Below are 71,782 nucleotides of genomic sequence, written 5' to 3' on the forward strand. Positions count from 1 at the left end.
TTTCCTGCCACCACGTGAAGAAGGTGCCTTTCTTCTCCTCTGCCTTATGCCATGACTGTAAGTTTCCTGAGGCTTCTCCAGCTGTGCAGAACTGGGAGTTAATTAAACCTCTTTCCTTTGTAAATTACCCAGTCTTAGGCAGTTCTTCATAACAGTGTGAGAACAGACTAATATAGAATCTCCATCCACTGCTGATGCCTTCACTCAGGCTCCTGCCATTTCGTGTCTATTTGTACTATCACGGTCCTAATTCACGTCACCACTTCCAGCCTGGATTTCTTCTAATATATCCCTTCCAGTACAAAATTTCTAAAATGCAAATCTGCTTATAGAAGCAGCTGCTGTTTATTTAGAACTATCTACGTTCCCAATGCTGGTACTAAGTCACCTTCTCTATCTCCTTTAGTCTTTGCAGCTACCCTCTGAGACGCCTTTGTTACTTGACAGATGAGGACTTGGGGGCTTAAGGAGGTGTGACACACACTCACTAGCTTAAGGTGACACAGCTCTTGAGTGAGAGTTCAGTCTTGAACCTCCATGGCCGAGGCCATACTCTCAGCTATGAGCTGTATGCTTCCTGTCACTCACTGCCATACCTACAGTTCTTCCATTGATCTCCAGTGCCTTGTGGATGGAAGTCCAATGTGCTTCGCCTGCCAGTCTTATTTCCTAGAGCTCCCCACTCCCTCCTTCTTTACCCAAACTCCCACCATGTCTTACCACTGTGCACCAGCTAATAACTTTTTTAGAGACAGAGTCTTGCTCTGTCACCCAGGCTGGAGTGTAGTGGCCCAATCATAGCTCACTGTAGCTTCAAACTCCTGGGCTCAAGCAATTCTGCCACATCAGCCTTCTAAGTAGCTAGGACTACAGGTGAATGCCGGCATGCTCAGCTAGTTTTTTAATCTTTTGTAGGGATGGAGTAGTGCTGTGTTGCCCAGGCTGGTTTTGAATTCCTGGCCTCAAGCAATCATCTGGCCTCAGCCTCCCAAAGCATTGGGATTACAGGTGTGAGCCATTCACTATACTCAGCCCCCAATCTAAACTTTTTTTAATTGCATTTTAGGTTATTGGGTACATGTGAAGAACGTGCAAGATTGTTGCGAAGGTACACACATGGCAGTGTGATTTGCTGCCTTCCTCCCCTTCACCTATATCTGGCATTTCTCCCCATGCTATCTCTCCCCAACTCCCCACCCCCGGCTATCCCTCCCCTATTTCCCCCCAACAGGAACCAAACATGCTTCCAAAGAAACCAATCATCCTTGAATGAAAGCCTTTCTCCACCTGCCTATTGCCACCCTGTCTTCCAGACTTAATGCGAACACTACTTCCCCCAGGAGGCCTTCTCCACGTAGCCCAGGTGAAACGTGCTGCCTCAGTGCCACCGCAGCACCCCAGGCCTCTGCCACAGAACTTATATTCTACTGCAACTGTTTTTAGATACTCACCTAAACTAGATTGTGACTTCCTGGGAGTGGGAACTACATCTCTCCTTCTCCTAGCACAGTGTCAGCATGGGGTAGGTGCTTGGCAAATCGTTGTTCAGTGAATATATGAGACAGGTCTTTAAAACACTGAGAGTAAGACTGTGTGCTAACAGGCTCAGCTGCAGAGAGAGAGAGAGAGAGAGAGACACAGGAAGTGGTGGAAGGGGTGGGGAGAGAAGGTGAAAATAGACATAGTGCAATAAGTGTTGACAATGGACTCAATGTTTGTGTCCCCCCAAAATTCCTTTGTTGTAATCTTAGACCCCAAAGTGATGGTCTTAGGAGGTGGGGCCTTTGGGAGGTGATTAAGTCATGAGAATGGGGTCTTTATGAATGAGATTAGTGTCCTTATAAATGAAACCCCAGAGAATTCCTTCACTCCTTCCACCCTGTGAGAACATAGAGAGAAGGCACCATCTATGCACCAGGAATTGGGCTGTTACCAGACACTGAACCTTCCAGCCTCTTGAACTTGGATTTTCCAGGCTCCAGAACTGTGAGAAGTAAATTTCTGTTGTTAAGCCACTCTATCAATGGTACTTTATGGCAGCTTGAAATGACTAAAACAGTGTTCCTACAATATTATTAGTGAAGGCATTCGCCAGGAATCAGCTTGGGAATTCTATATTCCAAAGGCTGCAAACAAACAGAGAGACTGCATGCAGTGGCTCACTCCTGTAATCCCAGTACTTTGGGAGGGTGAGGCAGGGGATCACTTAGGCCCGGGTGTTTGAGACCAGCCCGGACAACATGGTGAAACCCCATGTCTACAAAAACATACAAAAGTAAGCTGGGTCTAGTGGCATGTGCCTGTAGTCCCAGTTACTTGGGAGGCTAAGCTGGGAGGATCACCTGAGCCTGGGGAGGTGGAGGCCTCAGTGAGCTGTGATTGTGCCAATGCACCACTCCAGCCTGGGCATAGAGTGAGACTCTGTCTGAAAAAGAATGAGAGAGAAAGCTCAGGGATAAAGGAGACTGTAACTGCCATATTATAAATCCTGGCACCTTGATCACAAGGCTTGTAGTCATCACACACAGCAGTCAGTAGTGCAGGCGAGTTTTAATGTCTTCGTGTGGTGGTGAGTCTCTCGGTATGTGCAGCTGTTTAGCATGGTAGCTATTCCAGTTCCACCATGAGCTAGCTGTGTGACCTTGGGAATGTTTCTTGGCCTCTCTACCTCAGTATCCTCATCTCCAAATAGAGATAATAAAAATATCAACCTTTTTGGTTTTCTGTGATTATAAAATGAAATAAAACATGTAAAACAAAGACTTCAAAAATACTAACTAATACTATCATGACATACATAATAGCATTGCAAATAGTGACAAATTTAGAGAACCTTTTTGTCTAAGGATCTTATAGCTTCCCTTCTGATTAGCAGACACCTTCCTAGAAATTTCAAAGGTAAAGTGGGAAATCATGGAATTATAAGTGCAAGAAGCTGTGTCGGCTGACAAATCCATATCCCAGGAATTAAACCCAGTCATCCAATATCAACAAGAGCCATTTGGCATCTTGTTTTCTTGCTGTGTAAGCTGAGGAATCACCCGAGACTGGCCATCTCGGGAAGAAAGCAAGCCCAACACTAAGTAACTCGGGATTAAAAGACTATCCATAGCTTGTGACAGGCGCTTCCTGAGAAACGCATCCTGGTCAAATAGCAGCAAACATTAAATATATGAGGATCAGTCAATTTAATCTGTTCTTTTCATATGGATTGATTGGGTTAGCAAAGTAACGGAGCCAGGAGACAATTGACATTTCTGCTTCCTTTTCAAACCTGCTGGGAGGGAAGGGAAGGAAGCAGGAGACTTGCAAAGGGAATCCACCCCCACCCCTCACATCACGTGGTTTCCACCAATGTCTTGCTTTAAGCAATCTAGAAGCTCAGAGGGCTATGATAAGTGGGAGGTTCAAAGGCATAGACAATGAAGCTAATGCACAAGTAGCTCCTCCTTAAGTCTTGACTGTGGCCTTTCGGCAACTTCCTCTCCTTTCCTTCCTCTCCCCACCAAGACCAACTTGCGCAAATACCAAATTACAAATGGAAAGAGGCCACTGAGCCCTACAGTCAGTGGCCCTAAAGAGCCCTCACCACCTGGGTATATTGCAAAGGAAATAAGAAATCAATGTTAGCTTGAAATAGACAATGGAGTCCTGGCAGGCCAAAGAAAGGTTTCTTCACCCGGAACATGTCCCCAGAAGATAAAGGGTGAGGCAGCTTCCTTGAGAAAGGCCTAGTGGGGTGTATGGAGAGACGTCAGAGTACTCTAAGGCAAGACTCCACCCATTCCATCAACCACCTTCCTTTACCACCATTTGGGGTAAGATACAAAACTTTACTTCTTGGGGTGCAACTTACCTTTGGCTTCCATAGCACCCAAATCTCTCACAATTGGAGAGGGAGGCAATGGTTTTTGTGCTCTGAGCCATGTCCCCTTGACCCACCTGATTTCAGCACTGAGGTGGTAGACAGTTCCCCATCCAATGCCAGTGTGCCTGTGCCATCTCTCCACACCCAAGGCCACCCTCCACAGTGGGCATGAGAGTGTGCATAATTATATTATCTAGCTTCATTCTGTGAGCAAGATAGTACTAAGGTGAATTCTGTGTTATTCTTCAAACTCATGCAGTCACCAAATCACTTTTTTTGGTTTTAACTTTCCCTCTTTGCCTTTTCCATTCTTCCTTCTTCATTCCTGCTTCCTGGGATCATCACTCAACAAAATGCCTGCACCTCAGTCCTTGTCTTAGGTTCTGCTTTGGGAACACAAAAGCCCAGGAGCCCCTCCAGGGGCATGCACTTCAGAGTTGACAGATACCTGATTGGCCCTAAATCAAGCTAGGATTGTGCTGTGCCCTCGAGATATCCCACACAGCACAGGTAGACTTCACTCCCCAGAAGGTGTTATTCTGAGGCTGTGCCCTGTTTCCTTCCTGTGGTGGGGGCAGCCTGAAAGAATGATCCAGAAATTTCTAGAGACAGTTCATTGGTACAAACACAGCTCTAGGACATAAGATATTCTCATTAGAGCCTCATGACCAGGGTGCCGGGCAGGGGACTACCCTCATTCCCGGAGCAGCAAAACTGAAAGTATTCCTGTAAAGAGTTTCTTGAAATAGATTTGATTGATTCTTTAATAAAGTTTTCAACAAATATATGCCAGCCTGGCATTTTCTCATTCTTTTACATCAATAAATCCTTGTAATATTCCATCTTTGCGGGATGTGGTAATAACATATTTTATTTCAACTCTTCTAGCCTAATAATTTTTAAAGCATGGCATATTTTAGATGATACAGGGGAACATTACTTAATATCCTTTAATCACACAATAAAAAAGTTACCTTTTCTATTTTATTCCAATCATATAGAAACAAGGAGAAAGCCTCAATTTGGTGCCAACGTATCTTTAGCATCTCTCCAAAATTTGATGATCTTTCTGTTTAAAAAGGAGAGAGTAGGCCTCAGATGAGCAAACATATCTGGCTAGAATTTTAGGATGACGTTCATGGAGTTAATTTTCAGGTTTGCATCTTTGTATAGCAAAAGAAGGTCAACTTCCATTTATGAAAGTGATGTAAGCATTTTCTTTTGAATAATGCATTAAAGCCAAAAAATAGAGTCAGTTAAAATTAAGTCACTGATCATAGAAAAATTTATGAATGCTGAATGTGAATGCCTGAAGCCTGAAAAATGTTGTTGTAAGCCATTCATTCCTCCACTTAGGCGAACTTTCCTCTGCTTACATAGTCACTTCCCTTATTTGATCATCCAAATAGAAAACTTTCCACTGAAAGGAAGAAATCATCTGGAAAGGGATCCCAGAGATCTGTTGTAATCTTGACAAGGTCCTTCCCCTTCCTGGAACTCAGTTTCTCCATTTTTAAAATGCGTAGTGGTAGGATGGGTAAGACAATCCCTAATAACCCTTGAAACTCTGATGTTCTAGCTTTCAAATGCAGATAACTCCCAAGTTCTGACCTTTAGCCCTGACTTCTCCTGCAATGGAAAAGTTGTTATGAACATTCTGGTAGCTGGATCAGAAGGAAAAAATCAATCATGTTGGGACAACATGCAAGCCCTTTACGATGGTCTACGAGATCTGCCTTTATCTGGCTTCAGTTTGCAATTTCTCTATTGATATCTATTGCCGTCTCGCACCTCACCCCTATCTGTGACCTGGCTCATTTCTCCTCATCCTTTAAGATTCATCTCAGGTATCACCTCTTTCAGGAAGATTTCTTTGATCAACTTAACCATCACCAGTCTGAGATAGGCATAGCTTTCTTCTGAGCTTTGCATCACCTGGCTTTGGCTTGCATCCTGTGGCATCGTAAATAAGTGTCCATGTCCCCCACCAGACTGCCAGCTTCTTTGTGTGCTCAGTGTTTAGCACAGAGACTGGCATGGAGCAGGTGTTCAATAAATATAGGATCCAGCCTGGGCAACGTAGGGAGATCCTATCTATACAAAAACTAAAATAAATTACCCAGGTGTGGCAGTGGCACCTATGGCCCCACCTACACAGAACAATGGCTTGAGTCTGGGAGTTCAAGGGTGCAGCAAGCCATGATTGCACTTCAGCCTAGGCAACAGAGCAAGACCTCATCTCTAAAAAAGTCAAATAAAAATATAGTCAATGCATGAATGTTTTCATTTCCAATTTATCTCATAACTCTATAAGTCTATCACTTTGTCTACAGAACTCTTTCAGTTCACTCCGTGGTCTTCTTCTTGGTGTCTTGACATTTTCACACCTGCTACCTGGTGAGGACAGGGTTACTGTGTCACCTGCATCAGTCCTGTTCCTTCCAGGAGGCTCAAAGCTCCTGCAGGACAGAAATTGCCTCCCACTTCCTCTCTCCCCACTTGCTGGGAAAACTGTAGGCACTCATGAGTAACTATAATTGTCCAGAGAGACACAAACTCTCCATTGACACAAACAGAACATCCTCTGGGCCCCCTGACACTCCCCTGTTTCTATTTTGTACCTTTCTAAGTCAGGCCCATTCTACTGCTCCTAAGTCACAGTCTCTATGAGCTATAGTGTGCCAGAGTACCAGATACAATTATATATGGGGGAAAGAAATTTCTATTTTGGTCTCAAGAAAATTATGTGATTTTGCTTAAGTTCAATTTTAAAACATGGAATATGACTGAACTTAATGTTAGTACTTAAGTAAAATGTTCAGGGTAATTACAGATGATGCATATATACAATTTATTTCAAATTTAGTAATACAAAAAAATTCTGGATCCTAACGTAGCTATTTATAACTTGGCCAGGAGAACTCTGAGGATCCCAGTTATTTCACCAGAATAGGTTATTCTTCATGTATCTTATTTAAGCTATAATGCATGACAGAGCGTGAATTATGGCATATTAATTCTCACCCAGTGTGCTATTAGGCTAACGTTGATGGCCGAGAGCTGTCAGTGCAACTAGGCATGAATTAATATCTAATAATTCCCCTGCTGAAATGTCTTATTGAGATTATAGCATTTTATTAGTAAAGGTTATTCCTTTAAAAATGTTTTTGTATGCTAATCGGGAAAAGGGGGCTCAGGCCGGGAAAAGCTCTTGGCTTTCTCCAGCAGCCGTTTCCGAAACTTCTCTTTGATGTCCCCAACATCTCACCCTTGTTGACACACAAATATCTTCTTTTGGAAGTTTTCTTAGACAATTGACACAGGGGAGCCCCTCAGCAGTTGGGAATCTGGATGTAATAACTTGCTTTGACCAGAGATATCATTCGATGAAATTCAAGTGAGCCTTGCAAATGGGAATCCGGCCTGGGGAGGTGCTAAGGGGAGAAGGTAAGATGCTGAAGATTCTTCTAGCACCAGTGGGGAGGCCGCTGGTGAATATGGTGAAGATCATGCAAGGTTGGAATCTGAGACAGAGGGTTTGAATCCCGGCTGTAGCACTAACTAGCTGCAACCCTTGGGCAAAGTTCTTTAACCTTCTCTGGCTCACAGTTTCCTTCTAATATAGTGGGCATTTTCTTCACCTCCTGGGGCTGTTGCAATACAGAAGCATCCACTGCCTGCAGCCCCTCTCCTCACCTATCTGTTCCTATATCGAAGCCAAAGTGATCTGTGTTACGCACGCACCACTTGAAACTCAGCATGTGCTGCCATCTCCTGCAATGTCTCTTGTCTCCCTCACAATCCTTAGAGCCCAGACTGGAGTGTGGTCCTCGGAGTCATAGTGATGAAGGTCATGTGCACATTGAAGGACCACAGCCTGGTGCAAGTCACCATCCACTTTGAGCAGAAGGAAAATTGACCGTTTATGGTGTCAGAATGCATTACAGGATTGACTGAACGCCAGCACAGATTCCATGTTCATCAGTTTGGAAAGATAATACACCAGGCCGTACCAGGGCAGGTCCTTACTTTAATCCTTTAACCAAAAACCACAGTGGGCCAAGGATCAAGAGAGGCATGTTGGAGACTTGGGTAATGTGACTGCTGACAAAGATGGGGTCGCCAATGTGTCTGCTGAAGATTCTCTGGTCTCACTCTCAGGACACCATTCCATCACTGGCCACACAACTGGTCCATGACAAACCGGATGACTTGGGCAAAGGTGAAAATGAAGAAACTACAAACACAGGAAATGCTAGAAGTTGTTTGGCTTGTGATGTAATTGGGATTGCCCAGTAAACATTCCCTTAAACGTGGTCTGAGTTCCATTAACTCATCTATTATCCTGTTAGCTGTAGAGATGAAATTTGATAAACATTAAACACTGTAGTCTTAAGTAAAATAAAATAAAATAAACTCAGCATGGTTTCTCTCCTGCCCCTGGAGTATAGACTAAGAGTCTTATGCTGGTTTCTTTTTTTAAATCTTTAAAAAATAATTTTAATTAGTTAATTTAGACACAAGGTCTCACTCTGTTGCCCAGGCTGAAGTGCAGTGGCACAATCATGGCTCACTGCAGTTTCAACTTCCTGGACTCAAGACACCCTCTCCCTTCAGCCTCTTGAGTAGCTGGGACCACAGGCGCACACCACCATGCCCAGCTAATTTTTGTGTTTTGTGTAGTGATGGGGTTTGGGCATATTTCTCAGGCTGATCTTGAACTCCCGAGCTCAAGCAATCTTCTCACCTTGGCCTCCTAAAGTGCTGAGATTACAGGCATGAGCCACCACACCTGGCCCTTATGCTGGCCAAGTCCTATTGAGATGGGGGCCACTGCTATCTGGATTCTGGTTCCTTGAGCTTCTTTCTGCTCTTCCACTAGACTAGGATTCCCCTGCCCACGGGCTGTCACAACTTCCTAGCCCCTCCTCCACTCTTCCTTCATGTTAGCCTACCACTGGTTAACTCTTTTGAGAAGTTCAGATCTCTGCTAAACCAGGGAAGCCTTCTCTAAATCTATGCAGTAGGCATTCTGGATCTTCTCCTTCTAGGAGCATGAAAGATTGCCCATTCCCACCCTCCTTGAAGTTGTGTGTGACCATGTGACTTCAACTCGGGATGAAATGTGGACAGAAGTGATGTGTGTTGCCTCTAAGAAGAAACATGCTTTTATTTCCCCTGTGACTGTGGAAACAGGGTTGAGACAAAGCCCCTCTCAGTCTGTTTCTGAGTGAACTTAAGAAGCAGAATGTCCCTTCTGACCTACCTGAGAGAGAAACAAATAGTTCCTGTCAACCCCATGAGGATTGAGGGCTATTTGTTACACAGCAAAACACAACCTAACCTGCCTGATACACCCACCCTGCCCTAATGGATCCATCCTCTCCTCATGCTCGGGCAAGTCCTTATGTAACACCTCGAACTCTCTCTCCACATTACTTATCATGACTATACATAGTTTCGTGTAATTATTTTCTTAGTGTCTGTCAGTCCCACGAGTGTTTCATAGTTCAACAGATTCAAGTCTCTGATGAGTAGGTCAAAGATGACTCCTCCTCTGTGAGCAATACACCCTGTCTCAAATTTTCTGTGTGACTTTGAGCAAGAGTCTTCTCCTCTCTAGGCCTCGGCTTCCTCATTTGTTAAATGAAGGTAATCTTTTCTGGTATCTTCCATATGTGGCCTTGGGACATAATAAAGTATGTATTTCTGTATTAATAAGATGCACAAATACTTCCTGCCGAGCAGGCAACTAGAAAATAAGAACACCTCCAGTCACACTGGGGTGATGATTCAGTCCCCTAATCCTGAAAGCTGCCTCATCCATCCGGCATGGCAATTCCCACTTAGAAACCTCCACGTGGTGCCCTTTGGCAACATCCATCCTAGGACAGCCCCCAGTGAGAGCAAGAATAAAAACACATTTTCTTCGAGAGGCTGGTGAGCATCCTTTCTGATTTGAAATGTATGGGGGTTGCTTTGTACAACACAAAAATGAGACTGGGAAATATAATAATTTTGTACTCATAGGCTACTGGCAAGAGAAAGGCTTATCTGGTTTTTTGGAGCTCAAGAAACCTTCTCACTCCCTCCCTTCAAAACAAAAGAGGGTCTATGAGAATGGAACCAACAAAGTTGCTCATGTATTACAAAATCAATGCCTCTCAGTGCCGAGCTGCCTGGCTGCCCCACCTGTGAACAAATGTGCCAGAGCAGACACTGCCCACATCCACATCAGCACTGCTTCGCCCTCTGCACAGTTTTCACAGCCATAATTAGGTTTAGAAGGGATCTAGAAGAGTCCTTCACAAGGGAATAACCAAGCTGAAAGGCCAAGAGGAAATCATATCCTGAGCCCTATTAGTGGGACACCCTGTCTCTCAAATGGAAGCATGGCCTCCGGGGAGGGGTGGCCAACAAGACAAAGAGATCTCCAATAAATCCTTGAGAGCCTAGCATTTGGAGACTCTCCACTGTCGCTCTGGATTCTCAACTGACTTCCAGTTTGCCTTTGAAGCTGCTTGTGTCTACGCGTACTCCTACATACAGAAAGAATCCACATTTTCTTTCTGGAAGTCAAGGGGAAGACAGAAATCTGAGCTTCACCCTCTTTCCTTTCTGACCCCTTGTGGGAAGCTGACTTCTAGTCTGTGACAAGGCTGAGGGCTACAAGGGATGCTTCCAAATGTCCTCTTAATCCAGTGGGCCCAGGTCTCCACCTGTCAGGGAGGATTTGCTTCAGTTTCAATCTTTGTCCAAAGTCCTCATTTCTGTCTCTGCCAGGAGATAGCCTCAGAGATCAGCCCGAGTCAATAAACAAGCTGCAGGCATCATTTACAAAAGAAACCAGGAGGCCAAGAATCACTGCAGGGCAAAGATGGTCACTTTTTGGTGACCTTATCTATCCTCTGTACAAGACATGTATGCTATCTCCTTAGGAAGAAAACCACCTGTTAGCTAGAACCATGCCCTCCCCACGTGTACCTGCTCAGAGGCTGAGTTCTGAGAACCATGTGATTAAGAAGAGACTAAAGAGCAAGAACCCATTGTAGAGACAGGATTACTGAGCCAAGTGGAGCAACTAACTGTGATCAAAGGGACTCAAGGCCCCTCAGTTTTCTCTGTGGGTTACCCACTAAACCAGACCACAAGCATCAGAACATCATTGTGCTGGTTAAAATGCATATTCCCAGGCCCTGTACCAAGATCCACCACATTAGAAGCTCTGGAGCTGGGGCTCTGGAATCTGCAGTTGTAGCAGTTTAGAAATCAGGAGCCCGGATTCATGCTTTCTCATATACCCTCAGCCAACATGATACTGATGAGTCATGAAATCCAAGAATCTCTGCAGTAAAACTTAATTCCTCCCATCTCTCTTTAAAGTTACTTTAAAAGGAGGCAGATTTGAAAGTCAACAAAGACAGCGCGTTAGCAAGGGCTAGTTAAACTGGCCCAATGGACAAATACAAGTTTCTAAAAGTCCCTTTCTTCTACATAGTATTTTTCTGGTGGTTATGGTTGCTGTTATTAAAAATCCCTTCTCCACCCACTTGTGCATAACCCAGTGTATTTCTGAAGCCTTCGAAAGGAATCTGAACCAGCTATCATCAACTTTGGACCATCCTCAGGGGAAGGTATTGTGGAGGCAATGTCTGGTCTCCAGGCCCGGGACTGTATCCTCTCTCCAGGCCATGAGTTTCAATTTCTTCCTCCTCTTCCTCGAGGTGAAGTTATTCCCTGCCCTCGCCTCCTCGGAGGTACACCTCCCCTCTCAGTAAGCAGCTGCACCCTTCTTGGCAGCTGCTGCAGATTAGTAAATTACAAGTTCGAGATTAAAAAAGAAATGACTAAAGAATAAAACCTTTAGTCTGGCAATTTGAAGTCAGACTGCCACAATGAACACCTGTTGAGAAAGACCATTATTAGAAGCTGGAGACTCTGGGTGAAAAGATCACTGTGAATTAATTTTGATTGCCTCACGAAACTCTGCATAACAAATGATCTCCAAAGGGGGTGTCAAGGGACTTGCATTTGAAGGGGAGGGGGAGATTTTGTTTCTAGCAAGGTAATATAAGCTCTACCATGACATTAAAATCCACCATTGGTTGCACTTGTCTGTATCCCTCTGTTGAAACAGATTGTGCATGCTAAGGTTACCATGTATTATGCTTCTAGGGAAGAAAGAGAAACAATTGATATCAAAATCTTTTAAAAAGGTTAGTTGAGAAAGCATGAGGTCAGAGACTCATGACTCCCAAATTGTTAAATCGTTTATTTACGTCTGTGTCTATGTAAATGGAGATTTGGGTGCTCTTGGTGATTTAAGCAGCCCTTGTTTTATTTTTTTTAACCATATATATATATATATACACACACACCCACACACATCTATAATTTTTTGTTGTAAGGGAAGAATAGAGTGAAACATGTGTTAAGAAATGGATTCGCTTGCAATTAGATGACCTTTGTACTTTGTAATGTCATCAGAAATGAGAAAAAGGCGTGAGAGATCACAAGGTACTGTGAAATAGTGGGGCTGGGTGGGTGATGTGGGGGGTGGGGTGGATACACTGAATATTAAGTAGTTTCATTCTTTCCTGAAAAGAAAGAGACTCCAACTAAAATATGCTGGCGTCCTACCTGTCTGTCAGCCCCTGATTAAATCTAAAAGCAGGCATCCCATCTGTTTGCCCAAATGAAAAGTGTAATATTCTACTAACTACTTTCTATTATTGCTCAACTTCAGAGTTTCCTGCAAAATGATCCTCGGTTCATCTGAAGTTTATCTAGCTCAGAAAAAGAAGCTCCAGAAAGCTTTGTGCTTTTAAGCTAATAAGCAATATACCCAGCTGACTCTGTGGCTGAATTTTCAACACTTGGCCATTAATATCACATGAATTTTCATAGCTGTGGACTTCCATTTGTCATGAGACAGAAAACCTGGAAGCACTCGGAAGGCCATGGGTAACTATGAATATAAGCAAAATCTTAATCCTCTGCCCCCAGTTAGGCTCTTCCTAATTGTGAGAGTGTGGAAGTTACACATTTGTGTTGGGTTATGTAACAATATTTCCCCAACCAAGCATATCATTTTATTACATGAACCATAATTTGTGCTTTCAAATGTGTTGGGAATTAGCCCCAACATCTGAGCAGAACACGTGCATGAGCCTCCGCCCCCAAACCTCCAAGGGGCATCAACTCTCACAAAGTTCGAAGATGCTTCTGGTGCTTGCTTTTGTTTCTAGGTCATCAGAAAGATTTGGGAGACCTTGCTGCGAGCGAAGCCTACTTGGGTCGCCTACAAATGCTCTCTCCCCCTGAGCAAACGCTACTAAAAACAATTCCAATTTCTGCACAATTTGGAAAGCCTTTTGGGGGTTCCTTGGAGATATTAGATAATTGAATATAGCTTTCTCCCATTGGGGGAAAAAAACCCCCTCACATCCAACGACAGTCCCCAAACTCCCAACGTCCCTTAGCACACCAGTTAATTTTATGACAAAATTAATCTGCAGAGTGACTCGTGGAGTCCCAGAGGGAGGTCATGGAGGCCGGTAAATATGTAAACGTGGGTTTTTCGGTTTCCGTTTCGCATGAATACAAAATAAACTGCGGCCCTGCGCACGCTGGAAAGTTCTTCCTTAAAGTTAATAAAATCTGTCAACTCCCATAAAGGCCTAGAGAAAGGGGGTGCACAGGTGCAGGCGCTCGGGCTGAGGCTCGAGAAGTCGAGGCAGCTAATAAAAAGCCCTGGGCACCACGCGCCTCCTTCCCCATCAATTCCCATCAAGCGTTATTAGAGTCATCTGCTGCCTCCGAGGTGCGTCCCCCGCGCTCGCCCCGCAGAAGCGACAATGACATTTGGCCGCGCTGCAGGTGCGGCTGTGTGTGGCCGCGCGGCCGGAGTGGGGCCGCCTTTGTGGCGCTCGGGTCCTTTGATCTGGGTCACAAAGGGCCGCGAAGCTGCAGCCCCTGGCTTTCTGCTGACGACTCCGCCCGGGCCGGGGAGGGGGCAGGATGGGGGTGGGGGCGAAGAGGGAGGAGAGCCGGAGGAAAGGGGGCCTCAGGAGGGGGTGATCCATAATATTTATTTCAACAATAGCTTCAAATCTTTTTAAACATCATAAGAACACGGCTCATTAAGCCCACAACAGCCTTGAAATTGTGTTATAAAACCGCAAAACAGAAATCAATACATTTGCTAGAAAGGAAGTAATGAAATATATTGAGTTGCCTGAGAAGTGGTTTGTATGAATCATAATATTATTATGTGCGCATCAATTCCATTTCCAATACTTAAAGTTAACCAGCTAGCGAAGAGCGCCCTGAACCCTCGTTAAACAAGCTCTCCCCGATTATTTGCTAGGCCAGCGCATCCTATAAATATCCTGGGGCGGGGGCACGATCAATGCGGCCCACCCTAGAGCTTCAGCTGCTGCAGCCCTATTGCTTCCCGGCCTGATCAATACAGGCTCACAATGGCCAGAAGAAAGCCAGGGGCAGGCCTGGAGCTCCAGGCTGGAGCCTCCCGCCCAGAGCAACAGCATGGCCAGTTTCTATAAAGGGGCCTTTGGCCAGCTGCTCCTCCCCTCCCAACTAGAGACTGCGGCTTCCTTCTCAGCCCTCTAGCGAGGAGGTCCCGGTTCCTACCGCTTCCTCTACTCTGGGGTGTGTGAATATGAGCAACCAGGCACCTGCACTCAGCACCATAGTAACCACCCCGTGCAATGGGCGAGCTGCAATTTTTCTCATTACTTTGTTTGTGAATGATGTTGTATTCTTTCCACTGCACTGTTAGTGAATTAAAAGTGGATGTATGTTTCTCATTTTCCTTCCTGATGTATTTTGAGTGGGACCTGATTCTATAATGTACAGGAAGCTGGAAATCAGGGAGATATTCTGGTTTTTGGGGGATCTGTAGCTTATGCAATTTGGAGGATAGGCTCTCTTCAAGAAAAATGATCATACTTTTGCAAATATCATAAAATATAATAAACGCATTGCCAAGATCCTTCCCAGGTTTTAGAGGGTGACTGGTGGGTGGGGACCACAAAGCTGGAGCTTCATAGCTTCTGTAGAAGTCTAAGTCGGAGAAAGGCCATGCTCCCTGAAATTATCCATACATTTCTGTGCTGCTTCCACCTTCTGGAATGTATGTCCCCTAAAGGGTGCAACTTTGTCTGGCTTTCTTCCCTCTGTGTCCCGAGAACTAGTGATCATCACATTATTAGTATAAGGTGAGTAGGTGGATCTGGGAGTGGTTTGCTCTGTAGGGTCAGCCTGGAAGCCACAGGCTCGTGTCTCAGCCACAGCAATTTCTTTGAAGACATGAGATGGGCAGCCTCTTTGTATACCCTCTGGCTCCACCTCTGGCCTTTGCACCCATGCATTCAGACTGACTTAAAACAAGAGCTGATTGACTCCTGGAACATTCTCAGGTGGTCAGTGGAACACAGACAGCCACACATAAATGCAGATGCACAGACCCAGCCAAACACTTACATGTGAACACAGGCACACACACCATGCCAGATCAAGGAAGGCGTGACTCTCCAGGTAATCCAAGTGCTGGCAAGGCTCTTTCTGGTTTTGGGTTGCCACGATCTGGAAGACAGGGAGGAGGTAGAAGTGGTGCAATGGGTGTTTAGCGGGTAGAAGCCAAGGAGGCTGCTAAATATATTACAAGGCACAGACCATCCTCTAAAACAAAGAATGTCCAACCCCAAATGCCAATGGTGGTGAGACTGAGGGACCCTGGGCTGAGGCTCTACCAGCTTTTCTTGCCAGAATTTACAGTGTTGCTGTCACTGCTTCAACCACAGTGCCTTTGACATTTTCTCTAGAAGGGCATTAGGGAATGCAGAAACTCCCTGTTCCTTTCCTGCTATAATATCATGGCTGGGGAACAGAGCTTTAATTCCAGCCTTCCACCTGCTTACCACTCACAGCCATTGTCCGCAGTGTGCTGTCGCTGCTCCTGCTGCTGCTACAGCTGCAGGCCCTTGCTCTGGTGCCACTGGACCACAATCTCTCCCCAAGACCCTGGGTGAGGAGTGCTGATCCAACATAACAACCAGTCACCTGCTTGCTGAGGGTTGGCTGTCATGCTCCTACCTGGCCCCCAAGGTATCTGACTTGATTCATTTCAGAACCATTGCAAAACCATTGTAGATTCTGCAGTACAAATACAGGAATCAGTCAGTAAATGTGTCTGTATTTCAGGATCTAAAGGCTGGATGACAATAATTTTTCCAGCGCTAGACATTTTCCCCTGATGTTGTTCTTATTTTCCAGCCCCTTTCTCCCTTTTCCCCTCCCCCATTGCTTGTTGTCTTGTGCTTATCCCAGAATTGATCATTTCTACCCTCTTAGCCGTCTGCAGAGACACTTTGCAACAACCCAAGTTTCTGCTGTCACTGGCTGGGAGAGATCAGTGGTCACCTGAAACAGCACAAATGTGATTTTCTTTGTTTGGAGAGGGGAGTGCCATTCCTGCGACATAATCCCAATTATGCACAATTAGCTGACTCAGGCCAATGCTGGCCACTTATTGACCAGGCAGATGGTCATCCAGGCTATTATTTTGTCATTGCAGAACCTGGAAACCAGTTTAATCTGAGCACAGAAAACTGAGAAAAAGCCCCATATTTCCATACCTACAAATAATCCTCTGATCATATTAAGAGCGAAACTAGAAAGTAATCTGTTCTGTGTTTTTTTTAGGGTTTTATTTTAGAACATTATCGTTAAAATGGTTTTCGGTTCCAGCACGAACCTGAGGAATGAGACTGAAAGAAAAACTCTATGGGATAAAATTCTCCATATTGTAGAGCTCAGAATTGCCTTAAAAAATTAGCCCTGATGATTTAATTTTAAAACTTTGGAGAAGGAAAAAGCTTAGGAAAACAAAAATAAATTGCCCAGTTCTGAACATATTAAACTCACTCAGACAAAATAATTCAATCCTCCTTTGAGTCAGAGTTTGTCATAACTTGGTCATGGTTTATAGAACCGATATTGAGTAAGAAAGTCAAAATAATGCCTTTCTCTGTACATTTTTGGGGTTTTGTTTATAATTACAGAGATTCTCTCATAAAAAAGTACTTTTTTAAAAAAAAAACCAAGCACACAAAACATTAGGAATTCCTCCAAAGTTTTAAGCAATTTGTTCTTGTTTACTCTTTATGACCTACAGGGTACCCATGAAGTCTGGAAACAGACAAATATTTAATAACGTGGTCAAAGACATCTTCAGTCATAAAAACAACTCATAATATCTATTTTTCTAGAATTTATGGACATCTTTTAGTATCACTGTCGTATAGACAATGCAAATGAAAATCTAATGAACATTTCTCATGCTATATGCAAATATGTAGGCAAGTTGAGAGTAAATGTATCTTCTTTTACCTGATAATGTATGTATTACATTTGTGAAAATTTTTCAGAGGGCAGATCAAAATTTGAACTTTTGAAGATGACTTTGTAAAGTAAAGAATCTTTATGAGAAGTAAATTGACCAGTTCTTTAAATAGAGGATTTTTTGTTTTGTTTTATTTTTTTATTTTTAGAGACAGGATCTCACTACGTCACCCAGGCTGGAATGCAGTGGCTGTATTATGGCTCACTGCAGCCTCAAACTCCTAAACTCAAGTGGTCCTCCTGCCTCAGCCTCCCATGTAGCTGGGACTGCAGGTGTGCACCACCACACCTCTCTAACATTTTTTTTGTTGTTTGTTTGTTTGTTTTTGGAAATCACAGGTCTCACTATGTTTCCCAGGCTGGTCTCTAACTTGTGACTTTAAGTGATCCTTTTTCCTGTGCCTCTCAAACTGCTGGGATTTCAGGTGTGGGCCACCACATCCAATCTGAAGTAGAGGTTTTCGTAGATTAGATTTGCTTAAAGCAAAACACAAAATGATGATAGTGATGATGACAATGAACATGAGGATGGTAGTTTATGCTCATTGAAATTTCTTATGTGGCAGACATTCTGCTGTGCACTTTACATGGTTTATTTCAGTAGAATCTTCTTCTGTCTTTCCTGCCTGGATGGGGATACATCTTTCAGCATATAAACCCAGTACAGCAAAGATCTTTGTTTGACTTAATTTCTAGGCATGGGTTCTATTATGAATGAGGCATGCTAGAACAGGAAGATCAGAGAAAACTCAAAATCTGCAACCCTGCATTCTGCTGCCAACTCTTTCAAATAACAGGCTGTGTGACCTCGGCCAGGTCACTTACCCCTTCTAGGCCTCAGTGTCCCTTAGTGTGATGCAAAATTGTTCTAGGGCTAAAAATCCTAGAATCATATTACTCTCAGCTCCATTTATAAGAAAACCCCCTTTGTTTTAATAAAGAATCCAACTAACAGACACCATTGTTTATGGGTAGGTAAAGTGTTAACCACAACCTGGACTTTCTGGTCTACTGGGAGGCCCATCACACCAGTGGAACTATTTGAAATAAATCTTAGGAGCCAATTTGAATGCTCTTACTTAGAATTCCAAAGTCAGTTTGAACAAGGGCTTGATGACTTACATGACAGCTATTTGTAAGCTTGTCTTATGCCCCACCTAGACTTCTAGTTCTTGAGGGCAATGTTGATATCATATTCACATGGTATCGCCATGGTATCTGGCAGGCAGATAGACGCTGCCTAAGTAATTGTTGGATCAAAAATGAATTGTTGAATCAAGATTTTGACTTGGAGACTTCTACTTGAGTTGGAGTTACTAGTTACTATTTTGAGAAATTCTGAAGCTGGAAGCACATTTGTCCACATTTTGAAGTTTATTCCCTTCAGCCACCTGTTCTTAATACCTATACCACACAAGCCAAATGTAGTCCAAACAGTTTGAATCAGATTCAACTAACTATGAGCAAATCCCATTTGCCTAAGTTTACAGTCCTATCCAGTTGGGGTTTCCTCAGTTGTATGTGGGTGTGTGTTTTGGGAGAGTAAGTTCTTGTGTGGCCACTTGCATGCTTTGGTACATTTTTATGTCTGTATACGTGTATATCATGCCAGTGAGAAATGTGCTTGCCTTTCTACAGCCTTGCAAATCCTAAGCATTGGCTATATCATTTTCAGCATTTGAATCAATGTTTTAATGGAAAATTACAAAGAAAATGAGTATTTGAAAGCCAAAGGTTGCCGACTAAGAGCAGAAAAAATAAAATACTGCACTTGAGAATTGACTGCCCATCCATCTCTTTTATTCTTGCACTTATTTTATAGCCAACATATTCTCTTTCAGCCCATGATTGCTTATTTTAAATTGTCTTCCAGTCCCGGTACTCTGTCTCTCTTCCCCAGCTCCCCCTCTTCTCTCAGGCCTCCCAAATGATACAGTCTGTGCCATCAGCCGCTGTTGCCTATTAGAGCCCAGAAATACTTCCTGTTTTCAGCCAACCTTGGGAAGAGGAAATGAGGAGAAGGGAAAATGCCTTCCCCCAGAAGATCATCCGAAAGCAAGTGAGGCTCCACTGACCCCTCACTGCCGGTCTGAGGCTCTGCAGACAAGCCCCATAAAATACTGCAGAAGGCAAAGTTGCCAACAAGCACAGCACACAGAGATGATAGAGTCAGAGGCAGGAATCGATCTCAAGGCGTGAATCACTGACCCTAGCCCACGCTCACCCTCCCTAAATTCTGAGTCCGTGTTAACTAAAGATTGCATCTCCATTGTTACAGCTCAGAGGGCAATTCCTGATTCTGTTGAGTTTGATATCTCTTACCCAGCACCCATTTGGGAAGGCTTTTTGTTTAATCTTCTAAATATCTGAAGCACAATTCCAAACATTTCCAAGTTAAACTCCTCTTCCATTCACAATAAACCCCAGCAAGAATCTGGCCAAAGAAAAGGTGAAGCATACATTCCCTTCGTTCTGGATTGAACCAGTGGCATTTGCATCACCCAGGAGGTATATCATAACAAAATGTCTCAATATCAATTGTCTCTGTGCAAAGGTCGGGTAAAGTCCCAAAGATCTAAGTCTGGGATAAAAGGGATGAGCACATTTCTCAACAGAAGGGAAGGGGGCTGGTTTCAGTGATTTTGCTCACTAAATGTGGAATTTCCCAACAAATTCACATATCAAAAGTAATAAAGTTGTGAAACCTCCACTCAAGGAAAAGCTCAGGGACCACGATTCCAAACATCCACACTTAACTAAGCGCTCATCTAAACTCCTTTTTGAATCTAGAAATCTAATTTCTCTAATGGTCACATCACTTCTGTTTCTTAGAAAGTGTTTTCTACTGAGCTCAATCAACTAGCAGCCTGGGACTGTGCCTTATACCCTCTCTATGCAGCAGTGTTTACATGGAAGTATGAACCCAAATGAGGATGAATTCCAGAACCAGTAAGTTTATTCCTGGAGCTTAATTTCAAAAATACAATCTCTAGTTTCACTTTCTAGTTTCAATGGAAGAACTGATATTTTAAAACTTCTAATAAAATAATAATTATGCAGGTAAAATATCAGTTATTCTAGATTCTAGGAACTAGACTTCTAATTAACTGAGACACGATTCTAATGCGGAATCCCAGGGCAAAGTCCTGTACTTTTAATGGTAGCATGCTAATTTGAATTTTAAGTGAATGTTGAATATTAACCCTGATACTGTCCTAGATAGTGAGTTTCTCAACCTCAGCACTATTGACATTTGGGTTGGGTAATTCTTTGTTATTAGGGGCTGTCCTGTGTGCGGTGGGATGTTTAGCAGCCACGCTCGCCTCTGCCCACTGGATGCCAACCACAACCCTCCTCTCCCCAGTGTGACAACCAAAAATGTCTCTGGACATGACCAAATGTCTTTTGGGGGGGAAAACTGAACCCATTTGGGAACCACTGCTCTGATCAAGGGGAAAATTCATTTATTAGATGTTTTTATTCCACTTAAAAGGGAGCTAGCACAAAGTCAGAATGCTTTTCTGAACATAGAGTAAAATAAATAAAATTAATGACGTATTTCCATCCACATGATGGAACATTAAACAATCACTTAAAAACATGTTCATTAAGACACTATAGGCACAAGAGAATAGCAGAACATGGAACTATATGTGCCCTATGTAGATTCTGTAAGATATACAGATTTGAAACTATATAAAGTATTTTAAAAGGAAAAACACAAAAATGGAAACCATAGCTCTCTGTGGGTGGTAGGACAATACCGTCTATATTTTCTCGTTTAAATTTTTCTGTTTTCCCCAATCATCTACCATGAGCACGTATTTTTATAATTTCAAAATCAGACACAGAAAAAGGACAAAGAATGTTGTATTATACAGCACATGAACAAGAAAGCCGCAACACGCTGCCATCCTCTATTCCTAATTCAATTTTCTCCCACACCCTGAAGGAAGCAAAGCAATTCCTTTCCTACTCATCTGATCCTTTTCCCCATTAAACCCTCGCATCTGCTTCCCTCTGCAGTCGTAACTATCTAAGGCCAGGATTCATGACATTGTTTATTTTATTTTATACCTTGCTTCTCAACCTGGGTGGACTCATGCATCCTTTCATTCATTCAGTTCTCTGATACTGTACGAGGTACTGGGAATTCAGTGGGGGGAACAAGGCAGGTTGAGCCCCTACTCCAATGAAAGGCAGACAGTGAATCAGTACACCAACACATAGGTGACATCATTCTAGAGAGTAGTAGGGGCTGTGAAGGCAATAAAGAGACTATGGGAGACAGCACTGCTTTAGCCTGGGTGGTCAGGGAAGGCCCCTCTGAGGAGGTGACATTTGAGTCGAGAACTAAAGAACAAAAGGAAGCTGGGTGTAATGGCTCATGCCTGTAAATCCCACATCCTGGGGGCTGAGGCAGGCTGATAGCTTGAGCCCAGGAGTTGGAGACCAGCCTGGTGAAACTCCATCTCTGCAAAAAATACAAAAATTCACCAGGGGTGATGGTGTGTGCCTGTAGTCCTACCTACTTGGAAGGCTGAGATACGAGGATCGCTTGAGCCTGGGAGGTCGAGGCTGGAGTGAGCCGAGCTGTGATTGCGCCACTGTATTCAAGCCTGGATGACAGAACAAGACCTTGTCTCAGAAAAAAGAGGGAGAGAGAGAATCATGAGGAAACTGAGAAGCTCTGGGGGCAGTTTTCCAGGTTTGATTTTTTTAAGTTCAAATGCATAGAACAAGCATGGTACAGTCAGGGAGGAGAAGAAAGGCCATCAAAGCTGGAGATTTGCAAGAAAAACTGGGGGCATCTTCCCAGGTTGGGAAGATGTATGGTCCTGATGCCACCAGGCTCAGGTCTACCCACATAGGGAGGTGGCAGCAGCAAATCAGAACCCTTAGGGCCAAGGCCCTGGAATTTGCATTTTACAATAAGCTTCCAAGGTGATATTGATGCACTGGAAATTTAGAGGACCATAGTTCCAGAGTATTCCCTTACTCCAACATTCTAGGGGTGGCTGGAACAGCGGTGATGAGTGAACTAACTCTGTGGTCCACATACCAGCAGTGGCAGCAGTAGCAACAGCAGCACCTGGGAGCCTGTCAAAATGCAGAATCTCAGGCCCCACCACAGATCTACTGGATTGGAATCTGCATTTCGACAATGGCATTCTACATCATTTAAATACACGTGAAAATGTGACAAGCATTGATTTAGACCAGCACATTTATCAAACTAAAGCTTTGACAGAGAAGAAAATGGAAGCTGTAGGATTTTTCGTGATAAGTGGTCAGAGAGTAACAAAATACCTGCTCATATTATAATTTTTGCTCTGGGACTAGGAGGCCACAGGTTATGCCTATGTTTAGCCTTTCTGGGTGAACTGTAGTGCCTGAATTGAAACCTTTTGGCTCTAGAAAGGTTTACTCAAGTGGGCAATAGATTCTGAAATTTATTTTACCATTTAGATTATTTTTAAAAGACAGGAAATGTTCTTTATTAATGCAACTAAACATACAAATTTACTATGTTGTATAGTATTTCATATTAAAAAAAAAAAAACAGAGAAATGCAAACACAGTGGAATCAGTAGAGACTTCTTTCACTAACCCTTAACAATCATGAATCTTAATCATGGCCCTTTCCTTCTTCCTCATCATACTTTGCGACACTTTACACATCTCCTTGGCGTGGTCATGTCTGTGATCTTCCTTTACTCTGTAAAATGTCTCTCTTTCTCTAATTAACATGGGTTTTTTTGTTTTTTTTTTTTTAACTGCAACAACTTTTGCTAATTTTAGGACAGGTCTTGCTTCTTTTCTTTCAGTGGTCGGAAAAAGACCACGTTTATCCAAGCCCTGTGCGTATTCTGTAGCTCTCTAATCAAGAAATGTTTCTTTCAACTGACCACGGCTCCTAACTTTATCTCTCTGTCCTTTGAAGCCAATAGCTATTATTTCTAATGACCATCACTAATTCGAGAATAAACACTCTGTTTTCTCCCAAATTGCTACATTCTGTTAAAGGGAACTAGAATTAAAGTACCAATTTCTATCAGCACTCTATTTTATGAAAGGGTACTAAAGTAGGATGCCACAGGGCTTGAGGGCAGAGGCAAAGCGTGACTTCGTCTCTGTGCTCCCTGAGTGGCCACTTTTCCCACAGTGACAGTCAAGTCCACCTACTCACGGGTGTTCTCAGATTTACTCTATGCGATGAATGAGGACTCATAGATAAGGACCGCTATCTTTCTTTGTTCCTTTTCTTTGTTTATTTAGGGGCATGGACTGCTACTGTTTTTTTTTTCCCCCTGTATCATCATAAAGACATTTATTGTGGAAAAGATGTGATCTTTGCCCCTTGTCTGTTTGGAGGTAATTTAGACAAGAAGGGGACCTTGCCTGGGGAGGAGCAACCCCTCTGGAACTGCAATGGGGGATGCTTTTTTACAGGTTTTGGACGCAGCCTGTGATGGTCTTGGTTATGCTCTTGTGAAAAGGATTCTTCCTGCATCTAGAACTTCTACAGCAGTAGGCCTTTCTGGTCCTCCAGACTTCCAGAAGCAGCAGCCTCAGGAAATGAGATCACTTATTTAGCCTGCTCATGGCAGTTGGTGGTTTGGTCTACATCTTACCACACTGGTTGTTGGCTGGCTTTGTGCCCTAATAATCCAGAATGTAAATATCTCTACAGCAGTTATTGCTGTTATGAGGATCTATTATTGCCCTTGGTCAATGCAACAGCTTTTAGAAAAGGATCTGCCTAAAGCCACGTGAATTACTCTTCCAGCCATTTTGCAAGAGCATAAGCAACATGAGGGCAGATATTTATTTTGCTTTGGGCACCGATGAACCTCAGCACCTAGAACAGTGCCCAGTGCAGAGTAGATGCCCACTAAGTATTTGATGAATGAATGAATGAGTGCCAGTTGGCCAGCCAGGCACATTCCCAGGGCCCATGAAGGCCTTCTAGGTCCCCTTTTGGGCCCCTTTCTCTTTCTGTGGCTTTGCTTTAGTGTTCTGTGTGTCTAGAACACTTTGCTACACTCTGTAAGCTTGCACAGTCATCACCACTGCTTTGTGAGCACCAGAGGGCAACGCTGGTGCTTACTAAACTGCCTGGCAGTTAGGAGGTGTTTAATAGTTTACTATTTGATGAAGGAAGGAAGCGGGAGACGGCAGAGGGAAGGTGGGAGGGAGGGTCTGGGTAAGTGGTTAATTAGAGATTGTTCTCTTTGGATAACTCAGTCCCTTCTGGGGGAAGCTAACCTTTTTAGCTTTTGTTGTGACCAGGCCTGAATTGAAACTTTAAACACAAGGAGGTAGAACCTTGTGGCCAGAGAGCAAATACAACTTTCAAAATAGTGTTGGCCAGGTGCAGTGGCTCATGCTTGTACCCCAGCAATTTGGGAGACTGTGTGGGGAAGAGAGCTTGAGTCTAGGAGTTCAAGACCAGCCCGAGCAACATAGCTTGTCTCTACAAAAAAAAAAAAAAAAAGTTAAACTAGCAGGGCCTAGTGGGGCATGCCTGTAGTCCTCACTGCTCAAGAGGCTGAGGTGGGAGGTTGGCTTAAGCCTGGAATTTGAAGTTGCAGTGAGCTGTGACTGTGCCACTGGACTCCAGCCTGGACAACTGAGCAAGATCCTGCCTCAAAAAAAAAAAAAAAAAAAAAAGAGTGGATATTTCCTTGGAAAGAGCATGGGCTTACAGGGAGACCTCCTGACTTTAAATAGTTCCCTATCACATACTATCAAACCCCAGAGAGGTCACAGTAAACCCTCTAGACCCCCATTTCCTCACCTGTAAAGAGGGAATGGTGGTGCCATCTGCTCTGCACTGTACAGTTTATAAAAACAGAGAATGTGAAAGTCCCTCTAAAGCACAAAGCCTCAGCATGACGAGGATCATCAGCAAAACTCCCTCTCCTCCCATCAGGCTCAGCTTCCAGCCCTTGTGCTCTTTTTCTCCCTTTCTCTGTCTAGCATTTCCTGCAAGAAATTCTGCAGGAAATCCAGGGTCCTGTCTGAACCCAAAGGTTGGCTTTCCTTCTCTTGAAAGTACCTGTAGGCTGTGCATGACCTTCTTTAGTGTCTTTGTCCGTTTACCTTGAAGGTGTCTGAGTTAGGCCATTCCACCCCAACCTGCCCCTGCTGGACTCATCTGTGACTGCACTCATCACGAAAGCAAGGTCCTTCTATCTCTCGGCCTTCCTGTCTTTCCTTGCAAGAAGTCAAACCTGACAGAGGCCGGCAGGTGGGTAGATGAGTGAGCTAGCTGGGTGGGAATGAAAAAAAGATGAAGAGCAGATTTCTTCCCTCCAAAGGTGACGGTCACGCCTTTGTGCCAGCTCATTGTTGAAATGTGGGAAGTCAAGAACACTAGATCATCTGAAGTTTGAAAAAAAAAAATCTGGAAATTTGAACTTTTATAGGAGACTCCTGACTTTTAAATATTGGCAATGCTTTCAAATTTGTTAACTATACTGCCTGAGCCAACTAAAACACATCTGTGAGCCCAACTCAGTCTGTGAGTCTCCAATTTGTGACCTGAGGGCTACTGGCACCTTTTTAGCTCTGAGAGCCATGGCCTTTCTGAACTGTGAACTCAGCTAAAAAAAAAAAAAATACCCAAAGCTCCTTCCACACTTCCTTATCTTCTTAGGTCCTCATGATGTCTCACCTGAGCTATTAAGACAACTTCTCTCTAACCTGGTAGGAATTGGATTTGGAAATAGGGTCTTTGCAGATGAAATCAAGATAAAATGAAGTCGTGGAATGAACACTAATTAAGTACGGCTGATATCCTTCTAAGAAGGGAAGAGACACAGAGACAGGCACAAACACACAGGGAGATGATGTGGAGATTGTCATGCAATGGTGAGGGCAGAAACTGGAGTGGCATGTCTACAAATCAAGGAGTGCCAAGGACTGTCAGTGACACCAGAAGCTAAAAGAAAGGCATCAGGCTTCAGAGAGAACACTGCTCTACCAGCACCTTAATTTCAGACTTCTCACTTCCCAAAGCGAGAGAATACATTTCTATTGCTTTATTGGTCACAGCAGCCCTAGGAAACTAACACATTGGCCAATCAGGCAATGAACACCTAGAGAAGAAGGAAGCTCACCCTACCCAGCTTCCCACCCCTCTCACTTCTCCCCCGGTGCATCCAGACTATGAAAACCTGAACTTCCTCTCAAATTTCTCCAAATTTTAACAACTTCTCTAAACATTTCCTTGATTTTCCAGGAATTTTCAAATGTAGCTTTGTGTGAACAAGAAAACATGAACTGCATTGATCCTCTTCATATGGAGACAAGAAGATGCCAGCTGCTCATGCCTGCAAACTATTTCTTCACAGCGATAACTCAGATGCAACTTTTCCTCCTTGGTCGGTGAAAGACAGCATGACTTGCAGTTTGTGAGAAGGAAAAGGAAAAACAGTTGATTTGTTTCCCCACAAGAGGAAAAAAGAAGGGGATACAAGCCCACACACTATTAGGTGGATGGATCATTTCCTCCATGGAAAAGATATGCAAATAATTGATCTCTAAGCATTAGCAAGGTCTTTGTAGGGTACGTAGGGATAATCACATGCATGGAGCATCCATTGCTCGCTGAAGGAAGAAGATCTTGGAATGAGTTCATGGATCCACAGTTCGTGTAGATCCTGCTATTTCTGTCTACACTGCATGCTGAGCATGAGGGAGTCTGGGCAGGAGGACTTCTCTTGTAGAAGGAGGGGTTTAGAGAGCAGATCTGTTGCCTGTGAATCCCTGAGGATTCTTCTTCTGGAGACCTACACATAAAGCAGAGAAAGTTAAGAACTTCAGGGTGGGGAAGGTGTAGGGTGAGATATATTTCTTTTAGAATTTCAGACCTGAGGTTTAGTTAGGAAGGGACTGTTAGCAGGTTTCTTGGGAAGACTTGGGATAGGGCAAAATAATAGCATCGTGATGAAGAACCAGCACGTGTGCTCTGTAGCCAGGTGATCTGGGTTCACATTTCTGTTGCTTACCAGGTGTGTGACCTTAGACATTTCACTTAACCTCTCTGCACCTTAGTTTTCTTATCCATAGAATGGGGTCAATGATAACACCTACCTCTTGTGGTGGTTACAGGGATTAAATGAGCTAATTCAAATAAAGCATCTAAAACCATGTCTGACACTTTGTCATGGCTAAGTACATCTTATTGAAATGGTTAACTGGCTCCAATGATGCTAAGTAAGGAATCACTCCCAAGCTCGTGGCTTAAAACAAACACCGTTTATTTCTTCAGAACTGTGGGTGGGCTCTGTGCGGCTGGGTTCACTCTGGTACATTTAGGTTGGGGTTGGCTGGGGATGGCTCTGGTCCACAGGGCTTCCACTCTTTTCCTGAGACCAGCCAGCATGTGCTTCTCAGAGGTGCAAGGGCACAAGTAGAAACATGCAGGCTTCTTGAGGTGTAGCTCAGAACTGGACACCATAGCATTGACCTCACTCTCCTGACCAACGCAAGTCACACAGTCAAACCCAAGGAGGCAGGGAAGGGTGGAAGGACTGTAAGTTACCTGGCAAAAGGCATGGATCACCAACCTCTATATATCCAAAGAAGTTTCTCCCTGGCCACTTCTAGCTCTGGACATTTAGGTAAATGTGTGTGTGTGTGTGTGTGTGTGTGTGTGTGTGTGTGTGTGTGTCAGAATCTTATCTTTGTTGAAGTTCTCAGACAGCCTCCCTATTAGAGCAGCATTTCTAAAAGGACTCTTTCAAGAACGATTTCTTAAGACTTTATACTATTAGGCTATTAAACCCCACAGTTATACAGTGACTAAGGATGCCTAGAAATGGCAGGATTTGGGAGGGATGTTATCTTAGTTACCCAAGAGCTGGGCCCAATTACCAATGGGGGAGGGATCTTAAAGAGACAGTGCCGCTTGTGCAGTCATTAAGCTTTCCTGCTCATGGTTTTGTTTCCCCTTCTGCACTCATGTGTGTGTTTAAGAAGAAATCCCCTTGACGACGAAATGCTATTAAAATCCTCCATGTGGAAGCAGCCTATGAGGGGAGAACACACACAAGCCAGCACCAGGAGCCAGCGCTGGCCTCTCTTTTCTCGCAGAAGCAGCCGCTAGAAAACTCTGCATAGTAGATGAATGATGGCAAGAGATTCGGGAACCTACTTCGTCTTCCTGTGCCTTCATCCCTTTTCTGTCCATCCCCAAAAACTTCAGTGCCCGCCCTCTCTCTGAGGATTCTGGTTCTGTGTTTCAGCTGAGAAACAGAGAGGATAATCATATGTTTCAGAGTCAATAGCTTTCAAACGTTTTTAAACCAAGAATTAATATTACTATAGTTTTTAGTCTTTAAATGATAAGTAATAATTGTATATATGGGGTATATAGTGATGTTTCGATACATATAATGATAGCAATCAGAAAGGGGTAATTAGCATAGACATCATCTCAAACATGTATCATTCTTTAGTTTCAAACTTTTGTTTTTTTTTAAATTTTTTTGAGACAGGGTCTTGCTCTGTCACCCAGGTTGGAATGCAGTGGTGTGATCTCAGCCCACTGCAACTCCGTCTCCTAGATTCAATGGATCCTCCCACCTCAGCCTCCTGAGTAGCTGGAACTACAGCACATGCCACCACACCTGGCTAATTTTTGTATTTTTTGTAGAGACAGCATTTCGCCATGTTGTCCAGGCTTGTCTCAAACTCCTGGACCCAGGCAATCTGCCCACATCGGCCTCCCAAAGTGCTGGGATTATAGGCATGAGCCACTGCACCTGGCCCATTTCAAACTTTTTTTTTTTTTTTTTTTGAGATGGAGTCTTGCTCTCATCACCCAGGCTGGAGTGTAACTGCACGATCTTGGCTCGCTGCAACCTCCGCCTTCCAGGTTCAAGTGATTCTCTTGTCTCAGCTTCTTGAGTAGCTGGGATTACAGGTATCCGCCACCACACCCGGCTAATTTTTGTACTTTTAGTAGAGATGAGGTTCCACCACATTGACCAGGCTGGTCTTGAACTCTTAACCTCAGGTGATCCACCAGCCTCAGCCTCCCAAAGAGCTGGGATTACAGGCCTCAGCCACTGCGCCCAGCCCAAACTTTTTTGATGGCAACTCACACTAAAAATGACACCATGCCCAATGCACACATATGTAAAACTGAAACAAAAGCTTCACAAGATACAACTTACTCTTACTACATGTGATATACTCTGATATTTTCTGTTCTATTACGTTAAAAAAAATAGTCCTAATGATGATATATTCTACTGATTTCATAATGTACTATTGGGTCACATCCTGCAGTTTGGAAAACTCTGGGCCAGGTCAAAGGTGTGTATTGACGGGTAAGGGCAGGGGGAGATGGGGCTTAAATAAAACTCTTTAAGACCCACAGACCTCACACTTGTCTGAAACAAGAGACAGCTGGTTAGAAGAGAACCCAGAAAGGGTGTCACTGAGTGAAGCAGCAGGATTTGTTCAGATGACTTTGAATTTGGGCACATCACCAGTGTAAAACTGTTCTGCACTCTAAGGGTTTCTCTTGCACAGGATTAGAAAGACTACTGGAGATAAATGAATTTAATGTTTCCCATTCCTTTTAAAATAAATTTACTTAAGTTTTAAAAAGGAAGTATGCTTAAATTATTAAATGAGTAAAAGTAAAGGTAGGATTCCACTAATGTGGTTATAAACATGGCAAGAGCTTGAAGGACGTACTGAGACTATTGATGGAAGTCTAACCTCTCAAGGCATAGTTTGGGGAATGGTACCATGAATCAGGCAATGATTGCCAAATGCCCAAAGTTGGCATTCAGGCTCTGGGTCTCCTGGTGTCCAAATGTTCCTTCTCTGCTCTCAGGGTCTTAGTTTTGTCATCTGTTAAATGGATTGTTATGAATCACAAGCAAGATAAGACATAGAGAATTCCAACTTCTGAATACAGAAGCAGGTCTGCAGGCTGATTAGTATATAGTTAGGTTTTGTCTGCCTCTAACATCAGGAGTGGGGGTCTACCATGTTTACCCATGTTTCCAGGTGACTTTCAGGACTTCATCCTGAATGTCGCTGTGACAACAAGATGACGTGGCCTCCTGATCTCCAGGTATCCATGACCTAAATGACTGCACCGTGTCAGGATTCAGCTGTGCCTGATGCAACTGGACTAGGTCCCACTCTGGATCTTATAAGGAAGGATCGACTTGTATGTGGCCGCCAATGCAGTTTCACTTGTCTTTAAAGCCCTCCACAGAATGTAAGCAAAAAGCCTATCCTGGAATTGCACTTGGCAAAGTGAGCAGGCAGGGGCCACACACAGAAAATGGTCTGCTCCTGGCTACGTTCAGAAAGCCCAGTCACACTCCCCATCCCTGTCGTCATCATCCCTGGCTTCCGAAAGCACTGGAGCCAGGTTGACATGCGGCCCACAAGTCTTTGTTCCACTTGAGCTCAGATGGACACAGAAACACAAGAGGAGCCAAGTCGTATGTTTAAACAGTTAAGAGGAAGCCAGGCTCAGTAAGGAACTACAAACCTGGGATTTAGCCTGGGCGAATTTTCCTTCTCTGGGATTTCCTGTCCGTTTTTGTAGATGTTTCTACCTATCGAATGTTCCCTGGCCGTTGGTTGAAGGCCATCAAGTTGGTGGTGAAAGAAAGCCTTACAAGTACTTACACAGTCTTTCGGCTTTGCTGCGAAAATATCAATGAGCTGATGGATGGTGTGTACCCAAAGCTAGGCTGATGGGACACACAAGCCAGGCCTCTGTCCATCTGCCCTTCACAGTGGAAAGAGAGCCCAAACTTTAAGACTGGGCTTAAACAAAGCATCCACACAAGGAAGTCCAGCCTGCTACCCCAACCACTGCCTGGGGGACAGGCCACACTGGGGCTAGTGGAGGACAGAAAACGAGTAGGTCTTTAAGGAATGCAAAAGAAGTGAACCCCATAGGCCTCCTGCAATGTCCTCAGACTGCAGTTAAAATTTAACCAATTTTTAATGTAAATCATCTGGCATACTCAATTGCATGGGGTGCACAAGATGGGTGGGGGTGAGGGGTGGCGGCAGGGAGGGAACAATGGCTAGGATTAGACAATTTACTTAGTGCTAAAATTCCAGGAAGTTTGTGTTGATCTGGGCCTGGATCTTGTTACTTTTTAGCTCAAATCTAAATCTTTATCTTCCTCTAAGAGTTGAGAGGACATTTTTTACGTCGTCATTTTTACAGTTGTAATTTTTACCCCCTTTCATCAAATAGAGCTGGTTAGATTAGCAGCTCTTAGCGCTGAGATGAAAATATTGGTAGGGCCCAATGGGTCCTGTTTTGTTTATTCTAACAGAGAAGGCTTTGATCTAGACATATTTCCTGGGGTCTGGACGAGATGACCTAATTCCTGTCTTATCCGTCTCTACTTTTCTGTGAATCTCAGATTGCGCTTTACTGTGGAGCCCTTTGAAATTCACTTTACACTTTTTTCCACTTTGTTACCCCCTCTGACATTTGTTTCATTTGGGGTGGAGTGTGTAACTCCTAGTAAAGAATCCATTGCTTTATTTTTCTAACAGGACTGCTAAGTTTTAACAGAGTGGGAGATTTTTCTTTTTCTTTTTTTTTATAAGTTCTCTCATTCTTGACATTCACGACATGCCAAAAACAATAAGCAAATAATCTGCTGCTAGAAATTTATGTCAACTGCAAATCATTTAGAATTTTCTGTTTAAAGATTTTTTTTCTTCTAATTAAAAAAAAAAAATTGTCCTCCCTCCACTCCCTATAAAGCCATTTGAGTAGACCTGGCCTGTGAAGATTGGGATGTGAAAACTCTAAGCCCAAAGTCACCTTCAGGTATCTCCTGTTGATCTTCAGGAATCCTCCCCTACGCTACCCACCCTTCCCCGACCCAGACCCCGGGGCGGGGGCGGGGAAGATCCTCTCAGGCAGCTTGGGTCAGTATTGGTTCTTTCTTTCTCTCTCTCTTTTTCCCTCCCCAGGTCCCTGTCAATTACCAAACTGCTCTTCCAAGTATATTTTCCAGAAAGAAGGAAGCCCGTGGGGGTGGGTGGAAAAGGAGGGGTAGTGGAGTTGGAGGGGGAAGGAAAAAGAAAAAGCACGAAGGAATATAAGGAAGGAAAGACAGAAGAGAATGAGAGAATGATAGCTACCCAGGCAGAGAGGAAGAACAGGAAACGTAGCTCCTGGGGAGGGGTGGAGGAAAAAAAAACTCGAATAAACTACAAGTTCCTAACTTTTGTAAATTTTGAGTGACAGGCACAAAGCGTTTCTTAAATTCTTCTCTGTGCTTTTCTGTATTTTTACAATTCCCATTTTAAAAAAAGCTGGGGAAACTGTCACCAAAGTGAGTATTTTTAGTTAAAAAATTCTGTGAACTTAGTTGCAGCAACAATCCTTCCTTAATTCAGTGAACTCGGTTTTCCGCGATTCCAGTACCATCAAGAGGCACCTCCAGTGAGGCGTGGTGGGGCGAGGGTGGGGGAGTAGGTGAGGAGGGGGTGCGTGCCCGTCGGCTGCCTTCACCTCAACCCTGTTGCTTTATAAATGTAAATCTAGTTCTGTTTTGCGGGCCGAGTCCAAAGGCTGAGTGTATTTTTCACACTGGGAGGAGAAGCAGGGCAGAGGGCGATTTCTTATTTTGGAAGTGGATGGAAAGGGAAATGAATGGGAAGGTAATGATCAATAGATTAGAACGATAGTCAGTCAATAAATGGATAGGCAGGGACAAAAGCGGGGAGTGAGGGAGGGACAGAGGGGGAGAGCCAGAGAGAGAGAGAGAGAGAGAGAGAGAGAGAGAGAGAGAGAGAAGCGGGGCGGGGGTGCGGGGGGGAGAAACAGACCCCCAGACCTTTTCCTAAACGCTTCTGATGCCTCCCGAAAGAAAAGTGACTTTTGCTCCCCGCAACTCACTTTCAGAAACCACTGGAGGGTAGGAGGTGGGTGATGAGAGGGAAAGAGAACACAGTGCCCGGGCTCCCCTCTCGCCACCGCCTGCCTCTTGGAAATGGACGCGCAGCCCGAGGTGGTGCTGGGCGGTGACCTTCGCTCCAGGCCCCGCGTGCGGGAGCCCCGGGGACCCGGCGGCAGCGACCTTGGGAGAGCGGGATCCAGCTGCTGTCGGACGCTTGGTGGATGGCGTCGCGGGGCAGCCACCTGGGCCCTTTGGAGAGGGTCGGCGAGGAGCCTGGCGTGTGCGCCAAGGGGACACTGTCGAAGCCTGCCCCTCCTGGTGGCCGGCAGACCCCCGGACCACTTCCCTAGGATGTCCCCAGGCCCTGTCCCTCGGCGCACGGTCCGCCCACGGGACAAGGGCCTGGGCGCAAAGGGCGTGCAGCCCGGGGCAGCCCCTCCTCGCCACGCCCAGCGATGGGAAGGTGTGGACTTCGTCTATGCAGCGGAAACCGCTCCATCTGGCCCGCGCAGAACAAGAGCTTCTGGCTGGAATTCCGGCCTTCAATCTGTGTCCCCACTCTTGAGGAAAAAAGGTCACCCCTGGGGCGGAGGGGACGGGACGGGAGAGGCGAGACCGAGAAATTTGTCCCTCTAAATGTTCGGGTGCCGAGCCTTCGGGGTGATTCTCAGCATCACTCATTACGTGGCGCACTCCCCCACGCCCACCCCGCCGCCTCCCTCTCTGCCTCTGGGGCTCCCACCCCCTCCCCTGCACTGTCCCGACCCAGGTCTGCGCCCTCCTTTCGAACGCCGGGCCCGGGCCGGGAGGCCGAGCAGGGGCTGAGGGCGCCCGCTTGGCACCGAGGTCTAACGGCAGGGTCGGGGGAGAGCGGCCCCGGGTGGCCTGAGCCCTGGTGGAAACTTCTGCAGGAAGAGGCCCGAGACTTTCTACCTTACCTGGGCACAACTGCCGGCTGCGGCGATTCACCATCTCCCCGAAACATAAAAACAAAAAAATAAAAAAAAAATCGGCGACCCCTCTGGACACAGCTTCCATTTAGTCCGTTTGCTCACCCCAAAATAGTGATCAGGAGGAAAAAAGCCTGTTTCCCCCCTCCGCCCCAGAATAACAGGGAGAGGGGAAGAATCCCATTGAATTTGCATGATGAAATATTCAAGCTGACTCTACATAACCTTTCTAATAGACTTTTTCTTTCAAATATACATGTACGTTTAAATGCCTAAAAGACCAATTAAATAAAGAACATGTTGACCTCTCTGGGTTGAGGCCCAGTTTGAGTCAGATTATATAACCCCGCAGCATCAGGAACTCCCCAGCAATGTGGCTCTCAGCTGCCTGAAAAAAACGTGACTGTATTAAGGGAAATACAACCAAAATAATAAAAGTGAAATCTAAATCGGCATAAATATCTGACTTAAAAGAAACTTACCTGTTGGGATAAAACCTCCAACAACATCTTTTTATGTCATTTCATTTTTTCATTTTTCTTGGGGGTGAGTGGCAAGTGGAGTCTATAAAATTCATTCCTAAATGAGTCATGGATACTGGGAAAATATCTAGGACCTCCAAATTTCAAAATAAAAGAAAACACAGGCCCATGCAAACTCCTTTCTGTTATGCTTTTTACAATTCTTCATTTAAAGAGAGTTACACACTCACATACACAATTTACCACTACCTGGGGAATAGTGAAAATGCATTTAGGGGCCTAGCTAAATAGAAATGCACTCTAAAAACACAGACACATTATTTTGTTTTATCTGTTGCAAAAAAAATGTATTTGATTACTTGAGTAAAATTACAGTATCTCTGCTGTTAGTAAGTATTAAATGTTAAAAGAAATTGGACCCCCCCTTTCCTTTCAACTTTCCAAGAAAGTGCATGTAACAGTCCAATTTTTTTCTTCCATACCTAATACAAAATAAACAAACACTATACCTGCTCTCTTGATCAAGAAGAAGCATTTGCTCTTGTAAGGAACATATGTACATTTTAATGAAAGTGATATTTCTTATTGTATATACAAGAGCATCTACATTTTCTCCACTGAAGGTTGTTCAAGATGCTATACTTAGCAGCATTGTGAAATTCCAGCACACATTTTCTATTGTGAATATACCTACAAGGCAAAATGTTACGTCTCAGTTTCAACTACCAAAACAACACTTGTTTTCTTTTTCTCTAAAGAATTCTGCGTGCTTATTACTGTACAGAAACTTATTGACATTGAAGACGACTCAAGTAAAAAGCACAATACAAATAGCAGTTCCAAATGGAAATGGTTAAATCTACAAAACAAAACAAAACAGGTTGAATTTTAGAATAAAAATTAAAAAACCAAACCTTTCAAAGAACCACACTGTTCAGTCTGTACTTTCAGTCCTTTTCTTAAATCTGTTTTGAAAGATTAGACAATGTGTTTGCTGATAAAATTTTCCAGCAGGATCAAAGTGTACATGTATATACAGACTTTATTAGAGATCTAATGCATCACCGAGGCATTGCATCAACACCAGATTCATATTAAACTGGATATAGAAAATAAGTTAATGCCAGATTACAACTGCCTAGCAGGGCAACTTGCAATTGCCATAAATGTTACAGCAAGTTTACAGCACTCTAGTCAATTAGTATTTAGTCCAAAATACAGAAGACCAAAGTTAACGCTTGCATTCTGTTTGCAAAGCAAGGTTATATCACTAATAAATAAGCTTTCTTAGAACTCTAAAGTTGAACAAGGTACAAAAGAATGTCTTCATAATGTTGTAGTTCATAGATCTGGGGAACGGAAGGAAGGGGCACGGTGGGGGTGGGTGGGCAAGGAGTAGGAGGCCACCATAGGTCGCATTCTGAACAGGAATGAATGCTATGTCTCCAGCCCAGCTGCTTTAACTTGTGACGATCTCTTTGCTGTCCTCCACGAAGCGGGTGAAGCGGAAGTTGGTTCCGTTCTCACTGCCTGCCATTTTCTCCAGGCCAGCCAGGGGAGCGTTGGGCTCTGAGTTCTGGAGCCTCTCCAGGTTTCCTGTCAGCCCACTAATAGGTGAGCTGTTCCCACTGCCGAGGCTTCCAGGAATTGGAGGGATGCCACCGTTCTGAATGACGGAGATCTCGTTGGCCTTCATCGCCAGCCCGTTGGAGAGCGCTGCTGCATACTGATTCCAGAAGCTGGAAGGATCCCCACTTCCTGATCTTGCCGCCAAATCCTTCTGGAACATTTCTGGGAACTTGACGGGATTGCCTCCTAGAAATGTCATGGGGCCATCCACAGAGAGCCGCCGACCCCGTCGTGCAGGGGTGCTATTCCACATGTGAGTGCCCATGTGTACCTGAGATACGGGGAGGGCAGGCAGAGAGAGAGAGTGAGGGGGGAAAAAGAGGAGGGGGAGAGAAGCTTAATAGCTGAATCTGTCTCGACTCATATCCCAAATGTCCACAAAGCAAGTGGCCTAAATGTCTATTCCCATCATGTGACAGACAGTGAAGGCAACAGGAACCATCCATTCCTCCTGTCTAGTAATAACGTGTTCACTCTCTGCAGCCCTGGGCTGTCTCCCCTCTTCCTGGGCAAAGATGCCTTACTTACTTCTTTTTTATTACCCATATTTAGCTTATAATGGCCTCAAGCAAGCCAGGCAGTGGCGGATAGCTCCTTTCAGGGTTAGAATTGTTATGTCCACTCTCATTGCAATGGTAAGTATTGTATCTGACACCCTTTACCCTATAAATGTCCTTTTCAGATGGGAAGAAGGTATCCCTCCCTGATTGCCCATTGGAGGGCCTGCGTATGGAGAGCAAAGCCAGAAAGTAATTATTCATCTCACATTACTGGGAGCAATCTCCAGAGAAATACTCTGTCAACAGAAAAATGTACACATTAAGAGCACTCAACTGTTGCTCCAGAACTTAAGCATATTTGCTTTATTTCTATATCAGTAGGAAATGCTGTATAATCAATTATCATAATACCCATTAGCAGAGCAGTGACGTTATTGTTTTTAGACAAACAAACCATGCTGGACTGCAGTTATGAAAAATAGATGCATACGCCGAGAACCATGATTATTAAGTGATACGGGCAGCACACAGGCCACATGGAGGTCTTTAATCAATACCCCATGGCAACGCCAGGCTGTCTTCCTTGGTAGGTAAGGCAATTCATTTGGTGCACTTAGCGAGACAACAGAGAGAGGCCGCTGCTTCGCTTAGGTACCAAATTATTCAATGTGCACTGACATTCAGTGAGCTGCAGCCTGCCCTTGTCCCTGCCACGATCCTGACCCTCCCAGGCACCCTCGTTTCTCCCCCGTCCGCCACGTACAGCAGGTTCCCTTGCAAGAGCTCTCGCCCTGAATATCTGGGCTGATGACTCCGGGGCATGCATTATAGATAATCAATGACAGTGGGACAGGGTTGAGGGAGTGGGTGGGGTGCAGACAGAGCAAGGTACCTTAAGATTGCCTTTAGTCGTGAAAGCTCTTCCACAAATAGTGCAAGCAAAGGGTTTCTCTCCAGTGTGAGTTCTCTCGTGAATCTGCAGGGCACTCGACGAGGAAAAGGTTTTGCCACACGTGTTGCAGTAGTGCTGCTTGGGAGTTCTCCTGGGCAGAGCCGGGAGCAGAACTGGGGATGTGGCAGAGGAAGACAGAGGCCCAGAAGGGACATGACTGGTGGGGGTGTCCTTACTGTCCTGAGGAGAAACATGCACGAAGCCGTTGACCTCTGTTTTGATGAGAGATGACAACGAGTTGGCGGGAATCACCGCCGAGTTCTGATTGGGGCCAAGGTTGGAACTGGGCTCAAAGAGCTGGGATGGCAGATCTCGCATCTGATGTGTCAACATGTGCTGCTTCAAATTACCCTTTGTGGAAAAGCCACGATTGCAAACTGTGCAAATAAATGGTCTCTCTTTGGTATGACTTCTATAGTGAATGTCCAAGGCACTCTGACAAGCAAATGTTTTGCCACATATGTCGCAAGCAGTGTTTTTAAATTTACCCCGGTCTCTGAAAGGGAAGAGGATCCCCAAAGAATCTTCTTTGATGATTTTCTCTGCGTGACTCGACGTCAAATCCAAAGCCCCACCATTCACTGGGGTGGGAGACAAACCATTGGCAAACTCACTTGGGACCACTCTCTGTGGTTTCTCCTCAACGCCGGGTGACTTGTGGAACTCCTGGGTGCTGTTGGACGGGGACAGAGCCTGCATGGAAGAGGTAGACTCTGAGATGGCTGGGCTGCCGGCACTTTGGCTCTCCATGTCACCACCCACTGAGGATGAGTCATTGGTCAGCACATCCCCCTCGACGGACCCATTCTCCACCGACTTCAGGCTGGCCTGCAGCTGCTCTGCCAGGCCGGCGTTGATCATCTTCATCTGATTTTCCAAAGCAGCAATGCTCGACATCTCTAGGGGCAAAGGCGAAGAAGATAAGCTGTCTTGGGAGGCGTCTGCAGACTTGGGCGTATCAGGGATGCTGCCCTCAGGACAGTCTTCCATGTTTTCATCAGAGAAGTTGTCTAGGTCATCAAAATTTTTCTCATCGAAGGAGCCTGTGTCAGACTCCATGGACTCGGGGTAGCTGTCGGGGACTGGGGTGTTGGGGATCTGGCCTCCCATATGCATTCGGATGTGCTGCTGTAGGACCACAGCGTTTGTGAACTTCTTCTGGCAGATGGGACAGGAATGCTGGACTCTGAGCGGGGGCATAGCACGATGGACACTGTAGTGGGTTTTAAGATTCCCTTTCGTGGTGAAAGCCCGGCCACAGATCTTACACTTAAAGGGCCTCTCCCCAGTGTGTGTCCTGTAGTGCATTTTCAAGGCGCTCTGGCAGCTGAGAACCCGGTGGCAGATGATGCACTCATTGGGGTCAGTGGCCTTCTTGTCAATGTTTTCTACCAGTTGCTGAAGTTTGGATGTCTCTGATGCTTGGGCTGAATCCAGGAGTCCCCCAAAAGGAAACTTGGCCTTGAACTGCTCGGACATGAGCGGCAACAAAGGGTTGGTGAAGGTGGTGGCACTGCCCACAGGGCCGCAGTCTGCCACTGGGGAGCTCAGGGTGCTACTGCTTGCTGTTGGGACTGAGTTGATGACCATGCCGCTCTCTTCGCTTTTGCCACTGGAGGGTGGCAGAGTAGACCCTTCGGCTTCCTCTGGGAGCCCACCTAGGTTTCTCGTGGCCGGCTCAGGGACCCCGGAGTCACTTTTGACTGAGCCTGGGGGGCTGGTGGCAGAATGGCTGATGGGGATGGGGGCTGGCTCTTCCGTCTTGATGAAGGGTATGAGGCTTGGGAGGGTTGGGGGCAACGGCAGGCCGACTGAAGTGGTCAGAGTAGGCAGGACTGGTTTGGTGTCTAGCCAGCTGGTGACTGGCTTCTCTGGAGGGATGGACATGCCGTATGGGATGCCGGTACTCGTGGGGATATTGTCCAAATGCTCAGGCACAGGATAGGGGTTCATCTGGATGTGAGGGTATTTCTCTTTGTGGCGCTGAAAGTGGACTTTCAGATTCCCCTTGGTGGAGAACCTGTTACCGCAGATGTTGCACTTGAACGGCCTCTCTCCGGTGTGGGAACGCAAGTGGATCTGCAAGGCACTGTCACTCCCAAAGACCTTCGCGCAGAACCTGCACTTGTGTTTGAAGAATGCCTCATCGGAAGTACTTTTCGCTTCGAAGGCAGTGACATTTGGTGGCTTGCTTTTTCTTTGCTGGGCCAAGGCAGACAAGGAGTTTAAATCCTCTGCAGTTGTTCCGATGTTGGGCAAAGGGCTGGGGAAAACCGAGTTAGCGGGGGCTGGCTGAGGTAGAAGTGGATTAGACGCAGGACTTAATAAACTGCTTATTGCAAAAGCTGGTGAGGACGAAGATGAGACCGCTGGGTTGCTGACGTGGGAGGCCCCAGCACTCGAAGCCACTTTTTCTGAGGACGGGGTGGTAACTGCCGCTGCCAATATGTTCATATTGGGAGAAGAGCCGCTATTGGATGGAATGATGGTGTTGCCAGAACTGCTGTGAGGTAGCTGGATTGGGGGTAGCTGTTTCACACCACTAATGCTGGCAGATTGGCTGGCAAGGCTCTGTGCCAATCCAGCTGCTGCTGCCAGCTGCTGAGATAAATGGGAACTTAGCGTGGACAAGGGGTTAGCAGATGTTCGTAAAGTACCTTGAGAAGGACTAGAAGATGTTGGCAAGTCTGCGTTCTGAGAAGCCAACAGCAATATTTGGTGACGAATCTGTTCGATCAATTGCAGCTGGTGGATCTGCTGCTGCTGCAGAGCTAGGAGCTGTTCCATGAGGGCTGGGACTGCCAGCTTGCCCCCGGAGGCCCCGCCGCACCTCGCTTCCTGGGAGAACTGGGCTACTGCCACCTTGGTGCTCTGGAGGTTCTCGATGATGACGTTGCTGTTGATCACGGAGAAGTTGCCCAGTGTTGTCAGGTCCCCGAGTTGAGGTAGAGAGGTTGTGATCGCTGAGGTACCTGTGGAGGAGCCGCCGCTGCTGCTGCTGCTGCTGCCGCTGCTGGTTGGGGCGGTACTGCTGTGGCTGCCACTGGAAGTGCCGTTGCTGCTTTTGTTAACAACCGGGGCCTCCACCTCCATGGACTCTTCCCTGTCAAGTCCGTTGTGTTCTGAAAGGTCGCTGCAGTCCACTTGATCTGTTTTGTTCACTGTGTCATTCATTTGTTCATCAGGATTATGAGGAGGGGGACTGGGGGAGAAGGTTTCGGGTGGGGAGGCTGGATTTTCATTTACGATTAAAACTAATTGATTTTTAGTACAGTTCTTCTTGTGGAGCAGAAGATCTGATAATTCAAAGAACTCGGCACAGCACCGGCCACAGACGTGGGCATCCTTGCTCTTAGTGGGGCGACTCGGTTGAACCTTTTCTGTGTCTCCTACAAACATCAGAAAGGTGCAGGGTTAGAAAAGGGGCCAGGACACACAATCACCTATCACTTAAAAAAAAAAAAAGGCTAATCAATGGTTTTCTACCCGCAACCTGCAAAACTCAAAACGGTAGCCCTTGAAAACCAATCAATATTACCTAAGAACACCCATAATTAATTTTTAAGGGTATGGAGGAATTCCTATCCATCTGGTATCTCAGAGAGTCATGGACTTCAGATATTTCATCAAAATATAAAATACTACAAATGGGAGACATTGGTGCATGATGAAATTCCATAGCAAAATATGGATTTCCAATCTTTTTTACACCTTATTGTCTACTCGTCTGGAGAGGGTCCACAAACCAATCTGAGGACTTATTAGGCTCTTGAGTTTCTGTCAACCTTATTCTTTTTCAACTGACTCAAAGATATCTGTGACAGTTTGTTCTGTCACTAAACTAATTTGTAGTCATTCAGGTTCCAATCAGTTGTTGACAAGGGTGGGGGGGGATGCATATCACCAAGCTGTAGACTGACAACTTGAAAATCACCTCAAGCCCCTACCTCGAACCTGCACTAAGTCTGATCCGTGACAAACACACTTTAGTCACATCAGTAACAAATCCTCCAGGCTGCTCCTCAAAACTCACTTGAACACAAAAGGCAAGGCAACGCACACAATGAAGAGAAACACAATGATCATAATCCGTTACAAGCCCTGCCTGGCACCTATATATCACCCGATGGCATGTTTATTTTTAAAATTAAAGATGCAACTCTGGCTACCATCCCACTAATCGAAGGATATATGCCACTATGCTTCGAATGGCAACGTTACGCATCTAAATATTTCATCAAAAGTACTCTCCATGTCTATAAAAACTGGCACAAGATTTACATTTCTGATTAAACATCAACTTCAAGAAGGATGTGCAGTTGTGAAGTGCTCCCATCTCCTATGAAATAATTTCTTGGTTTAGAGTTTGGAAATGTGTTGCAGCTCTCCTTGTCTGAATGCCTTTAAAAACAGTTTGCTCTTAACTGTTATCAATTGTTTAACAGATTGTCCTGAACCTTTTATTATAAAAATCCCTTTATTTCATGTTTGTTTCCACTGGTTGCTCAGATGTCTTCTCACTAAGATCCATTTGTAAATTAAACAGAAAAATCTCTAACTCCAAGCTAACATCCTATTCAAAGACAGGATGGCTTCCCATTGTTTGCCCAGCATGGGGAACACCAACTTCTGTTGTACAAATGGTGTGTGGTCATCTACGACGGCTGTGAAAAAAAAAAAAAAACTGTTTAATTCAGGATTACCTCCCTGCATGCTTTTCTGCAGAACTGAATCAGATAATAGGTAGTTTCCATGACTTCCAAATTGAATCTCCCAGAAAACTTGCAGAAAACAAAGTAATTGCAGATATGGATAAATGTAAAATCAGAATGCTGCTTTTTTCAGTAAACTTAAAGTCCACTCGAAAGGGTCAGCTCTTTGCCTTTTTGTAGTAAACATTTTAAAAAGCTTGACTAGTTTGACATTCCAGAAAATAAAATTAATACCTAAATACTAACTTCTGGAAATTCCTTAACTCTATTTGCCTTGAGTGATGCCTAAGTTGATTAGAACCCCTGGTGAAGTATGCCAAATGTATGCACACTTTATTCTCTGGGAGTGTTATTTGAGTAGCTAAGTTATACTTAACAAGCCAGCTTTCCTAATACCCATCTTTTAATCTCCACAAGGGTATAGTGCAAAATGTATTAACACCACCAAACAAATCTTAGTTGTAGCAGAAAATACCAATAATGATTTGGTTTTAATTTAATGTTTAATCATCCTAATTGGCACTGGATTCCTATGCATATGGAAGGTGCTGTTTTAAGCACTTTCTGTCTCTCCCCCTGCCTTCAAATCATATAAACAAAATATTAGATGAAATTTACTAAAGTTATGTTGCTTAACTTGGGACAAAAATAATGTGACAAAAATTCTGTTTAAAGCTTCTTATTTTGACAACCAATTTTAAATGATGCATCCATTTCAGATGCTTATTTTAAACTAGGAAATGCAATTCCTAATATATTCAACAGAAATGTTATTTCTTTCTCTTTGCACATTTCCATATGTAATGGTTATGTTTCCATCTACTTTTACAGCCAATTATGAAGGAACAAAAGCTATTCTGTTTGTTCACACATTTTCAACAAAATGCATTAAAACTATTATGTCAGCATGTTCTATTAAGCTCTGCATTCAGTGGAAAATACTTTTCAACCAGCTCACATTTATCAAAACATAAAGCCACTTTAAAACACAGTTTTGCTTGGTCAGCTGGGCTTAGACAAATAATGACAGATTCAGAACTAAATAACTAGCAAGGGAAATCAGAAAACTGACTTCATCAATTGTACACATTACAATGTAGTTGCTTCAAATATTTAGCACATCTGTGCTCACGATTAAAAGACATTTTAATTCTTTATAACTCGCAAACATCTGATATTCCCATAACATATAGAGAAAATAAAAGGAAGGTTACTTTACAGGATTTAGCTGATGATTCCTTTCCTGCACTCGAATTCTGCATTTGTGCTGCCTCAAGACTCACTTGAGAATTTTCAAGTTTTTCAACCTGAACATTTTTATATTTAGGATTGTGCTAACTGGATGGAAAATATAGATGTTTAAAAATAAATGTCTGCTTGCTTTTAAGAGACTGTGTTAAAAACTTGCCCATATTTTAGCTTAGGTTTTCACAACATTTTTAATAAGCTGACATTTGATCTCACTGTAGAGTCAACTAATTTAATTTCCTGATGTTTATGAACACCCCCACTCCCCAAAAATACTGGTATCTATTTTGATTTATTTCAAAAGCAGGTGTCGCTACACTGTAATAATTCTTAACTTTAAATCTATCTGCATTTGGAACAAAATTCCAAGGAAACAGCCTTTTATTAAAAAAAAAAAAAAGACAAAACATGAGGACTAGTTGGACTTTTTACCAAAGGGAATATTTTAAGTTGTAGTAAGATTCCCTCTCTCTCTCTCTCTCTCTCTCTCTCTCTCTCTCTCTCTCTCACACACACACACACACACACAAACACACAGAGGAACATGTTCTAATTCATTTTTCTGATTGTCTGCTATCTTGTATCTCTCTCAGTAATCTGTTACACAGGATTGCAACTGGTGACCCCATTATAGTAAATACAGTTGCCTTGTTCCTTGTACTATGGTGAAAATAACATTCCTGTTCCTTTTCTATGGATTTTGCATACAGATTAATTTTGTACGCAACCCTAGTCAGATAGGAAAATTTAAGAAGCAGTGTTTTTCTAAGTATGTACACACAAACAGATATTTGGAATTTTCTGGGCCTTCTTTTAGTGGGAGGGGAAGAGTGATCTTATATCTCCACCAAATTTATACTAAAATCCAAAATGTTTTAGTTTCTGATGTACTATTTAAGTACTTGATGCCTAATTCAAATTTGTCAGTTTTTCATCATCTGAACCAAACTGCAGAATTGGAAGCAGAAAATTGAAGTGTGCTAGGATATCTGTCTACTGAGAAAATAAAAATAAAACTATGCCCCACACAGAAAGGTTTAGCCAGCCAGGAAAGGAAAACAAAACAGAAAACAAACGCAACCACCTTACTCTACCAGATTTAGTTTTCTTTGTTGGAGCTCTTCAGAAAGACACTTCACTGTACTTCCCATCATCTTAAGATTGCATTTACATTTCTTAATAGAACTTCTCAGGATAGTGGTTTTGGAGTCCTTAATTTTAACAGCCTGTTCCTTTTCTTATCACAAACATATTTGATTGATTGATCTCTTATCTTTTTTTTTAACACCGACCTACGAAAAGTCTGAATCCAAATGTCCAACTTAAGATTCCAAAGAAATTTTAAACACTACAACATAGGCTGTGCATATTTTCTGTGATGTCTAAAGTTTCCTCTATGTGATACACAACCAAATGACAAATTTCCTGGTACCCTTGAAGTTTACTCACTGTTCTGACCGGGATTAGCGTATTCTCTCGTGGAAGAATACAAGTGAAATCTCTGAAAAAATAACAACATGGACGAGACACTGCTTTTAAAATAGTGATCCAAGCCCACCTAATAGACACAATAAATGAAAGGGGAAAATGTCTTTCCCATGGATGAATCAAACTGAACACTAGATGGGGTTCCAGTTGCAAGGGTTTTGTTCAAAAACTTCTTTGTGGCTTTCCTATTGCAGTGACGCGTAAAAAAGAGACTCCTTAAGGCGAGATCTAAACTTTGACTACATAAACATTGGCAAAGGCACAAGAAACTAAATCCCTGTTGTTTGAGGGTAAAACTGAGCTATGGGAACTACCTGTCAATCTTCCCCTTTGGGGGTCTGGCATCTGAGGGTGACAGGGGAATAAGGTTAGGAAAAGAAGCCAAGCTGATAAGGTGAAACTAAAATAAACTACTAACTTCCTGCTAAGTGACTAGCAGGATTCAATTTGGGGGTCACTGGGAAGATACTGAAGGACATATTATGATCTGGACCTTGTCACCTTTGCATGGGAGGAGGCTAGCAAAGGTTAAAACAGCTTGACACATCTAGGTTTTCTAAAGCCTGGCACACAAACTTTTTTCTTTTTTGGGGGAGGGGTGTTAGTTCTCGGGTAACTTTCCACCTCTTTCGCCAAACTACTTCAGTTTGAATAATCTAAGAATAGTTTTGGAATATTCTGGTGCTATCTGCACCAAGAAGTGTCTCAGAAAAACCTAGTTGAGGTTGTAGAAGGAATTTGTTCTGGTTCCTACAGAGAGCTTGGCTTTTAACGATTTCAGAAACTTAACCAGTCTGCCTATTTCTGTTCCAGTAAGACCTTCACCATAAAAATGTAGAGTTCTTCTACCTTCTAACAGACTCTGTTGGTAAAGACAACTTGCTACCACCAAAAGTGTAAAGAAAAGGAATAAAGTCTCCAAAGAATAACCTGTACATTAGAACTTGTGCCAATGAACTCTAGGGGAAACTTGATGTAAAAGAAACCACAAAACATTCAGTATCACATATTCACTTTCGCACACACTACCCCATGCCCAACGACTTTGCTCATTTGTGTGTGTGTGTGTGTGTGTGTGTGTTAACATTTTAGAAAGTATGTGCGGCCTGAAGCAAATCACACAAAAACAGTTTGCATTTTCTCATCCAGAATCTTCCATTATGACAAACTTAAAACGTCTATGATTAAACATGAATTCCTTCCAACTGCCTTATCTTGCAGGTGTTGGGTTTTTTTTTTTTTTAAAGTAAGCAATTAATTACAGTTCTCTCTAACCTTTTGGGCCCAGGGATCAATGTGTTGCTATTAAGCTGCTCAAAATGAGCAAATTACTTTGGTAAATGATAGAATTTCATTATAAATATAAATAAGAGGAATTTTTATGATATTTTATATGGCTGTTAGTGTTTTATCTGCAATTCATGGTGTTTCATTTTTCCAATATTATCTTTTCCTTGAAACAGCTGAGCATCAAAATTCTTTTTAAATAAATGAATGGAGTCTAAATGGGCCATCCACGTAGTAGTTTCAGGAATCTTAAAAACACCACTAAAAGAAGAACCCCACACATACACACACACGCACACACAATACATAACTGAAATCCCAATTTAAAGTAAAGAACCCACACATAAAATCATTAGATTCTAATATTCCCTTTCCTCAGAATTATTTATCTTGGTAAACAATCTTTCTAGTAGCAGTCATCTTTCTGCAAGTAATTTGAGACTTGTTGAATATCATTTAAGAGACAAGTCATATTTGCCACAATCTTGGTTTCATAAAAAGCAGAAAAATCACCAAGTTTAGAGTGTTTCTGGCATTGCAGCTGCAGTAAAGTAGAATAAAATATCAGCATCCTGAAATCTACCAAATACTCGGTTATTATTATTATTATTAGTTGCACTTGCTCCAGATGAAGCTATCTGTGCGGCTCCTTAGCATGGCCTGGGTTTTCTTTGTAAGCACACACACACTCAAACACACACAGGCAGGACACACAACAACACTAAGTAGCCCTAGCTACTTTCAGCTTCAGGAGCCGCTTCTTCAGGGCTCCTGTAACTTGGGTCTACAAACTTTTCTAGGTCTCTGGGTAGAAGTCATACAATTTGAGGTGCTGGTAAACAAGACGTGCATGAACTAGATTTAATTTGGTATGTTTCATATTTCATTTGTCATATTTTAAAGTCTATCTCAAGACATAAGAAAAAGTAATCAGAATCCTTATAAAGCGGCTTGCCTTCTAAAACTGTACCAACCTTCCTTTGTATATGTAAATAACAAAACAAAACAGAAAACCCAGCTACTCCTAGAAGTATGGGTTATATGTGGGGAGAAGCATGAGATTGCTGAATTCACTGCAGAAAAGGCGACTTTTAAAAGGTAACCTTGAGTTATGTCATGAACTTTCAATTCTATTTATCTCACAACTACTCCCAAATAAAAACAACTGGAGTATGCTAGGCCTCCAGTATGTCCCGCATTGGGGTGGATTACTTGTGTACTAATATTATTACAACACACTAAATCCTGAAACCCTATTACAAAATCTACCCTCTAGGCAACTTCTCCCAAACTTATTGTTCAACCATGTAAAAACAGTCATAACCTAAAACCATTACTACTGAAGAAAAAAAGGAGGGGGTGGGGAGAGGTGAGGAAAGACGGCTGGGAGGGGCTGTTTCCTAGGGAGCCCCTAACAGTTTACTGCTTCTTTAGGACAATGTACCAGCTTTGGGGAAGAAAAAAGAAAGGAAGGAAGAGAAAGAAATCAAAAGGAGAGAAAAGAGAAAGGAAACTTGATTCAGTTACTTAACTTACCTCAAAGCTCAAATAAACTAAAAAAAAAAAAAAGTACTAATAAAGAATAATGGTAAGAAGCAGTGAACTCCTTTTATACTATTGCTTTATGGGAAGACTTAACTATTAAAAATTCCTGATCCAGAGGGCGAAAGGCAAAGATCTAGCACGCATCATTTCTCCTCGAAGGCCGAGACTTTGTTTTTTTTAATGTAGAAAATCAGTACAAATTTACAAACACACTAGAAAACGCTCTCTTATCTCTAGTTTGCTTTTTTGTGTACAAACTGTTAACTTGTGCAGTTTTCCGGTGCAAAAGGTCTCACCAGAAACTTTAGGAAAGATGGGTGTGGGTGCGGGAAGCAGAATAAACTAAACTGAGAAAACCCGGAAAAATACTCGGCGCAGCTGCTGCGGCCTTGGGTAATCTCACCTCGATCTATCCCGCGTGCTCGCTTCCGCTTGGGGTGGAAAGCGGGGTTCAGGGGTTCTTTTCAGCGTACTGATAAATCGCAGAGGCCCTGGGTAAGGATTCAAGCTGGAGGAAATACTGGGGGCCGGGAAGAGGGTTACTGTAAACTATTTTCTTAATTGATTTCAAGTCCCCCATTTTCTTACAGGGACCCCAAGTCAGGACTCCCTTTACCCGACAGCAGGAGTAAAGGGAGCGGGGGTCCCTTCGCTTCACTGCTTCTCGGCTCTATCCAGAGGCAGGCCGCTGGGAAAAAAGTCGGGGACCGTGGGGCCCGGGCGGCCACTGCTTACTGGACTGAAGTGCTGATCAGGGGCACGCTTCGGAGCTCTGTCGGGGCCCAGCTCCCTCCTTCACATCCTAAAATGCCGCCAAGGACGCGGGCATCCCGAGCGGCATCCTGAGCCGCTGAGACCCTGCCGAGGCTGCTCCTCGTCGGTCCTTCCGCAGCCGAGGCCAGCTTCGTGCCGGGAAGACCCGGGGACCCGAGCCTGAGCGCCACTGCAACGCCTCGGGCTCTAGGCCTGGGAGCTCTGAGGCCGGCACAGTGAAACATCTTTAGGAGCAAGGAGGGATTCCAGGTGTCCTCCCTCCGTACCCCAACTCCCTGCCCGGATCTCTTGCACTGTCTGCCATAGCTCCCGCACACAAACTTTGTTCTGAACTTGTTCAGCCCCTTCGGAACCCACAGTTGTCGCCTCCATCGGAGAAAGCGAGTGCTCCTGTTTCAGGGGGGATTCCACTCTGCCTGGCCACCCCAAAACCTGAAAAACTATCCTACGACTTCCTCCCCGACTCGCCTGGAAGTAGGGAGCACTACGATCCCCAGAGAGAGCATACCGGCCATAAAGATTTTGGGGGACAGAGGGTACAAGTGTTGGAGGAAGAGATGCTGGGATAAACTTTGGGAGCCAGACCCGACACTTCCCCCGTCCGTTTGCACAGTCTCCGGAACAACTGGCCGCAAGCGGCACTCTCCACTCCGGTCGCGATCCCAGCGAGTCAGGAGCGGGCGCCCCGACACCAATCCCCACCTTCTTGCAGCTCTGAACCTCCAAAGGCACCCCCGTTCTGCCACGAGGGCCGAGGAGGAGTGTGTGCGTGGGGCAGGGGGGCGCAGCAAGCTCCCCCCACTCTCGGAGTTCAGCCCGGCGCCCGAAGTAAACTTCCTTCCCGCTGGCAGCAGGGCCGGGCGGCAGAGGCCGGGCCGGGGGCCCCCGATCGCGGCGCGGGGAGCGCGAGGGACCCCGCGCCGTCAGGCGGGGACGACCTCCGCCCGCACCCACGCCTTATGGGGCTCCCGAGTCCTGGCCGCGGCTGGGATCCCCGGAAAAACCGGGATGGAGGAGCCAGGCCGGCTTGCCCGCCCTCCTTCCCCCGGGAGGACCCAGCAACTCCGGAAAGATCCTGCAGGGAGATGTGCTCGCTTTCCCAGGGGCAGCTGGGGGAAAGCCCAGCAAAGGCACATTGAAAATTAAAAAGAAAAAAAAAATCACGCCAAGTGGAAGAGCCGATCCGGGCCGCGGTGGGGTAGGGGGCGCGGGGGCCAGCTGCGTGTGCGTGGGTCCGAGTGTGAGTGAGTGTGAGTGCGTGTGTGTGTGTCCACGGCGCGGGCCGGAGCACTCACCATCTCGCCGGGGGAGCGAGGCCACTTCGGGGTCGGATTGGAAATGTTGAGGCTTCGCTTGCTTCCTCCGCGACATGCTGGCTCAAACATCAGCTGGGGCAGAATAAAAAATTACTAAAAAAAAATCTTCTCAAAATTACGGAAATCGAGCGGCGGCGGCGGCGGCGGCTCCCCCCGCCCGCCGGCCCGCCCGCCCCCTCCCCGGCTCCCCGGCCCCGGGCGCAGCGCGCATGTGTCCTGCTATAATTATGATTATCAATAATGCATTGCGATTAATCATAGAGGGGCTCTTTGAAAGGCGATTGGCACCGGGCCAGCGCTATTCAAACCCGCTCGCCTTAATCAATTAGTTCGTGATTTGCTGCAGACCCCTGTCTCTCCGCGCGCTGGCCCAATAAGCCGGCCGCGGGGCTGGCTCTGCGCTCCGCGCCGCCCGACACTGGGTTAACCCTCTTTGCGACCGCCGGGGACTCCGCGGCCCGGCCACCGGGGCCCGGCCTCCTCTCCACTGCGGGCCCGGCGACCCGGCCGGCGCCCCCCGCTCCCTCCCTCTCCCCTCCCTCCTTCGCCCCCCCATCCCGGGCTGGGCCGACCCAAATTAGCATGCCCTCCCCGGAATCGAGCCGCCCCGGGTTGGGGGCGGGGGGTGGGGCCGGGCGGCGGGGGCTGGGGACCCGGGCTGCGGGCGCCCTGCGAACTTCCCAACTCGGGCGCGAGGCGCGCTGGCCTGCGGGGGGAGGGAGTCCCGCGCGGGATTTGGGGGGAGGGCGTCCCGTTTCGTGAGTGTTTCATCGTTTCTTTAAGAGCTACCAGCAAGGAGCCCACCCCCACCCCCATTAAAAAAAAAATAGCGAGTGGGGAAGAGCCAGCCCCACGCCGGTCCGCCTCCCGCCCACGGTTCGGCCTCCCTCCCGCCTAGCTCGGCGCTCCTCCGCCCGAGTTCTCCATCCCCTGGATCCCGGGCTCGCGGGGGCGCGGAGAAGAGGATCCAGGAAAGGTTTGGGAACCTGATGGGTTTGTTGTGGGGGGAGGGGCAGCTCTCCCGCCACCCCATCCTCTCCTCTCCAGGGGCCCTGATCCGCCAACCTCTGGCTTGCTCCCTCGCTCCCTTTCTCTACCTCGGACATTCCCAGGACAATTAGGGCTAAAGTTTTCGGGAGAAGCGGCCCCGAGCCCGTGGGATAAGGGGGCGGCCCGGCTCCGCCCAGGACCCCTCCTGGACCTCCCCCCCGGCTGCCCGGGTTGGCTGCAGGGCGCGTCACTCCGCGGGGAGGCGGCGGCAGCGGTGGCGCCGCAGAGCCCCGGGCGGGCTGAGAGCCGGGACCGGCTAGGGCTCCGAGTTCAGCTTCGGCCGGGGGGAGGGGAGGGGCTGCCGCACACCCTGAGCGCAGCAGCCCGCTCGGGCCTGGGGAGGAACGGCCCGGCAGGACCGGGCCCTGGATTGGGCCAGTCCCCGGGACCCCTGGGCACCCCGCCCTGAGAGGGGGCCGCGCCCCAGCTTTCGGGGACGAGGTGGCGGCTCCGAGCCGGGAAGCGGCGGCGGGGGGCGGGGATGGGGAGGCTCTGTCCGCTGCTGCCTAGCGGCGCGGAAGCTCGCCTCCACTTTTCGGGCACTTGCCGAGAGCGGCGCCCAAACTTTTTGCTCTATCACTGTCTCCCCACGCTGAGATGCAGCCTCCCTACCCGCACCCCAGAGCCCAGAGCCGGGAGCCCGATCCCTCTGCCGGGCTCAGGCGCCCGCGAACCTGAGACTCGGTCCGCGGCTCAACCTAGCTCTTTCCCCTCGCGCCTCGGGGTCTCCTCTCTCCAAGGTTCCCGAAGTCCTTCGACCGAAGGACTAAACTAAACTAAACTTCGGCTGAGTAATGGGGGAGGAGGAGGGTGCAGATACACTATCCCTGCCCTATCTCGCGATCAGGAGAGGAGAGGGCTCATAAGGACGCCCCAATTCGCTAGCGCCCGTGAGTCTGGTCGGTTCGCGCGAAGTGGGCAACAGTCTCCCGAGCCAGACTTCGGGTACTCTGGATCCGTACTGCGCTCCTCTAAAGGACCGTTCCCTTTCTCTTAGCTTTTTAAATCTTTTTTCTATCTTTCTTTTCTTTTCTTTTCTTTCTTTCTTTCTTTCTTTCTTTCTTTCTTTCTTTCTTTCTTTCTTTCTCTCTTTCTTTCTTTTTCTTTCTTGATAAACATGGTTTTTTTTTGTGCGGGTGAATGTTTTTGTTTTTCATCTGCTGACTTTATTTTTTCTTAGTATAACTTCTTTCTCCCTGCTTGTCCGTTTTCCACCTTTTCTCTTATTTTCTTCTCTTCTGCCCTCGCTCTCTCCCTAACACACACACACCCTCTCCGCCTCGCTCTCCCTTTCTCCCCAGGCCTTAATGGGTACAGTAGATTTTGATAAAAAGACAAACGAAGCTATCAGTGGGGCTGATGTTGAAGAATGAAGATAATAATGTTTCCATAGGTGGTGCTTCAAATGCCATTATTTCTCACTGAATATTTAAAGAGATCCCTGGGCAAAGATGGATCTGCGCGCTCCTGGGGTGCGAGCGGCTCGCTTCTCCCAGGCCCCCGGGAACTTGTACGGGAGCACGTGCAAATCCCGCACCCGCCCCCCCATCTCAGAAACAGGGATCCTCGCACACCCACCAACCCACACTCTCTCAGGTACACAAACGCGTCTGTGCACTTGCACACTCCTTTCCCGGAATGTACCCGTGTTTGGAGCCACCCGCATCCTTCTCTGACAAACTTGACTTCTTGAAAGTAGGGGCCTCCCGGACACCGCATGCGGCCCGGAACCTAGCGGAGCGGGCGGTCCCGCACAGCTTTTCTCCTGGTGCGCGTCGCGTGCGCAGCAGGAAGCTCCCGGGAATAGCTTCACACGTGTTTGTTACTTGCTCCATGTGTGATTTAAGACTAAGGGGAGGCAACTTTCCCTGCCCCTCAAAACACCACAACAAATAACGAAACCAAATGAACACGTAAAAAGCAGCTTCGCGGTGTTTAATTAAAATTGGGCGAGCAGAGACAAATAAATTTGGGGGATCCAAACTTTAATAACTTTTTTCGTTCTTTTGCGTCCTCGACTGCATAGAGACGGGAGTTTCTCTCCGCGCTCGGCGTCCCCAGCTAATTTCTTGTTTGTTTTCTTTCCCTCCATGGCCCCGGGTGAGGAGATGGGAGGTGGAGGAGGGGGGATGGGAGGAGGGGGATGGTCGGAATGGCGGGGAGAGGAGAATTGGTCTTTATTGTTGATGGCAATACATCAATTACGGGCCATTGTCTCGGTCCCAAGTTACGTGGTTCGCTGGTGCGGGCGCCTCAGTGTCAGGGCGCTGGCAAGGCTCCGCGTGCCTCGATGCAAAGAAATATTTAAATCAATAAAAACGGAGATAGAGTGGGGGTTAATTTTTATTTTTGTGCAGGTCGAAAGTAGGCAGCGAGCGGGAGTGAGGTGCCACTCCCGGAGTCCCTTCACACGCCCTGCTCACCCCAGAGACCTGCGCGGTTTACGTGCGGTCGCGCCTGCCCAGCCCTGGGTGTGGGGGAGGACGACAACTGAGGGAATCCGGATGGCGAAATTCGGACTTGCAGGTTCCTCGAGAGGGCTTGGTACTTAGGGACTGATCAGCAATAGCGAACGGGGATAGCCCGAAGAGAGGCGGCAGCTGCGCCGGGGTCGCGACCTCGCGGGCCGAGAGGAACCGCACCCGGCGGAGGCACTTGACGAGTTTTGCAAACTCCCATCTTGGGGGATTGATGGTCTTTCCTACTAATCCGTCCCCTCAGTTTTCCCAAGTCCCAGAGTGTCCTTGGTGAGTTGGCGGGGCCGAAGATCTGTGCCCCAAGGCCGCAGGCCACAACTGGGGTCCCATCCACGGGGTTTCCAGGCTTCTTCGCTCAACCGCTGGTCCTACGAAGGGGAACGGGACGGGGGTTGGGGGAGTCGAGGCTCTCCATTCTGAGGCCTGGTTCTTCTACCCGCAAAAGTATCTTATTCTGGCCCGATCTGACCTCGGGTCTGGGATGGGGCCTGGGATGAGGCCTTGCCTGGGCTTCAGACCTTCTTTTCCGTTCCGCTAGTGTTGCTTGGCCACCCTATCCCAGACATGGAGGACGCCCCACAGCGCGCTGCCTGCACCCCAGCTTCTTCAGTCCCCCGCTCAAGGCACCGCTGGCCCCCGGCCGAGGCTAGGAGGGCAGTAGTGGAGGTTTCGTTTTCTTAAGCCAAGCAAAAAGCGGCGAAAAGGCGGCAGCGGCGCCCCGGGGGCGGGGGAGGAGGCGCATCGATGGTATCAACATTATTGATGGGGAAACGTTGGGGCAGGAGCCCGGAGATCAGGTTCCCAGTCCCTCCCCTGCCTGGAGGTGGGTGGGACAGAGCGGGTGGTGAGCTGTGTGTGTGCATGCGTGTGTCTGTGTGTGTGGGGGGGGGGGTCCTGAATACACCCGCATTAACCACCTGGGGTTTATTTGTATTTTCCTTGTCTGAAAGTTTGCGGGGCAGAGGAAAGAGGAGGAAGGGTTGAGGTTGCTAGTACCCTCTAGCCCTTAGGGCTCTTTCCTAGAATTGGGATTGGGGTTGGGGTTAGGTCTGGAGGGGGTGCGGGGAGAGAGGGAAAAATGACATAAAACAAATATCAAGTTTGGAAAGCTCTCCATAGATGCGGTTATTTTTCCAAACCCCGGGACTTTGCTTCCCCGGGAGTTTCAGAAACTCCTTTCTTACTGAACTGCTGTCACTCAAATCCTAACCTCTCTTCGGACACTGGAGCAGCTTTGAACCCGAGGTCTGGAGCAGGATCCAGTGGGTACCCCGCCCCTTGCCGAGTCTCTGCTGTGCACCCTTGGCGCACTCCCTCTCCAGCAGTACAGTCCCAGCGTCAAAATGCGCGTTTTGGGGGGACTCTCGCCGCCCACCACCAAGGGCTATCTCCAGACGGGCGCCGGGTGCAGCCCAGTGACCCGGCGCCCTGGCGCCGGCTCCAGCAGAAAACTCAGGGGTGGCAAGCGGAGGGCGGGCTTAGTAACCACCGCACGCGCCCCAGCCAGGAGTCCGGCACAGTCTGCCAGCGGCAAAGTTAGTCTTTCTTTGCTTGAAGGGCCGTTCCTACACCGGTATACAGAAACCGACTTCGCTAGCGACTGCAAGTGCTTGCGATTTTGACTTTCTGTCCACATTTGAGCGGCATGCACTTAAATTCACTGCGCCCCGCATGCAACAGTGCCTCGCCAAGGGGGCCTCTGGGTATGAAATTCCTCCCAGTGGAAAGGTCCCGACGTAGAGAAAGTGGAAAAGGCTAATAGAATTTATAAAAGGAAAACCTTTCCTTCCCTTTGGTTAAATCCCTTTGCGGTTTTCTGAGCGTGAAAAAAAAAAAAAAAATCATCACCATGCAATAGAGTGTAGCTAATTCTTGGAACCTAGTAGTGGGATGTTCAGGAAGCCCAGCAGAGCGCACAGATTCCCATCTGCCAGCTCAAATAGAACCTTAGTTAGGATCCAGCGAATAGTGGTTAGTTCCTGTGTCTTCTGTTGGGAATAGGTGTGAGATCTGTGAAGTCCTGTTCTGAGAAAGCTTGGATTTGGAAGAGACTGGTAGTCTGCCAGGAAACTCATTTCATTCGTAAATGAGATCCCCCCAAACGACCTCCTTGTGGCACTCCTGGATGAACTAACTTAGCACATCTCTTGTAACAAAGTTTTGTTTTAAAAAAAAAATTACACTGCCACTTTTTCAGCACAACTTTCATTGTTAAAGAACAGATAAAAAAAATTCTCAGAGATGTGCATCTTGGTTTTACAAAAAAGTTGTGTGCAGTGAACCCTTGCTGGTGAATGGCTTCTCTTCCTCAGTTTTCATGGAGGAAAAAGCACCTTTTGGTTTCTGTTTGGTGCAAATGAAATGGCAAGGTCTGGTTTCAGAACTGTGCTGGGGCACTGACACTTGGCTGTGAGTAAGGTCTGCCTGTCCCTCACATTATTTATAATTTACAAACCCCACAAGTCTCAGTTGAGCTATGACTTTCATAGGGAATATTTCTCAGGGTTTCTTGCTACTGACTTTTGAGCAAAGATCTTTTTTGGTTTTTCCCTGATGCAGAGAGGTGTTTCTTGGGGCTGCAGTTTGAAGCACAGTTGTAGCTTTACGCTGTCCACACAATGAACTGAAATTCATCAATCCTGTGCAACCTTTTCAGTGCAAACCCACATTCTTTTCAGCTCCATATGTGTGGTCAGTAAGGCAGGGGTAAAAAAAGGGTAGGGGGACACCCACTTTTCTCTCTCTTCCCCCTTTCCCAGATTGACTAAACTTTCTTAATTACTGCACTATAATTTCTTTCTTTCAATTTTTATCTTTGTCTCTCTAGCCGCATTAATAATACTGTTTTCTCCAACCCAACATCCAGTTTAACATGGAGTTTTACACTTAAGAGACCAACATTTCCCAACTCCAAACCCGTGTCTCCCTGTTTCCTTACACCTTCTCAAAACAGAAGCAATTATCCCTGAAGCCATAATCCCAAACCCGCACATTAATGTTAGCAACTAGCTCCAATCTGTTCTTCCTCTTCATGTTTACAAGTTCTCTTTCTGTCCTGGTTTCCCCTCTTTCATCCTGGGTTTCCCCACGTCCCCAAGACTCTTTGACCATGTTTTGTAGTAATTCCAATCCTGGAGGCTGTAATGCAGGTAACTTCTGTGGAGAACTGGGCCCGGGTCTTGCTACAAAGGCCTTTGCTCAGGCTGTAATGGATTCCTGGGAACTAAACAGGGAAGATGCCAGCATATTTCTCTTTCCCCAACCAAAGCAACGTGATTTCAAGGGAACCAGGGTGCTGCCCACATTTTCCAGGTGTGTTTCTGCTTTCCTGTTTCTTTCCTGGGCCCCACAGCACCTCCATTTTGGGAGAACAGTGCTACACAACCCAGTGCCTATTGTCCTCAGCCCCGGATAATCTCTCCTCTATGGATCTCACATATTTGCGGTGGACTCGCTTCAATCACAGGTGGTACTTGAGAGTTGAGTGTGCAGACTCAGTCAGGTTATTTAGGTGCACATTGTAGCTCTACCATTTAACACTGGCCAGGGAACACAGCCCTAGTCTTGCCTTTGAGGAGCCGGGAGCCTTGATCAAATTAAGATCGCCACTTTGGGAGGCCAAGGCGGGCAGATCACAAGGTCAGGAGATCGAGACCATCCTGACTAACAAGGTGAAACTCCGTCTCTACTAAAAATACAAAAAATGAGCCAAGCGTGGTGGCATGTGTCTGTAGTTGGGCTACTTGGAAGGCTGAGGCAGGAGAATCACTTGAATCCGAGAAGTGGAGGTGGCAGTGAGCCGAGATCGTACCACTGCACTTCAGCCTGGGGAACAGAGCAAGACTCTATCTCAAAAAAAAAAAAAAAAAAAAAAAATTAAGATCACTACCCTCCTCTTTCTGCTTCATAAAATGTAGCCAAGGGAGAAGAGGTATACCTCCTCCCAGCAGTGTGACCTCTATATGGCTCCAACAGCTTCTTTGTCTGTTAAATGAAGGTAATAATCATATGTATTTCATAGAGTTCTGGAGGGCTAAAAGAGTTAATAGGTATGAAGAAGTTAAAATAGTGGCTGGCATATAATTAGCATACTGTAGATGTGAACTATTAGTGTTATTACTTCTCAAGGTGGTTGTGAGAATCAAATGTTATCCTATGGTTAAAATATCATTCTGTATTCACCCATCCATCGATCCATCCATTTATTCATTCACTTCTCAGAGGTGCATGCTAGGCATGGGATATCTTTTCCTTGCTTACAGGCAATTAATCAATCATTATTTCCTGAGAGCATGTTATTGCCTGGCTCAGTGTTGGGGGTGAAGGGAACATTGCAGTGGAAAGAATAAAAGCACTGCTTGATCTCAGGTAATTTCTAAGATTCAAACGGACTGTTCTAGCTAGTAAAGAAATTTGAGACTAGAGCAAGTTGTGCATGAGCCAAAGCCTCGTTGTGCCTGTGGGTTGCTTGGGTCAGGGACAGAAGATGCTTCTAGAAGTGGCCTTTTGCTCAGATGCCAGCCTATATTCACTTGGTTGTTTTATTTGGTTCACTTTTTAAAAAAAGATGTAGTTCTCTGAATTGTGCAAAAAACAATGCAAAAAACAGGTGGCATTTTTGTGGGGGGGGGTCTAAAGGTGTAAATCACTTATGGTCTCATAGCCCTCACTTTTCTGGCAATTTTACTTCCTGTTTTGTCAGATTGTAAAAATTAGTCATGTTTATTACAATAGCGTAATCTGTAGCCAAATCGAAGAGTTGGGATGGAAACTCCTCCCACCAGCCTGTCCTGCCCTTAAAGGTGTGTGTCTCCTGGTTCTGCATTCAGGCTCTGCAATAGCTGCTGGATGAACCAACTCATTATTGGCATGATAACCATGTTGTGACCAAATGTGATTTAACATTTGCAGGCAAAAGGCATAGTGCTCTTGTGAAACCCCCTCTCTCATGCTTTCAGATTAAAACATGCTTTATAGTTACAATCTGGAAAAGGAATGAAAATCTGAGCAAAAATACCTGTTACCAGTGGAGCTGTGTAAAACGAGAGATAATAGCATCTCGTTTTTGATGTAATCACGGCTTCCCTGGGAAGCATCTGACAGCGAATGTAGTTTAAGACATTCACAGATGTCCCAGCAAGTGGACGGTGAAGTTTCTTTTCTTCCTGGTGTTGGGGTAGCAGACTCGATGTAATCTGCCTCTTCATGTCCTTCTCCTCAAAAATAGGGCTTGGGAGCCCCCTCAGCTTTATTTAGAGGCTCGTAAGAGCTTGGCGGTATGTAAATTATGTGCAAGTGTCCTTCAGAGTCCCTGGTGGTCACAATCAGATGGATTTAAACATGATTTAGCATTTCAGATGATTTGTAGGTGCGTGGGAGCCAGCCACTGTGGTGGGGATCACCAAGGCTGACTTGCTCACCATCACATTAAATAGGTTTTTATGTCACAGCTGCTGGGTTTGGTCCAGGCCCCTGTGCCAATCCATGAGGAAGCCCATGTTGGTGGGTGACCTTCCAGACGTCTTCACTCTATTAGGGAGTGCTGAGATTTTACAAATGAAACTATTTTATAACTGTAAAAACTCTAGCTCAATCTATATGCTCTTTCACCTTTTCATGCATTCATTCATTTATTCTCTTATACTTTCACTTAACCAATATTTATTGAGCGCCTACTATATAGCAGCCCATAGAGTAGGCATCTAGGATATAATGGCGATCTTGGAAGGCCTCTGAGGAAGTGACCAGAGCATTGAGTTGTGAATGATGAGAAGGTATGAACTATGCCAAGATTTGAGAAACATTCCAGACCAAGAACAGGGCAAGTGCAAAGATCCTGAGGTGGGAATGAGGGCAGAGAAGGGAGCTCCTTTTTTGTTTTCCTTTTTTCTCTTTCTTCCTTGTTATTATACTTTCAGGAGGATTAAAAAAGTTGAATTTCCTTTTTCAAAACTGGCTTTTCCAATTGCATGGAAAACAGTTCCATATAGTGGAATACTACTCAGCCATATAAAAGGAATGAAGTACTGATGCAATGATGTCGATAAATCTCAAAAGTATTACGCTTAGTAACAAAAGCCAGTAGCAAAAGAGTACACATAGTGTAATTCCATTTATGTAAAATTCCTAGAAAATGCAAACGGAGTGGAGGGGGAGGCAGGGAGAGATTATCAAGCAACACAGGGAAATTTTGCAGGGTAATAGAAATGGTTGTTATCTTGATCGTACTCATGATTTTACAGTTATATACCTATTTCAAAACCGATCAGGCCTGGTATGGCGGCTCATGCCTATAATCCCAGCACTTTGGGAAGCCAAGGCAGACAGATCGCTTGAGCCCAGGAGTTTGAGACCAGCCTGGGCAACATAGTGAGATCCCGTCTCTACAAAAAATTTAAAAATTAGCCAAGCAGGGTAGCATGACCCTTTAGTCCCAGCTACTTGGGAGCCTGAGATGGGAGGATTGCCTGAGTTCAGGAGGCAGAGGAACTGATCAAATCGTACATTTGACATACGTGCTCTTCAATGTATTTCTACTATATCTTGATAAAATTGAGAAGTTAATTTTCTCATTTCCCAAACTGTTTGGAAATGATTGTTGTACATAAAGAATTTAAAGGGAAAAGGAAAATTGCCACTGTCATATTCAAGCACTTGAACCCCAAAAGTTCTCTGGGGCCTGGTTGCGTTTCATCTGGGAACAAGGCTAGGGTGGGGACAGGATGGGGCTGGCACTGAGACACCTACATTGACTCTGGAGAAAGCATAAAGTTTTCCTTGTCTTTCTGAGTAGTAGTTACTCTTTCTCTTCTGCCTGGGGGCGAAAAGACCTTTGGCTATCAGGTACTAATCTAATCTCACAATTAGATGCCCTGCGTGTGGTGAGAGTGAAGGCCATAGCCCCCAGTGGCAGACACATCCAGGGGGAATTCAAGGTCTGAAGCTGAACCATAGTGACTCGGAACCCCCAAACTGACATAATTCACCATTGAATGATTCTTTTGGTATGCTATGGACCAGTTGGTTTTCTTTTTTTTTCCAAATTTATCATGGACCAATATTTTCGGGAATATATTAGAAATATATTACTAGAAACAAAATGAAATAATAGAGAACAGGGCCACAGAAAACATGTCCAAAATTGTATGATGGATCTTAGCAACCACGAAATTGTTCTGGTAAGGTGCCAAAGTAAGTTTTCAATCCTTACTTACAGTTTCTATAGTTACGGTGTTGCAGATGGATTACAAACTCATGGATCACACTGGTCCGTGGACCAGAGTTTGAGTAGCCCTGTAATAGTCCAGAACCTCGCACCATTGTACCCACCAGGTGGGTAGTTAGATAATGTTTCCCCTTAATGTTCAGGGTGGCTGAGTACGACCTGGGGCAGCCAGAGTCCCCCAGGGTCAATTGTTTTGGGTCACAGGAGCTTCTAGCTTTCATCACAGTGAACCACATAAATGTTAATACTTGTCTATGTAGAAAAGGGTTAGAAAGCACCAGAGACCAGTGGGTTTCACATTTGAGTGAGCAAAACAATTAGAAAGTTGGGTAGGGGGAACTTGGTTAAAAAAAAAAAATGCATGTTTCTGAACTGCAGCCTCCAAGAGTCTAATCTAGGAATCTGCATTTTCATCAATACCCTAGTTAAACCACAGTTGACTCCAATGGGTGTGTTTCAAGGGCTTTATTTTCAGAAGGACTTATGTAGGCATAGCGGAGGTAGGTCAGTGGTGGGGATTTTCTAAGTGTATACATTTATTTCTCTCTACAAGTTATGTTTAAGACCAGGAATTAAGCCAAGGGTTGCTTCTGTCAGGGTTCTTAGCTTCAGCAACAGAAACTGGTTAATTTAAACAGAGAGAGGCTGGATGCGTTGGCTCTTGCTGGTAATCCCAGCAGTTTAGGAGGGCAAGGTGGGAAGATTGCTTGAGGCCAGGAGTTCAAGACCGGCCTGGGCAACATAGTGAAACTGCATCTGAACAAAAAAATAAAAATAAAAAAGTAGCTGGGTGTGGTGGTGCATTTGAATGAGGCCCTGCCTCCTTCACACTCCCTGCTCATCTCAGCCACGTGTGTTAGAGAGTTACTAGGGAGACTCATCAGGTGCCATCTGCCCTCAGCAGACCCCTGGGATGTTTTCAGAAAACAAGGAAGGGAGAAGGTATTGGCCTTCTATCGCACACTTTCCAGGACTCCAGCTAAGCACACTATATCCGTTAGCTCAACATATTCCCCCAAGAACTCTGTCAAATGTTTCTGTTTTTCCCATTTTACAGACGACAAAACTGAGACTCATGAGCAATTTCCCTGAAATCATGAAGCCGTGGAGTTGCTTGATGCCTAAAACCAGGTCTCATGACATTTTTATTAATAAATAAAACTGCATGATAACAAAAAATGCTTCAAGTTTTAGGAAACCCAGGTGCAGAAAGATCTGGGGCAAGACTTTGGAGTTCCCAGCAGCAACCTGATCTGGGTCCCTGTTTTGATTTAAGATGTTAGGAAGATACAGCATGAGGGTGCAGACTCATTAAAATCTCAGGAGCTGCAGTTACTTGGTATTTTTTTTATGGGTGGTCTTTAAATGCCTTTGATTTAGAACTGATGAAACTGATGGAGAGCTTAGAGCAAAGCTAACCTTACCCCAGTGAATTAAACGGTCTTTGAACCTCTGATTCTGGATGAGTTCATGACTGATGCCAGCTGCCAGTCTGTGTGACCGCTATCCCTCAATCCTGTTTTCAGTATGATTTAGTAGTTAGGATATGCAGGAACCTCTGTATCTTCTTTTTGCCCCAATGAGTGTGGTTGAAAAGTAGTATGAATGTAGGGGAAAGAGGCAGGATTTGGGAAAAGAATGCCTCAGTTAAAACTCGGATTCTGTTTATTAACCGCAAGATGTGGCCCAAGTTTCTTAATAGGGTAGAGCTTCGTTTTCCTCCTATGTTGTAAACCGAGTGACTTTATCTGGGTAGTGCTTGGGGGTGGCCAGGGGCCACCAGACTGTCAGCCCCACATGGGCAGGGCACATGGTAGGCATTCGAGAAATATTTATTGAATGGGTGAATCCAGAGAGTGAAGGGATGCTACAGTCCCTCTGTGCACAGTCTAACATGCTGACAGATGCTAGCAGCCTTGAACTCTTACCACAGAGCAGCATCTCAGACTTTAATGCATTCGCAGATAACCTGGGAACTTGTTAGAATGACGATTCTGAATTAGAAGGTCAAGGGCAGGGCCCAAGATTCTGCATTCTTTAATGAGCTCCGGGGTGCTACTGCAGCTGCGGGTCACAGACCACTCTTTGTGTAGTGAGGGTGTAAATGAGTGGCCAGTGGGTCCACAAGTCATGTACGGTTGATTGGGGTAGGGTGGGGGTCACTTCGACTAGGGGTCTTCTGATAGGAGCATGACTCAGTTCTCCAGCTCACCCTGTATTGAGAAACATCCCCAATCCGACAACGCAGGACCGTGAACAAAGAAAGAGCATGCCCTGTTTTCCCCTGCAGCAGTGAGGGCAGCCTGGCCATGATACTTCTTGTTTGCCATATTTGGTGAGCATGATGGCTCTGGCCGTCTGTTACTGTGAGTCACCAGCCCGTGGCACCAGCGCTAATTGCCATGAATACTTGTTAGAGATGGTGGGTGTCCAGTGCCAGGCACATGCTTGGTACGTGATAGGCACTCAGGAAACAATAGCTGCTGTGATGAGGATGATGATGGTGATGATGATTATTTTATGAAGTCCTTTCACATCTCTTTTAGGGTTCTCAATGACGTGGGTAATAATTATGCAGTGTTTATCTCTAGATCCTGGATATATCAGGCTTGTTCCCACCTCCACACCTTTTCTGGGAGCAATGGTCTTCAGATGGGAGCAACTTCCACCCCCAGGGACATTTGGCACTATCTGGAGACATTTTGGGCTGTCATGACTGAGGGGTGCTACTGGCACCTAGTGGGTAGAGACCAGGGAGGCTGCTGAACACCCTACATTGCACAGGACAGGCCCCCCCCACCCCCGCCCAAAGCAAAGAATTAGGCTGCAAATGTTAACAGTGCAGAGAGTGAGAATCTCTGACTTAGATACTCTTTTTTATAGAGATCACTTCCCAGTTCTACGGTGGAATATTCTACAAGCTTGCTAAGCAGACTTTGGAGTGAAAATGTGTTACGATGTTATTGTCCTAATTTTTAAGGCCTAGAGTCTCTTAGTGGTGTAAGTTTAAACCAGAAGCCTGCACAGGCTTCTTCACTGTCCCCTCACCTATTCCTCCCACCCCCACCTTTTACAGTAGGGACGTGGGAGGGGCAAGTTTATATTCCCATTTGATATGTGAATGTAGGGTGGGAAAAAGGAGCCCCAGTGGATGTATGCTTGTGTTGTCTGTTTCAGAACCACACCACAGTTCTTTGGTCACTATCTACCCTCCCTAACCAAGACCAGCGAGGAGGCAGAATACTTAGGTCCGCCTTGACTATAACATCCACAGTAGTTTTTGTTTTTTCCAAATACAGCAAAAGGGACCAAAAAAAAAAAAAAATTAACACCGTAAGGAACTAGTTTGACAAAATAATGCCTTTTCCTCTCCAAAATATAAGGCAGGACTGATAAGGTATGGCCTTCCTCTAGTAATTTAATTTGAAATGGATCTTGACAGCATGTGTGTGTTTCTTGTTTTTTGTTTTGTTTTGTTTTTAATGGAATCTTGCTCTGTCACCAAGCTACAGTGCAGTGGTGTGATTCTGGCTCACTGCAACCTCCACTTCTTGGGTTCAAGCGATTCTCCTGCCTCAGCCTCCTGAATAGCTGGGACTATAGGTGTTCACCACTACACTCAGCTAATGTTTGTATTTTTAGTAGAGAGGGTATTTCACCATGTTGGCCAAGATGGTTTCGATCTCTTGACCTCGTGATCTGCCTGCCTTGGCCTCCCAAAATGAACATGTGGGTTTTTGCAACACCTTCCTGAGAGCCAGGAGCTGCTACAAAACCTCCAGCAGCATTCCTCATTCCACACAATGCACAGGGATAAAATGCAATGATCCTTAGAGGTGGCCTGGCCAGTGCTGGTGAACCTGGGAATTTTTTTTTTTTTTTTGAGACGGAGTTTCACTCTTGTTACCCAGGCTGGAGTGCAATGGCGTGATCTCGGCTCACCGCAACCTCCGTCTTCTGGGTTCAAGTAATTCTCCTGCCTCAGCCTCCCGAGTAGCTGGGACTACAGGTGTGTGCCACCATGCCCAGTTAATTTTTGTATTTTTTTTTTTTTTTGAGACTGAGTCTTGCTCTGTCTCCCAGGCTGGAGGGCAATGGTGCGATCTCGGCTTACTGCAACCTCTGCCTCCCAGGTTCAAGCAATTGCCCTGTCTCTGCCTCTGAGTAGCTGGAATTACAGGCACACACCACCACGACCGACTGATTTTTGTATTTTAAGTAGAGATGGGGTTTCATGATGTTGGGCAGGCTGGTCTCAAACTCCTGACCTCAGGTGATCCACCTGCCTTAGCCTCCCAAAGTGCTGGGATAACAGGCAGGAACCACCGTGCCCTGCCGGGGAAGTCTTTTGAACAACACAAGGAAATGTCTATGGGGAAGCGGAGGGCAGGTGGCAGGCAGGCAGCACGTTGCCTCCTGGAAATGGTTCTTTTGCTGTGAACTCATGCAGGAGATGTTTATCAGAGAGGGGTAGACAGGCCTGCAAAGAGAAGAGCCTCCATTCTGTCTCCAGCAGCCTTTTATTGCTAGTGATAGGTGCCATCAGTGTCTGGCCTGAGGAATGGCCGTGCTCACAGGCACCTCTGTCAAGCATCTAATTGATCTGTGCTTCCTCTCCCTGGAACAAGCGAAGAGTAGTAAAACAGTCACTGCTGGCTGGGGTGGGTGGTGGTGTGGGCTCCCTGGGGTGAGCCTGTGTTTGGCCGTCCTCACAGCTGCCCTCCCTCCAGAACTGCAGATTCTCACCATACTGGTCCCTGCAGACATGAGCCCCGCTCACTGTGCCCTCTCAGGAAGATGTATGCCTTTTCTGATTTTTCTTCCTTATTGAAGTAGTGGCAGTGATTCATTTTCCTACTATTGACACATTAGATGTCTGTTAAATAGGATTGAAAGCAATTAATCCAGAGCAGAACACCCGAATATCTCATTCATAAATAATTGTTTTACTTGGTGCTGCAGCATTGGTGTGTGGGGGAGGATTTACAAGCCTAAAGCCTATAGACCAAACTCGCAGAAAAAGGTGTGGGCCCAATCCTTTGACTACACATGTGAGATTAAATGACCATGGTTCATATATTGCCATGAGCACCCAGGGGATATTTTTATGGCACATTCATAAGATTTTATAATGTAGAAGAGACAGGATCTGCCACCAGCCCCACCCAGGGCATAAAACCCATCTTCCAAATAAGAACACAAAGGCACTTTAGCAAAAGTTCTGTTATGTGGCTGTTAAAGTGGCAGAGAAAAGTCTGTTGAGGCTGGGTACAGTGGCTCACGCCTGTAATCCCAGCACTTTGGGAGGCCAAGGCAGGCGGATCGTGAGGTCAGGAGTTTGAGACCAGCTCAGCCAATATGGTGAAACCCTGTCTCTACTAAAAAATACAAAAATTAGCAGGGTGTGGTGGCACACACCGTAGTCTCTGCTACTTGGGAGACTGAGGCAGGAGAATTGCTGGAACCTGGGAGGCAGAGGTTGCAGTGAGCTGAGATCGGGCCATTGCACTCCAGCCTGATAGACAGAGGGAGACTTTGTCTCAAAAAAAAAAAAGAAAAAAAAGAAAAAGTCTGTTGACTGTAGGGCAGGCTGAAATTAGAGTCCAAATGTGTATGTGTGTGTCTGGAAGGAAGGGCATCTCTGGAGTAACATCACTGGGTTATTGCTGCTTGGTTAAGGACCTTGCCAAACCTGAGGGTGAATCATGGCTCTATCACCTGCTAGCTCTGTGATCTTGAGCAGGTCACTCAAGTACTCTAAGCATCAGTTTGTTAATGAATAGAATAGTACCCGACCTCCTAATGTTCTTATAAGGATTCTATGAACTCGTGTTTACAAAATGTTAAACCTGTCCCTGGAGCATAATAATTGTTCAATAAATGTTAGAGAGGAGAAGGAGATGGTGTTGATGATGACGGTGGTGGTGAGGTTGATGGCAATGATCCTAGTGTCTGGAACGTACCAACATACAAAGTACAGCCACGTGCCTTACTCATCTGACTCATTCCTTGTCAGGTAAGGAGCAGGTTCAACCACTTCGAAGCGTGCTTGATGGTGCAAAGAGGTCAGGTAGGGCGGTTGTAGAATATGTCCCTGGGACAGTTGCTTGTCCTCCAGAGCTAGTCTAGGATCTCTGCCTTCGAGCCCATGTTCCCTCAGCACCCTGACTCCCTCGTGCTGCCCATTGGCTGTGTGTCCAGAGACTGGAAAGTGATTTTAACATCAGGACTAGCAAACTATGGTTAAGAAGGAGAAATTGTTGCCAGCATTGCCACTCAACATTTTTGTTTGTTTGGATTTGGCTTTTGGAGGATCCGTGCCTCCATGCTCTTGTGTTCATCACATGTTGCCAATTTGTGGTGAATGTGGCAAGCGTGACACTCCAAGCAGCCTAAGTTAAGTGCAGAGGGGAAATTTGCCAATTCAGCAACTAGGATACTGTGTACCCTTTTGGTCAATCAAAACCTTGTGTTGAATTCAGATCATCCCTTCATGGGGACCATCTGAGTCTCTGCTGATCTCAATAGCTAACATGTACGGAGCCTGGCTTTACAAGAGGGATTTCAGGGAAGCTTCGCTACAGCCTTACAAAGAAGACCCTTTCATCTGCCAGCATTCTTGGCTGCAAGCAACAGAAGCCGACTTGCTTTCTCAGAACAAGAGTTTATTGCAAGGAGGTTGTCAGAAGCTGGAGCACAAGGCTGTGAAAAGGAAGGGGGATTCCGGGAACCCCAGAGAATCAGAAAGGCTATTCCATGTGACACCTCTGCTACTACAATCAACAAAACCTCCAGTCATCTCCATGCCCTGGAGTCCCTCAATTGGGATTTGCTGAGCTTATTTCAAGACCTGCCATTTGGTTGGGCCAGGACAGGAAAAAGAGATCTTGTCTGTTAAGCAACACAAGTACTTAGCAGGCTCTATCTTTCTCCAAGACGATATATCACTGGGGAATCTCCCCAAAGAGTTTTGAAGGTGGGGGACTGGATTCTAGGTAGTCCAAATTGACCAATCACCACCAGAGTGACATTAATATTCCTATTGTATAGATTAATACATTGATGCTCAGAAGAGTTGGGTAACTTGCTCAATTTCATACAAGCAGCAAATGGCAGAGTTGAACTTTGCACTCAAAATTGTTGCTCTTCCTTTTTTTTCTTTTTTTCCCCAGAGACAGTCTTGCTCCATTGCCCAGGCTGGAGCGCAATGGCATGAGCATAGCTCACTGCGGACTTGAACTCCTGGGCTCAGGAGATCCTCTTCTGCCTTGGTCCCCCAAAGTGCTGAGATCATAGACATAAGCCCCTGTCCCTTGCCACTGCTCTTCCTTTGATTAGAGAATGCATTGGTTAGGATGCGTTCAGCTACCAGTAATGGGATACACTACTCATAAGGACCTAACAGCATGAACATTTACTAGCTCCAACACTCAGGCTAATCCGGGGCCTTTACCATGACATCAGAGACTTGTGTCTGCTTCATCCAAAGGCTGGGTCCCCTCATGGCTTCAGGGTGGCAATCACAGGCATCAGAGCTCTTTGCTTCCTTGTTCACATCATGTTGGGGGAAGTGAGAGTGGACTTTACTCTCTCTCTCTCAAGCGCATGAAATACCTTTCTCAGAAGCCTCAGCAAACTTCTCTTTAAATCTTATTGGCTGGAATTGGATCACATGACCACTACTAAGCCACTTGCTGGAAGTGATTAATCTCAGACCTACCACTGGAGCTAGATTCAAACCCCAAACTGCATGGTCTTTGCAAGATGACAGAGGGTGGTTTAGCTGTTGGGGAGTTGACCATGGTCCACTGTGAGGAATAACAATGTATACGTTTGATTCATGTTTTACATAGAACAAGGACCCAGGCCAGTCAATATATTTACCATACGGATACCTGTGGTCAAGTCTAACTCTTTCTCTAGCTAATAAATGCTTTACTACATAGCAGTAGTATAAACAGAATGAAGATAAATTATTTCTTCATTGTTCTTCCCAGCCTGGACTTTAACATCTCACTGATCTATGGCTAAAAGACATCTATTACAGACACCTTGTCCTGGAGCGTGGCTAACCACCTTCCATTATCATTAGAGGCTCATGTTATTTTTCGATGTTTTTAAACATAGCTTGTGACTTCCTTTCCTTCTAATATAATTATGGCACCATCTATAGGTGACTCTCCGTTTGAGGTAGAGGTGAGGTTTGGATAGAGAAGAAACTCCCCCAAAGGCATGACACTTTTCAAGCACAGCGACTTCCCAGAGCAGTATTGCACCATTCGGAGGCCATGGGTTGCAAGCAGCAGAAACTCAAGTTGAACCAGTTTATGGAAAAGGGAGACTAAAGAGGAAGACTTTTCTGGAGTATCTCAGAAAAGATGCAACAGGACCTAATAAAATGAGGGATTCAAATGGGATCGGGACATGTGCTCTTTTCTTCTGCTTCCTACTGAGCATCTGCACATCCTATCCTCTTGCACACCAGCTTCTTCCACTTCTGACACCCTCGTGGAAGGAAATGGGGCTACCTAGAACACTTCATGCCTTGCTTGAAGATACTGGAGGCTCTTTTTAATTTTAATTTCAAAGATTTCTGAAAGATCTTTTTGGCTCAATGTGACAGATGCCAACCCCTGAGGCTATGGTCAGGAGTCAGGTTGGACTTACAGGGCGATTCCCTTGATGGCCATGTAGAAGACGGGAGGAGGGAGTGACGGGGCAATTCCTGGAAAAGGAGTCCTGGGAGGACAGTCCCATAGGCTTCATCACAATCATCTAGTGCCATTGAGGGGGACAGGTGGCAGGAGAAAAAGAAGGGAATTCCCCTTGTGATTGTATGGACTTGGTTCTTCTGCCTGGAGTTTCCCAAGGAGACTAGAGATCTCTGTCTTCTCACCACTTCTTCTGGAGGACTCCCTGAGGAACCTGCTGGATCTTTCAGGAGATGGTGGTGAACAGAGCTGGGTGAATGGGCATGGCACAGTTTGTGCCCTTATGAAGACCAAAGGCTGGCTGGGGAGAGAGATGTGTGCTCAACTCAGGGCCTTCACTGGTGTTTCAGGGGTCCTCTGCTAACACACTTACCATATATGGTGACAGCTGTCTATGGGTGGACTTCTTTTTTTTTGAGACCGAGTCTCACCCTGTTGCTAGGCTGGAGTGCAGTGGCGCAATCTCGGCTCACTGCAACCTCTGCTCCCTGGGTTCAAATGATTCTCATGCCTCAGCATCCCAAGTTGCTGGGATTACAGACACTTGCCACCACACAGCTAATTTTTGTATTTTTAGTAGAGACAGCATTTCGCCATGTTGGCCAGGCTGGTCTCAAACTCCTGACCTCAAGTGACCTGCCTACCTCAGCCTCTCAAAGTGCTGAGATTGCATGTGTAAGCCACCGCACCTGGCCAATGGGTGGACTTCTTGAGGGCAAGGGTGGTGTCTGGATCTCCTTCATGCTCCAGATCTTAGTTATTTTCCTGGCACTGCACAGGTATCTCAGGTGAGTGATGGAATACATTCTTTCCCATGCAAGGCAGAATGAGAGAAGTGCTAAAGAGAGACACAAGCTGGTGGCTTTGGGGAAGAGAGGTTGGTTCTTTCAAACGGGTACACTGGGGCAAGTATTACAGATGTGGCACCCACTGAGCTGTGCATGAGTGGTCAGCAGAAATGCAGTAGATGGGAAGGGAAGTGGTGGTGATGTAGGAAAGGCGAGCCCCAAATTGGGGCTTAGCCTGAAAGGGTTCTTGGCTTTGCCCAGGAAAGAATTCAAGGGTGAGCTGGTGGTAAGGTAGAAGAAAACAGCTTTACCGAAGTGTTAGTCCTGCAGTTCTGACTGTGATGCAGCTCCATGACTGCTCCTGCAGAGCAAGCTACCCCTTAGGCAGTGTGCTGAGAACAGCAGCTCAGGGCAGGTTTGCAGTCATATTTATACCTACTTTTAATTGCATGCAGATTAAGGGGTGGTTTTTGCAGGCATTTCTAGGAAGGAGATAGTAGCTTCTGGGTCATCGGGTCATTTCCATGGAGAGGAGCGGTAACTCCTTCGTGTTGCCATGCAGAGGTAAACTGATGTGGCACACTGTTGGGCATGTCTTATGGAAAACTGCTTCTGCCTAGTCCCTGTTTTAGCTAGCCCTCAATTTGGTCCAGTATCTAAGCCCCATCTCTGGTATTGAGTCCCACCTCCTACCTCAGTGGTGGGGTTTGGTTCTGCCTGGATGGGTTCAGAGCCTCCTTGCTGCTTCTGTCCCTGGCCTGGGCTTTGGCAGCCCATATGCTCTCTAGAACACCATCTAGGTCACAGCAATTAAACTTGAAGTGTTCTGAAAAATCAGCAACTGCCTGATGTCCACTCTACCTTTCTGAAGTTCTGTGTATTTCCGACTAGATAGACTTCCATTTTCATAATAGGAGAGAAGGAGGGGCTTGGGAGGGGCCATGGGGAGGAACATCAGGAAGCTACACGGAGGCAGCCTCTGAGGTTTCAGCCAGCCTTCCACACGGTGCTGCCATGTGACCCTGTGCAAGTCCCTTTCCTTCACCGTAGCCCTAGTTTCCATTCCTAAAACGAGGTGGGATTCAGTCGCTCTTGTGGTATTTCACAGCTCTAACATCTCATGCTCCTTTCTGTGCCCTACTGGTCATGCCAAGTGTCTAAGGAGGGCAGTGGGTGGCCTCATCTAGCAAGTTGGCGAAGGAGGCAGAAAGTGCACCCATTATGAGCAGCGGGAGGGCATGTTCTGTTCACTGCTGGGATAGTCACAGTACCTTGCTAGTGCCTTGCACACAGTAGGTACTTGGTAGATTTACTGGATGAATGCATGCACGTTTCTAGACTCCTGAGTCAGTGTAGATTCCAGAAGCTACTGCCTTTCTATTCAGAAAGAAGCCGCGAACTTCCCCACCAGGACGGTTTGTTACCAAATGGGGAT

At 45.7% G+C, this 71,782-nt stretch overlaps 1 protein-coding gene and 1 pseudogene across 1 annotated transcript; one reads left to right on the forward strand and one right to left on the reverse strand.

Annotated features, from left to right (window-relative positions):
- Positions 1–5,586: 5,586 nt before the first annotated feature.
- Positions 5,587–8,167, forward strand: LOC105714114 (superoxide dismutase [Cu-Zn]-like; annotated as a pseudogene).
- A 26,804-nt stretch (positions 8,168–34,971) lies between these two features.
- SALL1 (spalt like transcription factor 1) lies at positions 34,972–50,248 on the reverse strand. The gene is made up of 3 exons (XM_064383062.1): positions 50,076–50,248; positions 37,663–41,115; positions 34,972–36,541 (listed from the first exon to the last, which is right to left on the reverse strand). The coding sequence occupies exons 1-3, from the start codon at positions 50,149–50,151 to the stop codon at positions 36,105–36,107; spliced, it is 3,966 nt and encodes a 1,321-aa protein (XP_064239132.1). The 5' UTR covers positions 50,152–50,248; the 3' UTR covers positions 34,972–36,104.
- Positions 50,249–71,782: the final 21,534 nt, after the last annotated feature.

Source organism: Aotus nancymaae, unplaced genomic scaffold (assembly GCF_030222135.1).
Source record: "Aotus nancymaae isolate 86718 unplaced genomic scaffold, 86718_ANA_hifiasm-v0.15.2.pri h1tg000030l, whole genome shotgun sequence".
NCBI classification, from domain to species: Eukaryota; Metazoa; Chordata; class Mammalia; order Primates; family Aotidae; genus Aotus; species Aotus nancymaae.

Coding starts and splice junctions, on each gene's coding strand:
- SALL1 (XM_064383062.1), bottom strand. CDS start 50,151: ATGTCGCGGAGGAAGCAAGCGAAGCCTCAACATTTCCAATCCGACCCC. Junction 41,116..50,075: donor CTCGCTCCCCCGGCGAGATG/GTGAGTGCTCCG, acceptor TGATGTTTGTAG/GAGACACAGAAAAGGTTCAA. Junction 36,542..37,662: donor TAAAGGCAATCTTAAGGTAC/CTTGCTCTGTCT, acceptor TATCTCAGGTAC/ACATGGGCACTCACATGTGG.